Source organism: Lithobates pipiens, unplaced genomic scaffold (assembly GCF_037356315.1).
Source record: "Lithobates pipiens isolate NorthernLeopardFrog02 unplaced genomic scaffold, aLitPip1_a1.2 Scaffold_3, whole genome shotgun sequence".
Lineage (NCBI taxonomy): Eukaryota > Metazoa > Chordata > Amphibia > Anura > Ranidae > Lithobates > Lithobates pipiens.
Window position 1 is genome coordinate 8751849 of NW_027507790.1, and position 72089 is coordinate 8823937.

Consider the following 72089-nt stretch of genomic DNA (forward strand, 5'->3'; position numbering starts at 1 on the left):
CACACATGCATGAGATTATAGATTATATTATTTGGTCTCATCTGACGAGCATCTTCCCCGTGTTTGCTGTGTCTCCCACATGGCTTCTTGCAAACTGGGGATCATAGGAAGGAATCGGGAGGAGAGCTGGCCTGATCACACAGAGAGAGGATCTCCCGCTGTGACACAGCTTGAATCTGAACTGCCGGCAGCTGTCAAAGTCCCAGCTCTTATGATGTACAGCACACTGATTTAAATTTCTCAGCATTGGCACAGTGCTGTCTATCATAGTATCTGGTCCAGAAGGTGGGACTTTGACAGCGGCTGGCATTTTAGGTCCAAGCTGTGTCACAGCGGGAGATCCTCTTTGTGTGATCTGGCAGGCTCTCCTTCTGACAGGTATCCTGGCTGATCGCTTCTGCCCGAAGCAGTGTGTTTGTTTTTTGTTTTTATATATATATATATATATATATATATATATATATAGTCCGCCCCTGCTCTACACTCGCCCTCAGCTTATTTCCACTTATTTTTTTTTTAGGCATGGAGTTCCCCTTAAAATCTATACCAGACCCAAACTGCCTGGTATGGAATTTTTTTTTTTTTGGGGGGGGGGGGGGGACCCCCATGTTACTTTTCTTCTTCTTCTTTTTTTTTTTTTTTCTTAATTCTGTCAGGGTTCAAATTTTTGAACCAATTTTCAGCTTTCAGTGCTCACTTTGAATGACAGTTACTCAGTCATGCAACACTGTACACATTTTTTTTTTCACACACAGAGCTTTCTTTTGGTGGTATTTAATCATCACTGTTTTTTTTTAATTTTTTCTGATATAAGTAAAAAAAGTGAAAATTTTGAAAATACCAATTTTTCTAATTTCTATTATAAAATTTAGCAAATTAGTAATTTTTGTTCATAAATTTGGGCCATAATTTATACTGCTAAATATCTTTGGTAAAAATAACCCAAATTAATGGATATTATTTAGTCTGTGAAAGTTATAGAGTCTACAAGCTATGGTACAAATCATAATAAAAATAAAATCACACCTGATGTACTGACAGCCTATTTCATTTCTTGAGGCCCTGAAAGGTCAGGAGAGTACAAATGACCTCTTTTTGGAAAGTTGACAGTCCGAGGCATTTAGTAAAAGGCCTGGTGAGTTTTTTTGAAGTGGTAATTTTTTTTTCCCCAAAATACATTCTGCTACTCCTGAGTATGTCAATACCACATGTGTGAGACTTTTTCACAGCCTGGCCACATAGAGAGGCCCAACTTACACGGAGCACCATCTGCATTCAAGGAGCATAAACTACACATCTAATTTTATTCCTGAAGAGGAAAATGGCTAAGGGAGTACCACATCCATATATAGACTGTTTGAAAGATATAGGGCATTTTGAGTGGGCTTTACTGGTACCAGAAAAGTAACATTATATAATTGTATAAAGTTCAATTTATTACAATTATATTGCAAAATTAATACAAAATAAAAACAAGAAAGTTGGAGCTCTCATTGCTCTCATTACTGCCCAAATCAGAAAGGTCAACGTTTCGGTTTATGCTTCCTCAGGACCTTATTTCCTTGACTGTAAGCAGAGGGATTCTGTGTAAAAGAGAAAGGAGGGAAACATCATGCTCCAAAAATGAATATGAAATGCAGCAAAACGTTTTATAATATAGTCCCCATATGTAGTATGGAAAACGGTGTACTAGGAGTACCACTCACAGATCAGAGTGAGCCCTCAAATAAGTAACATGCCATGTGTTATCGAGAGGCGCCTAGATCAGCGATATCATCCCTAGATCAATCAGACAATAGACAGAAATGCCCCATTCTATAAGGGGGGGGGGGGGGGGGGGAAGAGATCAGTCTCCAAGAAATAAAAAATGGTAGCTTCCAATCATAACCATAGTAGTACACTACATGCTGGGCAGAATTACTACATATGGATAAGGGTCAATCGCCAGTATACAGTATCAATCAATCTGGCTAGTAGTCCAATTAACTCCTATAGAGAGTACAAAATACAAGAGATGAACGGTGTAGCAGATAGCAACATATTAAACCTATGCAAAGAGGTCACTAAGATTGAAAGGACAGACAGAATCAAATACCTTGTTGGTATTCAGGTGAGAGTCAATGGTGAAATGGCCTATTGGAACCCGATATATCCTTCACAGAAAAAAACAATGGATAGACTGAAATCTAAAAATAGAAATCACACTATATTATCAAGAAAATAGTATTAATCACCAAAGCTGTTCAACTTATGAACAGCATTCAATTGCAAACTTACCAATAGGCCAGTGTCAGGATTGACATCATTTACTATGCAATTGCACAGCCACAGATGTATTTAACATTAACTGATGACAGCATCAGCAAAAATATCTAACGAGTAAATATAAATGTAGATCGTTTTTAGTTACAGAGCCCACCTCAATGACGCTGATAAGAATAATCGTAATCACAGTCCGCTCAAAAAGACTCAACTAACAATGTTTTTCCTGGATCATGCCACATCAACAATCACTGCCAGCACTAACAGCCTTAATAGAAACAGTGGTGCCAAAAACTGCCAATTAACTGCTGACTTCAATCAGCTGTGAAGGCACACACCTCGGGGGACGGAGTGGAATGCATCTCTCTAGCTATTGAAGGTCCTAGAACGATATATTAAAGATCTAAACCCACAATGTTTGAGGATCCAGGTTTTCCCAAATTTATGGGAGATCAAAATTTATTTTGAAAAACAATGGGAGGCAAATCTGCAGAAATGCACAGTGAAAATGATGAATACACGAATCGATCATTATAATGAAGATATCAGGGATCTAGATGGGAAGAATATTGAATTTCAAAAGGAAAATATGTCTCTTTGTGCACATAAGTTCCTAGCTAAGGATAAATTGTTAAGAGAACATATTGAAAAATTGAATATATAAAAAGGATATTAAATTCATTAGGGATAAGATGGCATTTAATAGGAAATATGCAAATAGATGGCCACAACAGGGGGGCAAAAAAACTAGAAATAATCAGGGCGGTTATAAGGGCCTATGTAAAAGTGAGATCGATACTGCAGAAGGTACAGATTCTGACTAATCATATATTTCACATACTTCACATTTCTCTCATCTCTCAGCCATTGGAAAGAGGATGAGGCAGATCCCGTGGATCTAGAAAAAGACACAACATGGGTGACGGTCATAACGGTGGTGGTAAGGGAAAGAAAACAAAGGAACACACGTATGATAAATACTCTGATTCAGATGTAGGAGTTGACATTACGGTGGGTGATAGGTCACGTGGTGGTGCACAGTTGAATGGCAGAAGTGCCACTAGTTCAGATATCTGGACGGGCCCTAATCGCACTCCCATGTCCCTTCAAACATCTCCACAGTTATATACCAATACTCCCTATAATCCGGGAGCTATTTAAAAAAGCATGAAAGAAAAGGATTTTCAATTGTTTCCTCCTGTACAGGCTCAGCCCAACAAGCAGATGGCCCCTCACAATCTGGACCGATCCGCATATAAGGGCAAATAGGTGATAATCAGTTACAGATCATTTACCTATCTTCAAAGGTACTCTCCTCATCTGAAACTGAAATTTTGGCCCTTGGACTAAGTTTTTGCCCAGCCTCACGAGCAGACAATTTTGAGTTAGTAAAAGACATGACTCTCTTTGCTAGAAGACTGACATATAAATACATCCATGATAAGGATAGAAGAAAGAAAAAACAAGAACTAATCGATCGAGAACAATGGAAAGGGTTTACGGTAAGGCACTTCATGGCTCTTAAGGATCTTTTGGATGAAAACGAGACTGCCACGGATGGCTCTAAGGAGGTGGGTCCCCCGGAATCGGTTCCGGGGGTCTCACCTCTGCCACAGTCTCCATTGGTTGATTCCAGGTTTTGTAAAAAATCTACGCAAAATTTCCCTCCTTGAAAACAAATCCCCTACCTGGACTTTTTTTTATCCCAGGTTACTGTAGATATTAAAAAAACTAAATTTTGATGTTATTGGCGATAACAATGTTACTTTTGATCAGCAGCAGGCAATAAATCAGTTACAGAAGAATTAGGATATTACAATAAAAATGTCAGAAAAAGGTAGTAATGTCGTGATGGATACCACCAAATATCAGGAAATGTGCCTAGATATTTTGTCAAATGTGGATTGGTATGCTTTTATATCAGAAAAAATAATACAGTATTTATTGGCGAATAACACGCGCCTTAACTTTAAGAGGGAAGTTTCAGGAAAAAACTTTACACAGCCTCCCTGCATAGTACACAGACCCCTGTATAACACACAGCCCCCTTTCATTATAAGGACTACCCACCCTGCACACCCAGTGCTGGGACAGGGACGTCGCTGCAAGCATACTCTAAAGTTAAGAAAACTTTACACTGTTGGCCTGTCAGCCCCTTCTCATACAATGCTCCTCGTGTGTCACTCGTTGTAAATACCTTCATTAACGCCGCTCTCTCTCGTGGACCCGATCATGTGACTGCTCTACTCTCTTTCATTGACAGTCATGTGACCACTCTCCTCCTCCAATCAAAAGCTACACATGAGGAGGAGGCAAGGCAGGAGGAGGAGAGCCGCTACAACGAGCGGCGTTAATTAAGGGATTCAGAGTCTTAGATTTACATTGAGTTACACAGGAGGAGCGGTATATCACAAAGGGCTGGCACTGCAGTAATGTTTTCTGAACTTTAGAGTTTACTGGCAGTGTTGTCCCATGGCCATGAGAGGCAGCTTGCCTGACACCCTCCCAATAGGTGGCACCTGGGGTGGACAACCTGATCCCCGTCCCCTGTTGGTAAAAAAAACAGATATCGGCATATAACATGCAGGCATGATTTACCCTCTATTTTCACTGTAAAGAAATGTGTGTTATACGCCGATAAATATGGTTCATTAATTTAATCGTGAATATGATATGATAGTGCACAATGCCTTTATTAATGGAGTTATCGGTAGGGAGATCTTTGAGACCCTGAAGACACCCTTTCCCAGAATTTCCTCCTTACCTAAGACCCATAAGAGCATTGTCAAACATCCTGCACGTCCGATAATATCAAGAGCAGGCGCAAAAACCGAGAAAGGCAGTTGTCTGGTGGACATTTTTTTTATGACCACATGTGTTGAAACTCCCATCCTACATTAGGGATACCAGTGATTCACTAAAGAAATTATACAACACCACTGTACCTACAGACAGTATACTTGTCCCCATCAATGTGGAGGCATTATACTGTAGTATCCCACATGCACATGGAATCTCTGTGGTGAAGGCCTTTTTGGATGAAATGGATGTGGTGATTCAGCGCTATAATGCCTTTGTATTACTGTTGTTGCATATCCTGACGAGAAGCATGTTCACATTTAACGGGTCCCACTACCTCCGGGTGCAGGGGGTTGCAATGGGGACATGCTGTGCCCCATCATATGCCAACGGTACCTGGGAGGATGGGAGTGTACATTGTTCGCCAATGAATTCTTGTCCATGTGTCTGTCCAGCGTTATATGCTGGTACAGATACATAGATGATGTGTTCATGTTTTGGAATTCTAGTGAAACTGACCTGCTAGTATTTATGGAGAAATTGGCTAACAACGATTACAATCTTAAATTCACCATGCATAGTGATGTACGATCAATACCATTTTTGTATGTGAATATTTTCAAACAAGGGGATGGTACACTGGGCACTTCATTGTACAGGAAACATGCTACGGGAAATATCGTACTCCATGCCTCCAGTGCCCACCCCCAACCACTGATTAGAAGTATACCATATTCACAATACCTACTTCTTAGATGCAACTACTCCAACGAAGATGATTTTTTTAAGGAATCCAAATCGCTAAGAGCGAGACTTTTAGCTACACAAAGACTACCATAAAAAAGCATATAATAAGGCACTTCTAAAAAATATTATATGAAATAGTGCTGCGCAAAAAGAAATAAAGAGGGGATGAGGTGAGCAGAGGGGGCTAAATGAAGTGGAAAAAAAGCAGAAGGAGGAGGGGGGGGGGGGCGGCGTTGAAAGATAATGTGTCAAACCAGAGGCTAATTTGAAATCAATAAACACAAGAGTATGGGTAGTATACCATTCACTACCTATCTATATAAGTGATACAGGTACAAAAAGTGAAAAAAAGCAATCGATAAATAAAAATCTACGCAATAAAAAATTACCAATCACAAATCATTTCATATGAAGCGCAACAAAATTCATGTACACTGATACCATATAAAGTGCTACGTTTTGGTAAAAAAATTAATAAAGTGCAAGTGCCAATTGCACATTGTTTGCAGTGTTTGCACGTTTATTATTGGCACTTGCACTTTATTAATTTTTTTTACCACAACATAGCACTTTATATGGTCTCAGTGTACATGAATTTTGTTGCGCTTCATATGAAATGATTTGTGATTGGTAATTTTTTTATTATATAGATAGGTTGTGAATGGTATACTACCCATACTCTTGTGTTTATTGATTTCAAATTAGCCTCTGGTTGTACACATTATCTTTCAACTCCCCCCCCCCCCTTCTGCTTTTTTTTTATCCACCTCCTTTAGCCCCCTCTGCTAACCTCATCCCCTCTTTATTTCTTTTTGCGCAGCACTATTTCATATAATAGTTTTTACTTTTGAATTTGAATAGCTCTTTCCAGTGTATGCAGCAACATCCTCCCCTATCCACCTAACTGACCAGCGCAGATACTTCTATCTATCTATACGTCTAAAAAATAGACATGAACTATTCTTTGGTACTAAGGTAAACAAACAGGAAGATATTATAAGGATTCTTACTACACATTCAAATACATGTTGTTACTACATATTCAAATAATCATGGCATGGTGAAGAAAACGTTGGATAGACATTGGGGACCACCAAGTCACCTGTAAAAAATGTAGATCCTTAAAAGATTGTTTAGTCCATAGTCACTTCCAGGAATTAGCGGTGTCTACTGAACATCTGAAGGGCATGTTTCAATGTGGTAGTTGTGAGTATTGTGGCTGGATTCTAGAAGGAGCATTCTTCACCCTTCCAAATGGTAACACACAAAGAATTGGTCACTATGTTGATTGCCAAAACAAAATGTGTAATTTGTGGATCTTTTTATATACGAAAAACATTTAGGAACTTTTGGAGGAGACTCTATGACCACATTTACTACAGTAGAAAAAATCTATTATATACCCTAAATGGGAGACATGTTGCCCTTCAACATAAGCATGACACATTAATGGGGCGGTTCACAGTGTTAGAAAGGGTTGTTGAAGAGCCTAGAGGAGGAAATAAAGATAAAAAGCTATTGCAGCGGGAGGCTAAATGAATTTTTAAATCAAATGCTACTTTTCCTCCTCAACGAAGCCCACAGCTACAAACCATTCCTGGGTTAAAGTAGTGGCTTCAAATCCTAATACAAAAGCTGGTTATCAGCTTTTTTTTTCTTCTCACACTTATAGCATGAGGAGAATTTAAGAAAGCCAGTAACTGGCTTTTGTTACAGGGACATCGGTCCCAACATTGCCAAACGGTGCTGCTAATCAGTGCCCACCAGTGCAACTTATCTGTGCCCATCAATTCTACAAATTAGTGCCCACTGATGCTGCCAATCAGTGCCCACCAGTGCTGCCAATCAGTGTCTCATCATCAGTGTCACCTATCAGTGCAACCTATCAATGCTGCCAACCAGTGCCTCATCATCAGTGTCACCTATCAGTGGCCACCAGTGTCGCCCATCAGTGTCATTTCATTAGTGCCCATCAGTGCAGCCTCATCAGCACACATCGGTGAAGGAGAAAATAAATTACCCGTATTTTTACCGTAACTGAAACATGTTTTGTTTTTTCCAAATTTTCAGTCTTTTTTTGTTTCATTAGCATAAAAATAAAAAACCCACTGGTGATTAAATACTACCAAAAGAAAGCTCTATTTGTGTGGAAAAAATGATAAATGTTTTGGTACAGTGTTGCATGACTGTGCAATTCAAAGTGCGACAGCGCTGAAAGCTAAAAATTGGCCTGGGCAGGAAGGGAATATGCCCAGTAGGCAAGTGGTTAAAGCGTATATGGCAGAGCTCTATTATTATTGTTGTTAAAGCTCAATTCCAGGTTGGAATAGAAAAAACACCCATGCAGTGAAGTCCCCGTTCTGCAAAGGCTAAACTCTAGTTCCGTCTAGAGGGGATGAGAAGCCTGCATTACTTACTTTACCCTGGCTCCAGTCTTCTCCCTATGGTGCTCTAGGGTAGGCTGTGGGCTATTAACCTTAGATTGTAAGTGGAGGAGGCAGGGCTGCAACAACAGCCAGGATTACTTTAGAGAGGAGAATGTGAGGGACTGGTTGCACTGTTGCAGGGAGTCAGATGGAAACATGCATATGGTAAAAAGTACACTTTATTTCTCTAACCCTAGGGAAAGATGAGCATTTACCACTCACAGTAGGGTTGATTTACTAAAACTGGAGAGTGCAATATCTAGTGCAACTCTGCTTAGAAACCAATCAGCTTCCATGTTTTGTTTTGTTTTTTCTCTCTCAAAGCTTATTTGAACAAGCTGAAGTTAGAAACTGATTGGCTGCCATGCAGAGCTGCACTAGATTCTGTGTGTTAGCCTATGTTCACACTGGTGCGGAAAACATCGCATGTGATTTGCACAGGACTCGCATGGCATCACATGCGATGTCCATGCAGTGCAATTTCAGCTATACATTTAGTATGGCTGGCATCGCTTGCACACCAAAATGGTGCAGGACCCTTTTTTTCCCACACCTGAGTCGCATCACATAGGTGTCTATACCTATGTGATTCTGGCAATCACACTGCGTTTTGCCATCTGTTTCGGGGCGTTGTTAAAGTGGTGTTCCAGCAGTGATTTTTTTTTAAAAGTCAGCAGCTAAAAACACTGTAGCTGCTGACTTTTAATAAGGACACTTACCTGTCCAGCGAGCCCGCGATGTCGGCCGCCCAAGGCTGATCCGTCCATCGGATCAGCTACTGGCGCCTCCATCTTAACGAAGGGAAACAGGCAGTGGAGCCTTTGCGGCTTCACTGCCCGTTTTCCACTGCGCATACGTTAGCCGCATCACGCTTTGTGAATGACCCTGTTGTTTTCTGGGACACACACACGTCCCAGAAGGCAACGGGGCCGCATGCCGAAAAGGAGGCAGCGCTGTGGAATAGGAAGAGGCAGATTAGGAAGACTGCCTAGCAACAGGGGTTTCAGGTAAATTAAAAAATATATATATTTTTTTATTTTTTTTAAGAATATTAATTACATTTTTTATTTTCGGGTGGCCCTCCACTTTGCGATAACATTGATACCTGCAGCAGATCACAGGGACGCCATGGAATTGCTTATAGTACGATTGTGGGGAAACACAGCAAATCTTGTACATTTCCCGCATTGCATTAGTGTGAACTGAGACTAAGGGTGGTAAGCACTGAAAGGGTCTTTTTTTTATTTTTTAGGTGTGCTTGGAGTTGGGCTTTATTAAAATAACACTAGTTTAGGCGCTTTCTCCCCGCTCATAACAGATGCACTTCTGCAATCTGCAGTACATGTAATTTAATTTCCCTCCACAATGAGTGGTGTTTTCATCTGGAGACGCTCTTCACAAGCATTGTATATTGTATAGTGTGGGGGTGGAGACTATCTTTCCCGGCGGGCACTGTACACTCTATGGTGCAGGCTTGGGGGTCATAGGTTGTACATCCGGTCGGAGTGGTCTGCGGACGGAAGTAGATGAGAGTTGTCGGAGTTCATTGAAGATCCGCATTGATGTAAGTACATTGTTATCCTATAGTTGCGATTACACAACGCTGAAGAGGGCGCCTGACAACCCCATATGACAGAGAATAACCATACCTAGTGCAGCGCAGATGTCTGTATGTTATTATACAGCTGCTGTGCCACTACTACTCCCAGCATGCCATGGCTGACATTGTAGTGAAGATGAACACCTCGGACTGCATTGTACTTTATGATCAGTAAGGTGATAGAACTCGCAGTAGGTTATGTGGCATTGTATTCAAACCAATCCCCACATCATACCTTTATCCAGGACACATATAAATTACACAGGTTCTGAGGCTGATTTAATGCAGATAAGACACTAAGTGAGTTTTTCACCTCAATCAGCCACAGAACCTGTGTAAATAATATGTGTGTCCTGGATTAAAAGGATCATGTGGCAACCCATAGACCTTTCTTTTAAATGCCCTAAGATTTTTTATTTTCTCTTCTTTAATCTTCTTTTATTGAATTTTAAACTTGCTTCTAAGGACTCATACTCATGGATTCTTGACTAGTTGTGGTGTCTTCAAGCATAAACAACCACACTGAACACTGATTGCTTCTGTATTGGCGTTGTGCCACTCTTGGATCCAGCTGTACACATGTGTATGGGTAAGTGTTCTCCCTGTGCCTGTGTGGGTTTCCTCCCACACTCCAAAGACTTGCTGGTAGGTTAATTGGATCCTCTCTAAATCGACCCTATTGTTATTTAAGGTACTTGTATAAATCTGTCAATTTACATATACATTGCCCACTCACATTGGTCCCTACCCTCAAGGAGCCAACAACCTAGGTACTCGCATACAAATACTAGCGCCAGTTTAGACAGAAGCCAATTAACCAACCAGCATGTCTTTGGAGTGTAAGAGGAAACCCACGTAGGCACAGGGAGAACATGCAAACTCCAGGCAGGTAGTGTCGTTCAGGTGTAGGTGCCCGCATGTGTGCATTTACATTTGTACATGTGTATGTGTGAGGAGGCCTTTTTTTTGGGGGGGGGGGGGTGTTATGTGGTTGGGTGTAACTTTACATTTTTACAATGAAAAAAAAACGTATTTTTTTTTTTTATTTATCATCAAGTAGGTGACAGAGCCCCCTATGTGGTAATTTTTATGGTGACAAGTTATTTTTAATGTCTTCCATGTGCTTCACTGAATGTAATGCAACGCAGATTGCACTGCATTACATTTTTCTCCCCAGCCTTGATGGCCAGGGAACCTCAACGGGGATCCAGAAGTGACGTTGTACGTGTCGCTTCCGGGTCAGAAACTCCTCCCCTCTACCCAGTGACACCTGCCATACCGGTCTGGGGACCACAGGTGGGCAAATGGAGCCTGGGATACATATACAGGTGTGTGTGGAACGGCCAATTTGTCCTCAGGCGTTCACCATGTAGCCCTTGGTGGCGATGATCCAGCCAATCGCCCTGAGACCAGAGCGCTGACAGCCCACTACACCTTGCACTGCCCAACTGAGTCAGAGCTGACTGCCTCCCACATGTGATCTGCCTGGGGACACCCCCAATACCATTCAGCTACACAGCTTGGCCCAGCACATGGCCCCAGGAGATGGAAGGCCGAGCCCCTTTAGGATGGGGATCACCTCCTGAGATCCACTCGGCTTGGAGCGTGTGAGCTTCACCAGCTCAGTGAATGGGCTGACGAAAGCCCAAGTGGCAGGACATCATTTCTAGCCGCAATGGTGACCTGGCGCCTGGGATTTGTGGAGCACTGGCTTGTATGAATGGGAGATAGGGCTCTTAGATTGTAAGCTCCTTGTGGGCAGGGACTGATGTGAAGTACCTATCTCTACAGTGTTGGTATAGTAGCAGCTCTAGAAAGCGATGCTGTGTCCCCGCCCACTTCCTGTTTGCTTGGTTTTAAGGTATGAGTGAAGGACAGATTCTGCCTGCTCTTCATGTTTTTCTACAGAGGGCTTTCACCCCTATCTGCTGTGAGCATGGCTGTAAATGTTTAAGGAGCAGTCCCTCTGCTTGTGCTGTGACAGCACTGGTCTCTGCAGGTGCCTGAGATTGATGCTGTCAATGAGCACTTATGATTTATTAGTCTCCTATAGAGCAGCACGGTCATACCATTGACCTCTTTGTCTGAAATTCCTCCTGAAAAATCTGTGCACTTCCTGATAGGTGTTTCTCCTGTGCCAGTGTGCCTACAACCTCATAGCTATACATCTGCAGTGTAAGATCTCTGGCACTGTTGCATTTGACTACTGATTTTAGCAGATCCAGAGTGAGATTTGATGATTTTACTGCTGTGCAGCTCAATGCTGGTGGCTGGAATCTGACTCACAGAAGAAGAAGAACCCGGTTTCTATGAAGATGTCTACTTCCACCCACGAACACAGTGCAGAACAAGGCAGTGTAAGGCCCCTTTCACACAAGGGGGACTCCGCTAGCTAAGCGATGGATCGCTCCTCTGATCTCCTCTGAGCAGATGGATTCCAGGTCTGTCTCACTGTGCAGGGAGGGACCTGTCAGAGTTCCGATGTTCTCTATGGGAAGATCGAATTAAAATGGACATGTGCATTTCACTGGACAGGCTGGCAAACGTATCTCCATCTGTCTGTTTTCGGTGGATCTTATCGCATTGTATGCGGGTGTCAGCGGACACATCTTTGCTGACATCCACCTGCCCATACAAGTCAGTGGGTGGCCCACTTGGATCCGCCTGAAAAATGGACAGGCGGATCTTTGCGGGCTGATCATGTGAAAGGGGCCTAAATCAGTAATGGGCAAAGGTCAGCAGCAGGGAGACCACATGTAAAATAGTGGCTAGTCATTTGTTCTCTGTCTGCCTTTTTGGCACATATTCCAGAGCTCAGTTCCTTTAAAGTAATTTCATTGGAGTTTTGCACCCAATAGATTGCAGACAATACAATTTTTCACAATATGGCCTGATGCAATGAAAGAGACTAGACAAAGGTAAATTTGGGATTCCTGTAAGTTGCTTACAGCCACAAAGGTATTTGTGACCCTGGAGTTCACAAAATGTAGTTGGCTCTGGGCTTTGCTTTAGTGTGTAATAGTTTAGTCTGAGAACAGAATAGGAAAGTTTCAAAATTAAGGCGCCTTGGGTAGATGCAAACATCTAATTGTGCCCTTGAGAGTCTCCTCTGCATACCAAGAAACAGATGGGCAATCCTAATTTTATCTTGCTCATCCAGCATGGCACCGCATATAATGATGTGGATTATGACAGACTTGCCTGTGAAACGGACCCCTCCAGCGGCGCACTGTCACCGCTCACAGGGATTCCATGCTGTCCATTGGGAGTGCAGTGCGCATCCACTGGTGATGTCACTGGCTGCTTCACATGTAAATATCTCCTAAACAGATTTAGGAAATATTTACTGTACCTACAGATAAGCCTTATTATAGGCCTACCTGTAGGTACAAAACAACAAAGGGAATTTTACTCCCAATTTAGGGAACCAGATACTACAGTACTATCCCAAAACTTTGAGACATGGAAGCATTCCCAGAGACCATGCCTCAGTATGGTATATCCCTATCCCATATCCCAAAAGTATATCCCAAAACTTTGAGACATGGAAGCATTCCCAGAGACCATGCCTCAGTATCATATATCCCTATCCCATATCCCAAAAGTATATCCCAAAACTTTGAGACGTGGAAGCATTCCCAGAGACCATGCCTCAGTATGGTATATCCCAAAAGTATATCCCAAAACTCTGAGACATGGAAGCATTCCCAGAGACCATGCCTCAGTATGGTATATCCCAAAAGTATATCCCAAAACTCTGAGACATGGAAGCATTCCCAGAGACAATGCCTCGGTATGGTTTCAGTCACATTACATTTAGGTTATGCCGTGAGTTAAGGATTAGAGGCCTTAATTTTGTGGAAAATGTCAAATACTATGCTGTATGCTTCATTTAGAGTTCAGTTCTTCTTTAAAGTGATTGTAAACAATCATCTTGTAAAACAATCCATTCAGTTTAAAATTGAAGATAATGGCAAAATATTTTTGTAAAGATATTTAAAAAAAAAAATCCTTTTTTCTTTTCTTTTCCTCTTCTTCTTTTTTTTATTTATTTATTTTTTTTTTTTATATATATCCCTTTTTCTATAATTGATCACATTCCCTCTGTTCTCAACTGCAAAAGAGCTGGGAGGAGGAGGTGTTAGGAGGAGAGGCAGCAACACACTGGGCTTCCCAGTAAATGGCAGTGCAGTTGGGGCGTGTCTGGACAAGTCTCCTTGTTGGAGAGGAGAGTACACTGAGTTCCCATATAGCTAGTGAACTCGACAAGGTGTGCTCTTCTGCTTGGTGTGGTCAGTTTTTATTAGGAAATCAGAAGGATTGGCATGAAGACCAGAAATTTCACACAAAGGAAGCAATACCAAGAGAAAATATACTTTCTCTTACAGGTACATGGTACAGCAGCTACATATCAGTAATATGAAGTGTTGGGGTGACAAACGCTTTAAGTCTTAGCATTGTAATACGTTTGTTGCAATCACATTTGATCTATAAAGGAGTAACAAGTTGAAGTTCACTTAATTTTTCCTATAACAAACATGTTATAATTGCCTGCTCTGTTGCAGTGGATTTGCACAGAGCAGCCTGGATCCTCTTGGGTCCCTCTTCGCTGCTCCTGGCCCCTCCCTCCTGTTCAGTGCCCCCACAGCAAGCATTTTGCTATGGGGGCACCTGAGCTGAATCACAGTTTGTGTGTCCATTCAGACATGGAGTCCTGCCCCCTCTCTCCCCTGTTAGCTGACTGTAAATGACAGCAACTGGAGCTATTGGGACTGCTGCTATGTCTCAGTCAATCAGGAAGTAGAATCTTGGATGGCTGAGACACTTATGGACACCGCTGGACAGAGGGAGGCTCAGGGAGGTGTTAGGAGGTGCTGGGGCAGCTGCTGCACACACAAGGTTTTTTATCATAATGCATAGAATGCATTAAGATAAAAAAAACTTCTGCCTTGACAACTCAGTTTAAGCACTGAGACAGACATCTCTAGAGGATGCTATTAAGTAAACATGAGTCTTTGTTAAAATTAAAATATAATTTCTTTTTACAAAATATACACAAATGACAATGTCTTTTATGTCCTTAACAGCATTTTCAGATAAAAACAATGTCTTCAGATAGTAAGAAGAGAAAGCCAAAAGTTATTAGGGGGGAAGAAGGAAAACGGAGCCGTCACGAGGAGCAGGTAACAGAGAGAATATTTTGACTTCCAAAGTATGTTGTGAGTGCAATAATAAATATTAACAAGCACAAATGGCTTATAGAATCCTAAAGTGTAACAGTTGGGTTTTATACGTTGACATGGTAACTTTTTTTTTTCCACCTCAATAAAGGAGGGGCGATATTATAGTGAAGAGGCTGAGGTGGACTTGCGTGACCCAAAAAAGGACTACCAGCTATACAAGGAAACCTGTGAAGAACTACATAGGCTTATGGCTGAAATTCAGGACCTTAAAAGCAAGGGCAGCAAAGATGCAGTGAGTGTATTGGACATTTGTGGTGTTATGGATTTCAGCAATTTCTTAAGCCAAGTACTCGTGAATCACAGATGTACATTGAGCTCTTGTGCAAAACTACTGGTCAACAAAAAGTGCAGTTCTAACGCAAACCAAAATGGCTTTTAACCTTTTTTTTTCCAGGGTCGTTTGGTGGGATTTATTTGTACATGCCTAAAAAAATCATTTCAGGCCTAGAGATTACCTAAAACCCCCAAAATATGATATCCTATTTTTTTTTTTTTTTTACTTTTTTAAAGAGCAAGTAAACTCCCCTGGTGACTTTGTACCTATAGCTAATCCTATAATAAGGCTTACCTAAAGGTACTGTAAGATATTTACTGTATACTGAGCTGATTAAGTCATCGGCGAATTCGCTCTGAAGAAACGGCCGCCCATGCTTCAGGGTCCATGTTGTGACCGGCAGCTCTCTTGCGCATACATGGAAGTGACGTCATCCCGGCTTTGGCCAATCACAGCGCCGGAGCCCGCAAACCCTGAAGTAACTCTAAGAAAGATGTCGGCGGTGTGCGGGTGCCGCTACAGGGCTTTATTCTAAGGTAAGTATTTCATAATGAGCTAATATGCGATTCAGGTTTTTTTTTTTTTTTTTTGAGTTTTACAACCTCTTTAAAGCAGATACCCTAGAGAATAAAATGGTATTAGTTCCAATGTTTTTTATACCATACAATATTTGCGCAAATGTTCAGTAAAAAAAAATATGCTAAAGTTTATTTAAAGGTAAGCAAAATTACTTTACACAATTTTTCTTTTTCACCATATTATAAAAGATGAGGTTGAGTAAATAGATACCCAACATGTCAAGCTTTAAAATCCCGGATGCCCATAAAACAACAAACCTTTCCATAGGTAACACTTTAAAGACTCCAAAGGTCATCAGTTTAGTTGGCCCTGAAATTATTGCTCTTCCGCTTACTTGGCAATATGCAACTTGTGTGGCGCAAGCAGCATTTTCATACATAAGCATTAAGTTATTGAATGCAACTTTATTTATTTTTATTTTTTTTCCTACCGGCATACAACTTTATATTTAGGGGACAGAAAGACCCCTGATGTCTCACCTGCCCTTATTTGAAGATAATGTAGCGCAGATCACACTTCATTAGCTTTCCTGCTCACAGCGGCTAGGAAAAATGACACCTGAAACGAAGAGTGAAGATATATATGATGTATTCTTTGCTGCTAGGGAAGATCAGTGAATGAATATATATGGTCATTCAGACTCTTCCGGAGGTCAGAGAAAGCAACTGGGTGGCTGTACATCAGAAAGCTTATGGAATATACACCCACCCCTTTTTCTACCGTTTGTAAGCCTTTGGAGGCAGTAAAAGGTTAAATTTAACTCCTTACTGATTCTCTAAATTCAAAAATGTAATTCTATACACACTACTGAAAACACCCTACCCTTAAAGGAGAAGTACAGCCTTGTTTGGCTGTATTTCTCCTGTGGATCAGAGGAGTGCAGTTTGTTCTGCACTCCTGTGATTCATTTTCAGCTGACAGTGGGCTGATGTCACAGAGCCAGTTTTCTGTATCCATTTTTTTAATTTTTTTGCTCACCTTAAAATAAAATGTGAACTTGAGGAGGGGGGAAAAAAGCCTTTATTGCTTTTTATTAACTGCTACCCCCCCCCCCCCTTAGTTGCAAAAGCAGCCAGGAGGGGGTGTAAACATGCCACAAATCTTTGCCGCATGGTAAAAACGATCCCTCATGACAAATTCAGAAGGCAGCTCGGGCGCTGATTGTGATGCGTTCAAGTAAATGGTGCTGTGCCACAACTGCAAGCCAAATGTTAGATCTTTCACGGTTAAAAATTTAGACCTGCTGACAGGTTAACTTCAAGGTTATTAATAGTCCTGAGTTTTTTTTTTTTAATTTTAATTTTAGATGTATTTTTAAAGGAGTCTAGAGGATAGTTAACACTGGACTTTAATCACATAAAAATAGTAGAACCTTCCACTTTACATTTCTTAAACAAGATTTAGCATATTCTTTGAAATGGCCTATATCAAGAGACTAACTGTAAAGTCTTAACTATATTTGGCTAATCCTTTAGCTGTTTGTACAGCTAATCCAGAAGACCTTGTTTGATTTTGTCATTAATGTTAGACATTTTTCAAATATTTAATATTATGAATATTGGTATTCCTATGTAAATATGAAATTTTGCTTATTAATATTTTGTAGCCTTCTATCCTTCTGGCAGGTGGCAATCTAGTGTGCTTTTCACATTTTTAGCATTATTTCTTTTTAGTTGTTATAAATACATGCCACAGAGGGAGTGGTAAACTGACTCCCTATGGCTCATAAACCTGACATGTTTATGTGCTGTATTTTATATTTAGCTAATAAAAATATTATAAAAAAATTAGTTTTACTTTACATGTTTTTAAAGAAAAGATATAAAGAAAATATCTACAAAATTCTGTGTATTATCTTTATAACATTGGGCATAAAACTTTGATTATATTCCCTCTATAGTCAGCAGAAATAGAAGAGAGGCGGATCAAGAGCTGCGTGCATTTCATGACATTGAAGAAACTCAATCGTTTGGCACACATCAGACTAAAGAAATCTCGAGACCAAACCCATGAGGTATGTGCCATATTCTCAACCCATAAGATTACCAGCTGTCTTTAGCACTATTGTGTTAAAGGATAAGTTCACCTTCTAAACATGTTACATATAACAGTTTTATTTAGGGTGTAACATGTTCAGCAACCCCCTTCCCTGTGACAGCAGGCAGGGTGCCTCTCCCCAGGCAGCCAATGTCACATTTTTAAATTGGCATGGCTGTGCAGGAAATCTGTGAATTAAAGTGGTTGTAAACCCTTACAAACCACTTTGACCTACTGGGAAGCCTAGATTAAGGCTTACCTGTAGGTCCAAGAAATATCTCCTAAACCTATACGGTTTAGGAGATATTTGCCTGAAGACAGGCACCGCTGTCTATGGCGCATGCGCCGTAGACAGCGGCACGCAGGCGCCGTAGACAGTGGCACGCAGGCGCACTGAGCGCGGCATTTCCAACAACGGAGCTGCCGCGCTTGTCGGCTCCTGTGCGCATGCGCGGGAGTGACGTCATCGCGGCTCCGCCGAATGACAGCGGCGGAGCTGCGAGACCCCACCGAAAAGATGGATGCGCCGGACTACAGGGGACAGCGGTGACATCGCTGGCTCCTGTGTCAGGTAAGTGACACATAATGGGCTACTATGCGATGCATAGTAGTCCATTATACTTTGCCTTTGCAGGGAATGAAAGAGGAAGTAAACCCATTAGGGTTTACTTCCTCTTTAAAGTGGTTGTGAACCTCGGTCATGGAATCAGAGCAAAGCACATATATCTGTGGTGTTTACTTTAAAGCTCTAAGTGTCGTTTCTCTCTGGTGCTTCTTCCCTCTCTTATCAGCATGAGTCACCTCCTGAAGTTTTCTTGACACATGAGATAAATTTGTGTTGGGAAGGAGAGGGAGAGCTCAGAATGGAGCTTGTCTTTTAACAACACAGTTCTGCTGCTGTGTGAAGGGGGTTGTGTTCCTTTCCTCACTGCAACTGCAGCCTCTCTGCCCCCTCCTCTGCTCCTGACAGATGAAGAAACATTTTTAACATGATCTCCCCTTTTGTAGTGGTGTAGGGAGAAGACAGCAGATAAACCAGAAAAATCTATGTAGAAGGGTTTGTTTAATCTCTGTGCATCATCTAAAGCCAGTCACTTCACTGGGTTTATGTGAGGGTTTACAACCACTTTAATTACAAGTCCCATCTGCCACTGCGGCAGTCAATCCGGCGGGTGCCGGGGGACATTGAGTGCACAGCAGAAGATGGTTTCTACTGTGAAGAATCGCTGATCGTGGTTGCAATGCTTTTCAGGCTGTTGTAGAAGAAAAAATGCAAATTTTTTTTAACCTGTAAAAATATGTGCACTTATTTAATTTTTTTGTTAAAGGCGAAATTTGAATCTATTTTACCCCTTTTTTTTTTTTTTTTTTTTTTTTTCCTTTTCAGGCCAAGCAGAAGGTGGATGCATATCATTTGCAGTTGCAGAACTTGCTGTATGAAGTTATGCACCTTCAGAAGGAAATCACCAAATGCCTAGAGTTCAAGTAAGGCAGTGCAAGCCTGTAGACCAATTTGAATATATCTCTATTTTTCTTTCACTTTTTTTAACTGCAGGTAGTGTTGCAGGGTGCAACAGCAGTTTGTGGTGTAATTATATTTGTAGCCCTTTTGTTAAAGTGGACTTGAAGGAAAATTACATATTGTACAGTGAACAAACAATGTTGAGCTGCCAGCTTACACAGGAAGCAACAATAAAAACCAAGATTGGCACCTTGCTGGCTATGCTGTCAGACGGAAGCATGTGAATCGCTGAACAGAATTACAAATCCTTTGGTGAAGAGGTTCACATATACAGTACCTTGCATTCACCCCCTTGGCATTTTTTGTGTTTTGTTGCCTCACAACTTGGAATTAACATGGATTGTTTGAGGATTTGCATCATTTCATTTACAGAACATGCCCACAACTTTGAAGATCATGGTGCTCATAGGGATCATCAAAGATTTGGATATTTTTTTTTTTTATAGCCTAACCCTGACTTGTACTTCTCAACAACATTGTCCCTTACTTGTTTGGAGAGTTCCTTGGTGTTCATGGCAGTGTTTTGATTAGTGGTTGCAGCCTCTGGGGCCTTTCAGAAAGGCGTGTGTATAAATGTAATGACAGATCATATAACACTTAGATTGCACACAGGTGGACATCATTTCAATAATTGTGACTTCTGAAGGTAATTGGTTGCACCAGAGCTTTTTATGGGCTTCATAACAAAGGGGGTGTATACATACACACATGCAATTATCAGTTTGTCTGAAAAATAGTTTTATGTATTTATTTTTCTAATTTTACTTCACCAACTTAGACTATTGTGTTCTGAACCATCACATATAATTGAGATTAAAAACAAAAAACATTGAACTAAGGCCTGTATTGTAACAAAATAGGTAAAAAGCCAAGGTGGTGAATACTTTTGCAAGGCACTGTAGGTACTTCGGTTGTATGTTTATCAGTTTGCCTGGAGTTCTGCTTTTGAATGTCTTTAAAGAGCACTGCTGTAATGGAATACCTTTTTACATTTGACAACAGCTATTGTTGGAGGAGCAGCACAGTGCTAGATCTTAACGAGGATCTTCAGTTTTAACCAAAAAATAAGATAAAATTCAACAGCTACAATTACTCTAGCTGCTGACTTTTAAATAAAAACCCCCTCCCTTTTTTTTTTCTCTCTTTAAGGATCCCATCCAAGAATCCAGCAACCTCTTCACCCAGGCTGCTCGTTCACTGGTCTTCGGGTCCCCAGTGTCGGCATGTTTACTAACTGAAGCCAGTTGTTACTCCTTGAGGCTTCACAGCTGGCTTCCCACTGCGTATGTACGAGCCATGCTGCTATTTGTAAATGGTCCCGCAGCCTTCTTGGACTGGTGACATGTCCCAGAAGGTTGAGGGCAGAGGCAGGGGGTGATCGAGAACTTCTGATTCGATCAACTAGGCTGTCTGAGCATAAGTGGGAGACGATACCTGCTAAAACTAGTCGCCCCCCCCCCCCCCCCCTCCTCCAAAAAATAGAAAACTTCTAAAAAATTAAGGTGAAGTTTTAGGGAGGTAAAGCTAAATATTTTTTACATGGCCTGTCCCATCCCCATACATTGCAAAATAATTGAATTACTTTGGATAATTTCTTGAAATACAACATTCTCACAAGTTCAAATCCTTATGATGCAGGAAATATTAACCAAAACACTTTTTTATTTTTTATTTTTTTCCCCCGAAACATGTCAATTTATTGCATTTATTTTCTCTGCAGATCTAAGCATGAAGAAATTGAGTTGGTAAGTGTGGAAGAATTTTACCGTGATGCTCCTTCAGATATTAGCAAGCCAGACATAACTTCTGGGGATCCCCATCAACAAACATTAGCCCGTTTGGACTGGGAGCTTGAGCAGAGGCAAAGGTAAAATGCCATTTACCATATTAGAGTTAACACTGTAGTAATGTATTTACTAGGTCATTATTTTGGTGTTTTTAACCTCTTGGCATCCGTGCTTTAGCTGAATGACGGCCACAGCGTGGACCTGCATTTCCAGGAGGCCGTCATATGATTTCCTCCCCTTTTGCATGCGGGCCGCACGCGTTGCGTGCTGTGGTCACTGAGACTCGGGTGATCACAAATCCGAGTAAGGGGCCGATCCCAGCCAATGACAGCTGATCACATGATGTAAATAAAAGCTCAGTAATATTTTTTTGCGTGAGGAGCAAAAAAAGCAGATCACCGGCTTATATGCAAGGGACATCGGTGCCCCCTGCCATTGCCACCTATCAATTCCCATGAGTGCCTAATTCCCTATCAATGCCAACCAGGGGTGCCAATCAGTGCCCATTATTGCCACCCATGAGTGCCACCTAATCAGCGTGCATCAATGAAGGAGAGCAATTACCTGTTTACAAGATTTTATAACAAAATATACATTTTATTATTTTTTTTTTTTTTTTAATTCAGTCTTTTTAAATTTATTGAACAAAAAATAAAAACCGCAGAGGTGATCAAATACCACCAAAATAAAGCTCTATAATTCATTTGGCGTACGGTGTTGTATGACCGCGCAATTGTCATTCAAAATGCATCAGCGCTGAAAGCTGAAAATTGGTCTGGACAGGAGGGGGGTTTAAGTGCCCAGTAAGCAAGTGGTTAAAGTGGGAGTAAACGCCCATGCATAATTTGTGCCTAAAATAAGACTTGCCTATAGATACTGTAAATATCTCCTAAACATGCATGGTTTAGGAGATATTTACTGTACATGCAACTGGTTACGTCATCAGCACATGCGCTCCTGAAGGAACAGCCACCGGTGCTGTTCCTTCAGTCACGTGCCGTAAACTACAGTTCCTGCGCAGGAGTGACGTCAATGCGGCTCCAGCCACAATGCGGAACCCAGAAAGGAAGACCAGGTGAAGATGTAAGCCTTGTCAACTGTGACAGCTTACCGCTGGAAAGGCTTCTTTCTAAGGTAAGTTTCACATAATGTGCTAGTATGCGATGTAAACTAGCACATTTATGGCTTTGCTTTTCAGGTTCTCAAACACACGGTGGTTTACTACTGCCTTTAAATCTTACAATATAAAGATCATTATTTAATTTTTTTTACTGTGGGAAAGGATTAACCGATTCCCGACGTCGATGTACATCGGCAGAATGGCACAGCTGGGCAAATGGGCATACCTGTACGTCCCTTTAAATCTGCCGCAGAACAATCGCGCGCACCGATTGGGACCCCTCCGAGAGTCGGGTCGCAAAAATTTTGTTTGGTAGCCATGTCGCACAGCCAAGCAATTGTCAGTTAAAGCGACAGTGCCGAATCGCAAAAAGTGCTCTGGTCAGGAAGGGGGTAAAATCTTCCGGGGCTGAAGCAGTTAAAGGGTCTTTTTTGCTGATTGTATCCGCCTTCTTGGGGAGATTTTATTACACCTTCTGCTCTCTGTGACTGCAGAGTTAAAACTGCTACAGGGTTATTTTTGCTGCGTAGCAGGTAGTTTCCCCTATGTATGTCACCCTGGGTGACAGGGTGTCACTGATACAGGGGGCAACTTCTCCAATATGAAGAGTAAAACTTAATCTTGTAGAGCGGGGTCAGATTTAGAACCTCCATAAACTTTTTTTATTGCTGTCTGTGCCAACCTTTGGGAGAATTCTCTTTATTTCATATGCAAATGACCAGTGTCGGCTGGACAAGAATTAACAAAATATGTGTATCCTTTGAAATGGCGTGTGTGAGACAATCTACATGTTTTGTGTACTGTTTTAGATTGGCAGAGAAGTACAAGGAGAGTTTGGCCAGTAAAGAGAAAATTCTAAAAGAGATAGAAGTGAAGAAGGAATATCTGAACAGTCTTCAGCCACAGCTTCATAACATTATGCAGGTAATCTATTGTAAAAAAGTGAGGACTTTATTGAAACTATTGTTGATGTATAAGGTCATACTGTAAGGGATATAGAGATCTGTCACTCCTGGCTGAGGTGTGCTTCCACTTTGTTGCATATAGTGAAACGGAGTTCCTTACAATTGGATGTGGTCATAAGCACTCCTCATTTTTTATTTTATATATGCCTTGAACTTTCATAACCAGAAAAGATAGTTCTGTGTGCCCCTCTGAACCCTCACACATTACAGAAAACCTTTACCATGGAGGAAGGAAGGTCTGCATTTGCTTAACTTCCCTACTAAAAATGGTCAGCAGTAGTTTTTGTCTTAAGGGCAGATTGCCATTATCCATTACCTGTTCTTTTAGGCCAGTTGTCACCAAACTGCAACCCAGGGGCCGGGAGTGTGCCTTTGCTTGCCTTTATCTAGCCATCACGGCACCATTCCACCGACTGACACCATTGATGGGGGGGCACCATTTCACCCGCAGTCACCATTGATGGGGGGGCACCATTTCACCCGCAGTCACCATTGATGGGGGGGCACCATTTCACCCACAGTCACCATTGATGGGGGGGCACCATTTCACCCGCAGTCACCATTGATGGGGGGGCACCATTTCACCCGCAGTCACCATTGATGGGGGGGCACCATTTCACCCGCAGTCACCATTGATGGGGGGGCACCATTTCACCCGCAGTCACCATTGATGGGGGGGCACCATTTCACCCGCAGTCACCATTGATGGGGGGGCACCATTTCACCCGCAGTCACCAATGATGGGGGGGCACCATTTCACCCGCAGTCACCATTGATGGGGGGGCACCATTTCACCCGCAGTCACCAATGATGGGGGGGCACCATTTCACCCGCAGTCACCAATGATGGGGGGGCACCATTTCACCCGCAGTCACCAATGATGGGGGGGGGGCACCATTTCACCCGCAGTCACCAATGATGGGGGGCACCATTTCACCTGCAGTCACCAATGATGGGGGGGCACCATTTCACCCGCAGTCACCAATGATGGGGGGGGGGCACCATTTCACCCGCAGTCACCAATGATGGGGGGGGGGGCACCATTTCACCCGCAGTCACCAATGATGGGGGGGGGGCACCATTTCACCCGCAGTCACCAATGATGGGGGGGGGGGCACCATTTCACCCGCAGTCACCAATGATGGGGGGGCACCATTTCACCCGCAGTCACCAATGATGGGGGGGCACCATTTCACCCGCAGTCACCAATGATGGGGGGGCACCATTTCACCCGCAGTCACCAATGATGGGGGGGCACCATTTCACCCGCAGTCACCAATGATGGGGGGGCACCATTTCACCCGCAGTCACCAATGATGGGGGGGCACCATTTCACCCGCAGTCACCAATGATGGGGGGGCACCATTTCACCCGCAGTCACCAATGATGGGGGGGCACCATTTCACCCGCAGTCACCAATGATGGGGGGGCACCATTTCACCCGCAGTCACCAATGATGGGGGGCACCATTTCACCCGCAGTCACCAATGATGGGGGGGCACCATTTCACCCGCAGTCACCAATGATGGGGGGGCACCATTTCACCCGCAGTCACCAATGATGGGGGGGCACCATTTCACCCGCAGTCACCAATGATGGGGGGCACCATTTCACCCGCAGTCACCAATGATGGGGGGCACCATTTCACCCGCAGTCACCAATGATGGGGGGCACCATTTCACCCGCAGTCACCAATGATGGGGGGCACCATTTCACCCGCAGTCACCAATGATGGGGGGCACCATTTCACCCGCAGTCACTAATGATGGGGGGCACCATTTCACCCGCAGTCACTAATGATGGGGGGCACCATTTCACCCGCAGTCGCCAACGACGGGGGGGGGCACCATTTCACCCGCAGTCGCCAACGAGGGGGGGGGCACCATTTTACCCGCAGTGGCCAATGACGGGGGGGTGGGCACCATTTCACCCGCAGTGGCCGACGACGGGGGGGGGACCCCATTTCACCCGCAGTGGCCGACGACGGGGGGGGGCCCATTTCACCCGCAGTGGCCGACGACGGGGGGGGGCGGCCCCCGTTTCACCCGCTGGCGCCGACGACGGGGGGGCGGCCCCCGTTTCACCCGCTGGCGCCGATGACGGGGAGGCGGCCCCCGTTTCACCCGCTGGCACCAACGACGGGGGGGCATTGCTCTTCCCACTGTAACCAGTGATGGGGGGCATGATTTACTCCACTGGGGCATTTTCTACTCCCAGCGACCACAGTCAGGACCCCTAAAACCTAAAGTATAGCTAAATGACCCTTTTTTGTTTAAAAAGTTTGGAGACTCTTGCTTTAGACCAATAAAGCACCTTACTGGGTAGTGTGATGGTAGGCTGGGATGGCTCAATTGGGCATGGATTTGCCACTAAATGCCTCGGCTTTTGATTTGTAACAGATGTCTACCCAACGTTACAGTATCCAATCGGGTTACTGCTATAGGCAGTAAGATCACTGTTAATAGATAGTAGGAAGTTAGCTGAGCAGTGCTTAACTGCTATTCTTTTGAAGTCTTTTACGCTAGGTTCACACTAGTGTGGCGGTGAGTCCTTCATTTTATTTGAACACGGCGCCCCATTCATTTGAATAGGTCACTGTGTCGCATCCACACGCGTGCATGCACCTTTTTCATTACGCGGCCGCAGGGAAACTGCATGGTCTTTTTGACCATGCGGTTTTCCTGCACCCACGATCGCACTGTGGGCTGAGATGCATGGGGGTGCCATTCAGAATGAATAGCAGCCCTACAGATCTCGCAAGAGCAGTGCGATACGGTTGCAGGTGTGGGAATTGATGAGATTCCCGCACCTGCAACCGGAACGCACAGTGGCGGCTAGTGTGAATCTAGCCTTAAAGGGGTTGTAAAGGTAATTTTTTTTATTTTCTACATAGGTTCCTTTAAGCTAGTGCATTGTTGGTTCACTTATCTTTTCCTTCGATTTCCCTTCTAAATGTTTTTTTTCTTTGTTTTCTTTGTCTAAATTTCTCACTTCCTGTTTCACCCCAGTAAGCTGTTCTGGCTGACTAACCACCAGCTCCGATGATGGTGAGAAGTTTACTGAGGAGAAACAGGAAGTGAGATATTCAGACAAAGCAAAAAAACATTTAGAAGGGAAATCAAAGGAAAAGGTAAGTGAACCAACAATGCCCTAGCTTAAAGGAACCTATTTAGAAAATAAAAAATTTACCTTTACAACCCCTTTAACTACAGTGTGTGTGTCGGAGATGCACAGACAATATATATATTTTTTTTTTTGTCTAATGAAGCAGTAGCAGCTAGCACACTTTTTTAGTTTTGGTAGATTCACTTTTAATGTTGCATAAACTGGAGTTTCAACAGTGTATACATTCGTGATTTTGAAAATTGACCAGCAAATAGATTTTCCTAGAGCTTGGATAAATTGCTCTCTTTTTATTTTTTATTTTTTTTACTTTTGGTTTACTTTTGATGATTCTTATGGCAGACGTGTCTATAATTAATGCAAACTATGGGCATCATTCAGAAATTAAGTGTTTGAAAATGTAATATAAAAGATGATATGTTAAATTAGAAATGCCAATTATTCCATCACCAGGCTTCACTACCAGTCCAGGAATACTTGTCAATGCCATTTGATTGCATGCATAAACAGTATGAGATAGCACGCCATCTTCCAGCACCTCTCTATGTACTGTTTGTCCAGGCCAGCGCCTACAGTCAGGCATGTGGTGAGTACCTGCATCATTCTCTTTTATATACAAAGTATAATACTGTTCTAGGTTTGTCTACTTATGTTTATGCCCATACACTGGGTACCAGTCCAGCTGGCAACTGTAGGCTTCAAATAAAGAATGCAGGGCCATTGGTATATCTCCCCAGGTCAATATAAGATCCGATAGGGGTAACAAAGTGCCTATTGGAGCAACCCTAGCACATGTAGCCTCTCCATCTGCTCCCCATAGATCTAAATTTCTTAAGTCTTCCCCTGAGGGGAACCACAGGTTCGGACGATGTGATGGAATTAAAATAACTACATAGAGGGTGTAGCAGAATTGGCAAAAACTTTTTATAATATGTATTTGTGAAGCCATCAGGTCCCAGGCTTCTACCCATTGGTAATGCCATTACCAACTCCTCAAAAGAGATAGATCGTTCCATTTCCTTGAGAGCTGTGGTCGGCATGGCAGGCAATTCCGAGGCCTTTAAGTACTCTCGAATCCTGTTCACAAACCTCTGTCACAGCACCTGCAGAAATCAAATCTATATTCTACAGAGATTTATAAAAACGCTGAAATTAAGCAGCTATAGTTTGGGTGTCCGCTATCTGTTTTGTTCACTGTTAAAGTGTGAACGTGACGTGAATCTTGTTGTTTCTTCAGTTGTCTAGCCAACAACCTTCCATCCTTACTCCCCTGTTCATAAAAGCAGTGAGGGAAATACCTATTTTTAACTTTCCGGTCCAAATATTGGTTAAGGCTAGACCGCAATGTTTCCAATCTTTGAGCATCCCCTAAGCTCAGGCTGGCCTTATGTTTAATTTCAAGCTTATGTATGTATTCTTAGAGGTCTACAATTTCCCTTTTGTCTCTCCTTTCTAATACGGGAACTGTGTGCAATAATTTCCCTTTTAATTACCATCTTGTGTGCTTCCCACACCGCTTGACTAGACACCTCACCGGGTATATTTATTTCCTAATATAATGCCAATTTATGGGATAGAGACTCCAAAACCAACTTGTCATCCAAGATGGACTTGTTCAACCGCCATGTCCGCTCCATACTACCAACAGAGATAAAAAGAAAACTCCGGACTATAGGTGCATAATCTGATAGAGTAATTGATCCTATAGCAGAAAAGTAAAATTAAAATAATATAGATAGAACTGGTCCACCATTAACATGTCAATCCGTGAGTATGTATTATGGATTTTTAGAATAATAACTATAATCTCTTTCCCGATTATGTAACGCCCACCAGCTATCTACCAAGTGAAGAGATCGTAAACATTGTTTAATATGCCTTTGGGCTCTAAACGATAACAGTGTTTTAACCAATGAGGTGTCCATACCAGGATCAAGCGTAAGATCTCCACCCAATACCAATAAACCCTCCCTAAACCTCCCCAACAGGGTCATGGATGGGAAGTTAATGGTATTATAATTAGGGGCATAGATTGAGGCAAATGTATAGTCCTGACCCTGTAATCTACCCTTAACAAAGAGAAAGCAGCATTCGGGGGTCGCACTTCCATGAGTACACAAGGGCATGATCTATGAAAAGCTATTGTAACTCCCTCCCTTTCTTCTCTCCCTGTCCCTGTTTTCCCTTCCTCCACCCCACCCCCGTGGGGATGCGGCATGACTGGGCTGTTGAGCAGTGTGTGTACCTGAGCCAGGGGTCCTCCGGGGGGGGGCTCTGATCCTTGATTGGGAGCTGTGCTGGCTCTGTGTCCCTGGGCTGTCTTTTGTCTCTTTGCTGGTGTCTGTGGGCTTTGCATGTGCTGTCGCCATAGCGCTGACATTATCTGTGTACATTCTTTGTGTAAAGTTGTTCGTCAGCCATTTTCTGTTAGTCTCTGTAAGAAGCATGGTCGGCGGCCATTTTCTCGAAGTTCAGCGGCCATTCTCCCTGTGATTTCTCTATACAGGGCACCCGGCGGCCATTTTCTTGTAGCCTCAGCATGGTTTTTCTCCACAGCGCTGGTTTCTGTACCTCAGAAGAGCGTGTTTTTTTTTTTTTTTTGTCCTGGACACCTGGGAGCTGACACTGGCATCTGTAACAGCACGGCGCAGCACTCGGTCAGGGTGGCGAGTCCTGCGGTGGGGGGCCCTCAGTCTGCAGCAGCTAGGTGGGGTGGGATTGAGCACCTTGTACTAAGTCCCCAAGGGTGGCAGACAGGGTGGATCAACATGGTGTCAGAAACTGGGGTTTCTTCCCCAGACCTCCCTGCAATTGCAACCAGCTTGTCTGGAAACAGTGCAGTGCCTTTGAACGCTTTGTCAGCGGTCTCTGACACATTCGTTGCCAGGGTGGAGGCGGTGTGTGGGCGCAAAAGCGGTAAAAAGCAGCCCCTGCCCCCCCCCCCCCATCCTCGGGGGAGAGTTCTGACTCAGACTCGCGCCCGGCAGTGACTGGCAGCCCTGATGTGTCAGAGGATGCTGACCAGGACCGATTGGACATTGAGGATGATTCCGTGTCCGCACAAGACAAAGCTCTAGTTGGAGCACTTATCACAGCTGTGCGTGATACCCTAAAAATACAGGATGCAGCAGGATCCTCTGCTGAGGTAGCAGTCCCTTTTGGGTCCCATAAGCCAGCCCGTACACCTAAGGTGTTTCCGTATGGGGAAGCCTGCAATGGACCTTTTCGGTCCCAAAAAGAATAGTGGTGTGCTACCCCTTTGAGGAGAGCCGCCTTTAAAAAAAAATGGTCGGCTCCCCCGGTCGTGGACTCCCCAGTATCCAGGTTAAATAAAGTAACCACGATCCCAGTAGAAGGGACTCCTGCATTTAAGGACCCTACCGACAGAAGGGCTGAGGCAGTGGCCCGGTCCATGTTTACAGTAGTGGGGTTAGCGATATGACCGGTTCTGGCCACAGCATTGGTGTCGCAGACACTTACTGAGTGTGCAAAACTATTGCACCGTGAATTGAAGAAGCAGCATTCTTCTCCTGTCTTCTTGGAACTAACAGACCAGTTAGTGCACGGCCTTAAGTAGGTCTATGACGGGGCCCTGGATATTGCTTCCATTTGCTCTCCAGAGCATCAGTATCAGCAGTGATACTGTGGCGCCTGATCTGGCTGAAATGCTGGTCTGCGGACCAGGCATCTTAAAAAAAAAAAAAAAAAAAAGCCTTGACAGATTTACCCTTCCTTGGTGAAGCGGCTATTTGGAGTCTCGCTGGATGACATTATTAAGAATGTCACAGGTGGGAAGAGCACTTTGCTCCCACAGTCCAGGAAGGGTAAGGAGCCACGCCGCAGGCAATTGCCCTCATTTTCCACTCCAAAAGAGCCTTTTTCGTCTGCCCGGGACTTCAGGAAAACGCTCCCAGTCCGAAAGGGCGACTACTGAGGGACAGAAGCATCCCTGGACTCTCAAGCCTAGAAAGCCAGCAGTGAGCAAAAGTGCTACCGCATGAATGTTTGCCCCTGCCCGTCACACGGGTGGGGGGTCACCTTCAGGAGTTTGCAGCCCGGTGGGCCTCCCGGCTGTCCAACCAATGGGTCTGCGATCTAATTTCATCGGGCTATAAGATAGAGTTCCTGTCTTGGACACCAAACAGATTTTTCCCCTCCAGCATACCCTTACTCCTGGCTCGCCGGGGGGCCCTGTTTGGGGCAGTAAGGGACCTGCTCAGCCGTGGGGTGATAGTGCCTGTTCCAGAAAGAGAGGGGTTTCAGGGATTCTTTTCCAATCTGTTTGTAGTTCGCTCCATAGTCGCTGCACTCCATCAGGGCGACTCATTGGTGTCTGGATATCCAGGACCCATACCTGCAGATACTCATATGCCTCAGGCATCAGAGGCTTCTGCGATTTGCAGTAGAGGAAGATCACTACCAGTTTGTGACTCTCCCCTTTGGCTTCAGCACCCCGAGTCCTTACCAAGGTATTGGCTCCAATTTTGGCGTTGTTGTGACAACGTGGGATCACAATCGTGGGTTACCTAGACGATCTCCGTCTTTAGGATCGGGAGAGCCGTGCTTTGTTCTCTCTTGGCCGGACATCTACTTAGTTGTACGTCCGTGGTCCATATTTTGTGGAGACAGACTCGCAGTCTGCTTGTTTGGGACTTCTTTCTACTGAGTGGCTGGCTGTGGAGCTGTGCGTCTGCGTGTCGACGCGATGCACCTGGAGGGGAAGAGCTGTGACTTGTTGCTGCTTGTCAGTCCTATCGGAACAGAACAGGGAAACGCACACTTGTCCCTGTTCTGTGTCTCCTGGTCTCCAACGCTCATGGTCGGCGGTCATCGCACCTGCTATCCGGACCCTGCGAGATCACATACAGTAATGTGATTTCGCACAGGGGAGCCAGCCTGCCGCAGTAAAACTGCGGCGGCTGGTCTGGAAGCAGGTAAGTAAAAAAAAAATTATCTGTGCATTCCCAACTCCCTTCCCCCTCCCCTTTCTGACAGTTTATCCCCTCCACATTGCAAGGGTTAAATGCTTGGTACTAAACGAATAAGCAGCTTTACTTGGCTTATGCCTTGTTCTCCCAACACTCTTGGATGGGTTGGCCCCCTCACTGTTCTCATGTACAATGCAGGACTTGATGACTTCAGATTGCCAGCGACCAGCATTGTGGCAAAGGAAAACATTTAACTCATGGGGCATACTGGAGGAGTCATTTTTTCACTTCACATGGAGTTCAACTTTGACTTTCTTCATTGAGATTGTTTGTTTAACTTGTGCCTGTGTTGGACGTTGTTTTGTCTCCAATGTTTTCACAGCTCTAGATTGTACTAAAAGAAGCTTATAAACCTCAGGCACAGCACCATTCGTACATACCAGAATCCCAGAAAATGATTTGTCCCATACCTCTCCCTGGCTTGTAGCCAAGATATCACCATGTTGTTTTCTGTGCCATTCCCCTACATGTTTTTTGTCTTTCTCTCTCTTGCTCACTCTCATTCTTGTCATGCTTTCTTCATTTCTTTTCTCTCTCTGATGTCAGCCCATATGAAGAGTTACTCCAAACCCTATATGCAGGGAGAGTATACATCTGCTCACATCCACTCTGTCCTCCACGGGGCTGTGTGATGTTGGATTTGTGTACTCTTTAGCGCAAGCTTCATAGTTCGTATTGGTCCTGTAGTAATTCTGAGAGATTGCCCTGCTGTAAATATTAAAGTGAGACCTTTCTGATTTGCCTTCTCTCAGTTACGGATGCAAAGAGCAAAATGCATTATTAACCTTGGACTTGCATGAATATTTCCGATTGTTTTGTCTGTAAGCATTTGAGTTTTTTTCTTTTTGTTTTTATGTAGTGTCCTTTTATTTATGCCTGCTTCAATATGACTGCATTTTATTTTTTTCATAAGACATATTAGAACTTTCATATTTACATGACTCTAGAATAATTTTGTGGGCAAAATAACAGGGATATATATATTTCTATTCACTTAGTTGCACATTCTACTGATTTTTGTCCATCTTTTATCTTTTGCTGTATAAACCTAGGGATTCCCACATGATTAACCCTCTATGCTGCTAAGAAGGGTTTAACCAGTTGTCGACTGGTCATCCAGCTAGCTTGATTTCTAGCACACAGTTAACTGTGTCACTAGGAAATACACATAACTGCTGGTTAGCCCTTCCCTAATACCTGTCTAAGTTAGAGCTTAGTTGCCATTAAATCAGGGCTCCAGATGGCATCTAGTAATCTGTTCCGTTAGTACAGTGTTCACACTAGATTCTACAGGGACCCAGAAAATAAGCCATTTAAATGACTGATTACAGGTGATACTTTTTCCCTGAGTTTTCTGTTCTGTTTTTTGTATAATCATTTTTCTATATAATGTTGTAGACAAGAAGCTCTTGGTCACCATTGAAGGGAATGTCGATGAGGCAAAAGCTTTGTTTAAGCCACCAGACGATTCACAAGGTAGTTTGCTAAAAAGCAATTATTTGATCCATCTTGAAGACTGAACATGATGTAATTGCTTTTCTGTTTGTCATTTGTTTTCTTGTCTGTTCTTTTCTATTTCCTCAAAGGATAGGTTCTTGGATGGATCCAAAACATATTCTGATGCTTATGTTTCTGAATATTTTTATTCGTAAAGCAGTGACATAGATTTATTCTTTTTTTACTTATTCTAGACCTAATAACCAGGGACTTTGTATTTTTTTTTCTTCTTTCCATTGTTAATTTTGTTTTTCTTTTTTTGTTAATTAGAACTGATCTGCTCCATGTTCTATGTTGTCTTTCACAGCACAGAAAAGCAGCTTTAGCTGCATGCTTCAGATTCCTGCATGCTCAGCTGAATGCAGGAGGAGGGCTGTGAAGGTTCTGTTGGTCTGAGCTGGGAGGGGAATGTGAGCTGTCTGCTGATAGCTCACATTCTCTACGCCAGCTCAGGAGCTGACAGAGATCTGCGGAAGTTTTCTAAACAGTCGCAGGGAGAACCCACTCCAGTTTCCTCTTCGCTCTGAAATAGAAACTGGGGCAGATAGACCTAAATCTGCTTAATTAATGTGGCGCATGCCACTCCAGACAGTTTTCTGCACCAGTTTTCTGTTGCAGTAAGCTTTAATTCCCCGGAAAATGCAAATAGATTTTTTTTTTTTATTATTATTGGCGAGATGCAAAAAAAAGTTTGATACAATAACCAGTACACTTAACATGAGTATAAGAAATACAAAAATTCAGTACACAAATACAGAACATATCCATGATTGTATATAAAGTCCATAGAACCAGTCCTGATAAAAAGACTGTGACAAATTACTCATTAGCCAAGTTAGGAGAGATTGGGTACAGAATAATATTATATATATATATATATATATATATTTCTATTCTATAAGTACCCAGGTACAATCATGCCTTAACATATAGGTTAAGTATGCACTATGAACACTTCATATAGTAGTAGTTACGAGAATAGATGAACACCAGGGTTTCTACACCTTGTTCTATTTATTAGGGCAACCTCGGTGCTCAGAAATACGTTTTTCATAAGGTAATATCTGGTTCACATTCTAAATCCATTGACGGTCAGATGGAGGAGCAGATTGATTCCATTTACGCAAAATAGCCTTATGGGCCAGAAACAGTGTTTACCTCAGCAATACTCTAGTATATTTTGGCCATTGTTCGTTGTCTAATTATACACAGCAAAAAAATCTGTGGAGTACATGGCACTGGAATAGAAAGAATTTGGGACATTATGGCAGTCACTCTCTTCCAATAGCCAGCTATAACAGGGCACAACCATCTTACATTAGTAAAACCTTCACGTTGATAGGTGCATCTAGTGCACTCTGACGTTGGTATGCAATGCATAGCATGCAGTCTTATCAGGGTTTAAATATGACTGATGCAACATATATGGTTGAAAAAGATTGAGGTTGCTAAAAGATGAATGTAAACAGTAGAGCTTAAACCCTTAGGACCTTGGGATTGCAATACACCTACCAATGGTTGGAAAGTGCTCGTTTGATTACAGGCAGTCCCCTAGTTACAAACATCTGACTTACAAACGACTCCCACTTACAAAGGGAGACAACAGGAAGCGAGAGGAAATCTACCCCTAGGAAGGGAAATTCACTCTTGTAAGCGTTGTGGGGAAAAGGTGTCTCCACTGATGCTTTATTACCAGGCCTTGTTTCCCTAACAACCCAAAATTTTCAAAATCCATTTGTCACAGGGACAGAAAGTGAGGTGAAATCTTCTGAACAGGGGTGCAGAAAGCAAAACAAATGTTACAGAGGTGTTAACCCTTTCCTATGCTATCCAAAAGGCTTAGGAATTGGCTGGAGCTACACTTAAAAAAAAATCTACCCATTCCGACTTACAAACAAATTGAACTTAAGAACAAACCTACAGTCCCTATCTTGTTTGTAACCCAGGGACTGCCTGTATGTAATTTTGTCCTATTTATCTTCACACCAAAATAATGTTTCTGACAGTTATTAACAAATATGTATGAACAGTACATTCAAAAAAAAATGTATATAGAGTTTTAAATTGGGAAGCTTTAGAACACCTGCTGGTTTTTCTTCTTGTTTCAATTTTGTTTAATATTGAGGAAATTTCACTTCACTGTACTATAAATGCAAAAAGAAGTAACCTGTGTCACCTTTGGAAGATTTCACCTTACCACTTGTTGTGGGGACAACTCTAATGTTGTGTTTTCCATCAATTTGTCTTGGGGACAATGGTCACCAGTAGATCTATAGAGAGGCGATTCTCCTCTCACACAACAATAAAAACCTGACCGAGTTCTACCCTTTCCCCACACTATCAACAACTAAGAAAAAGTGCCTAATGATATACTTTAATACTTTAATGCATTTTTTTTTCTTTTAGTTTTGTGTGTTTTATATAATGCTACATAAAACGAAAGGATAAAATATCAATATTTATAAAATTCCATATGAAATGTTTGTGTGCATTGAGAAGTAGAGGTCGACCGATACATCTGCCGATTTTTGGCATTTTTTAATTAATCTGCATCGGCTAATTGTGCTGATAAAAAAAGGCTGATTTAAAACTTCAGCAGGACTTGAAAATGACAAGTCCATACAAGTTGCCTGAAGTCTTCCTGTGGAGACTTGTCTCTCCTATCTGGGCATCCTGCCAAGTCTGAGAAAAGAACCAAAGAGATACAATGTTTATACTTATCAATGGACTGAACTCTGTGTGTAGGAGTTTTCAGTTTAACTATTTAAAGACTAAGGCCTCTTTCACATAGATGATCTATTCAGGTCCGCCTGTCAGTTTTTTAGGTGGACCTGAACGGGCACTCTATAGAGGTCTATGGAGCAATGGATGTCAGCGGTGACATGTCCGCTGACATTGGACCCGCTCCGATTCGAAAAAGTGGGACTGAGGAAAAACCTACTTTTCCGTCCGTAATCGGATCGGGTGACGACAGACTCTATGGTCCGTCTTCATCCGATCCCCCATAGGGGAGAGCTGCGCTCTGACAGGTCCGTCCCTGCACAGTGTGCAGAGACGGACCTGTCATCTGCCTGCTCAGCGGGGATTGACTGAGCGATCCCCCGCTGAGCAGAGCGGGCTCCGTACACGGACACGTCCGTGTGAAGGAGCCCTAAATCTTTTCTGACACTTGTTGCTTACAAGTAAAAATCCTGTATTTTCTGCTAGAAAATCACTTAGAATATATATAGATGTAGATAGATATAGATATATAGTTTTAGCAGAGACCCTTGGGAATAAATGGCGGTTGTTGCAATATTCTATGTCGCACAGTATTTGTGCAGCGGTCTTTCAAACACAATTTATTTTGGAAAAAATACACTATAATGAATGACTTAAAAAAAAGTAAAGTTAGCCAAAAGTTTTTATTACCTGTTTTTGTATATTTGAGATATATATATATATATATATATATATATATATATATATATATATATATATATATATATATATATATATATATATATATATATATATATATATATATATATATATATTTTTTTTTAATCTAAATTATACATACAAGTGAACTGATTGTTGCTTTCTTTTGTTTAATATATGTTTTAAATGTAAGACATTTTCTGTATCACTTATTACTTAAGTCTGCTTTTACACTGGAGCGGGCGCTATTCAGCCCCTAGTGGGCTGCTTATAACTCGGCTAGCGGCCGATGAAGGGATTAAATGCACCCATGTAGCGCCGCTGCCGAAGCGCTTTGCAGGCTCTTCGGCAGCGGTGCCCATTCATTTCAATGGGCAGGAGTGGTGGAGGAGCAGTCCAAAGATGCTGCTTGCAGGAGTTTTTTTTTTTTTGTTTGTTTTTAACATCCTGCCAGCGCATCACCTCAGTGTGAAAGCACTCAGGCTTTCACACTGAGACTGCAGGAGAGCCATTTTGCAGGCACTTTACAAGTGCTATTTTTAGCCCAAAAGCGTCTGAAAAACGCCCCAGTGTGAAAGGGGTCTAACTGTTACTTTTTTCCCCCCCTTCATCTCATAAAATCTAATTGGCCTAATATATCGTCCCAAAAAAAAAATCTGCATCATATATCGGCCACGATTTCTAAATTTCGACATCGGCCAGAGAAAAACCCATATCGGTCAACCCCTATTAAGAAGGTGCAGCTTTTCTGCCAGTCAGCACTGAAATTGCTTCTAATAGTAGTTCTGATACACAGCAACACCCCAGCTTTCAAACTGACAGCAGATCCCAGCAGGTGCACACTTTAGACCTGGGCTCAGAGGACTTTAGAACATTATGGTTACATCCTCTGACCTTAACTGGTTAAAGTCCAATTTCAACCACTGATGGGGAGATTTCCCTTTTTATAGATGTAAGATATCAAGATAGTAAATGAGGGGAAATATCTGTAATGGTTACACAACCTGGGTAAACACACATTTTAGTAGTGTGGATCATGGAACGTGTGTATGAAATAAAGTGACATTTTCTTTATCCTCATCTGGTTGCCGACTGTATCTACATGGAAGGTGTTTGCAGTCAGTCAGCTTGGTTTACTAAAGGGTGAAAGTGTTCTGTCCTTGCATAGCTTACCTTGCTTAATATGTGTTTTCAGATGATGAAAGTGATTCTGATGCCGAAGAGGAGCAGACAACGGTGAGTTTATGTAAAGAAATGTGTAGCGTAAATTAGGGTGGCGTCGGCTATTATTTAAAAAAAAAATCTCACTTAGATTGCACAAGCCTTTTTCATAAGTGCTAATTCAGCAAAATGTATATTAATAAATCCTTTTTTGTTTTGGAGAGAAAAAATGTTATACAGTACATTTTTATTTTAGTTATGTTTAGAACTTTTATTTTAGAGTACATAGCATCTAGTGTGAAGTTCAAATCCAAGTCCCTACCATGGAAGCGCATAGGCGCAAAGAATGACCAAGAGGGACAGTAGTTATTTCTGAGAGGTCGGATTGGAGAAGTGAAGGTAACCTTTGCTAACCTACGCCCCAAACGACCACAGGACATATTTTTCGAAAGCCAACTAGAACAACTCGCACAATATACAGAATGTCAATTTCTCATTCAAAGACACCTCAACATCCCCCTGACACCGAAAGAAGACACATCTTCTGGACTGTCCTCTACCTCTCAAGACATGTGCAAAAGAATTTCTACATCATTACATACGGCACAATTGATACACAATTGATAGATGGGTGGAGTCTTTTCCACCCCATTCTTTACACCAGGGCTCGACAAAACCCGGGTGCCAGGTCGCATTTGCGACTAGAATTAGTGACCTGGCGCCTGGGGCATCACAGCTGGGGGTATCCTGTCACCGCGGACCCCCCCGGCGTGACCGCGTCGGGCCGCGCCGGCGGCGGCCGGTAATTGAGCCCCCGGCTTTGAGGCCTTCTACGATCCTATGGTTCCTTCTGCAATCTGGCGCCCTCTTGTGGTGGCCGTTGGAATTACAACCAGCAATGCTAATAGGCTGGCAGGCAGGGGAAGCTCCATCTCCTTCCCTTTTACTCAGAACCCCTAAACATTCTATATATATTTTATTCTAACACCCTAGAGAATAAAATGGTGGTCGTTGCAATACTGTCTGTCACACCGTATTTACACAGCGGACTTACAAGCGCACTTTTTTGGGGAAAATGTATTTAATAACAAAAAAAATACAGTAAAGTTAGCCCAATTTTTTTTATATTGTGAAAGATAATGTTACATCGAGTAAATCGATACACAACATGACATAGTTCAAAATTGCGCCCACTCATGGAATGGCGAAAAAATTTTACCCTTAAAAATCTCCATAGGCGACGTTTAAAAAATTCTACGGGTTGCACGTTTTAAGTTAGAGGAGATCTGGGGCTAGAATTATTGCTCTCACTCTACCGATCGCAGCGATACCTCACATGTGTGGTTTGAACACTGCTTTCATATATGTGTTCGCTTCTGCATGCAAGCTTGGCGGGACAGGGTGCGTTTAAAAAAATTTTTTTCTTATTTTAACTTATATTTTTTCTTTTTTTCACTGTTCTTTAAAAAATAAAAAATAAATGTGTGTCACTTTTATTCCTATTACAAGGAATGTAAAAATCCCTTGTAATAGAAAAAAGCATGACAGGTCCTCTTGTATATGAGATCTGGGGTCAGAGAGACCTCACATCTCATATTTACACTAAAATGCAATTTAAAAAAAATTGCCATTTGAAAAAAATAAAATGTCCCTCTAAGAGCTATGGGCAATGACTTGGAGACAGGTGGGGGGCTGGGGGGCTATCTTCCCCCTCACTCGTCTCCATGTCAGGCCAGGGACAGGTCCAGATCGCCGTCACGGACCTGGCTCCTAACTTTTTTAGCTGGCTCCTAGATTCCAAGCAAATTTGTCAACCCCTGCTTTACACCATAAATACTCACGTATTGACTATTTTTTGATCCCCCCCCCCCCCACAGACACTTACAAGCAATCAGAGACAGGATCAATTACATGGTCAGACCATGCCCCGATAACCTTACGGTACGCCATAACAGATAGATCCTCAAACAAATTGTATTATTACACAAAGATAACCAGAGTAAATACAAAATGCAGTTTTTAAATGATGGTTTCATCTATTAAGCCAAAAAGCTGTCTAAACCTGCCTGGCTTTATGTGAAAAAGTAATTGCCCCCTAAACCTAATAACTGGTTGTGCCACTCTTGGCAGCAACAACTGCAATCAAGCGTTTGTGATAACTAGCAATGAGTCTTTCACATAGGTGTAGACCAATTTTGGCCCACTCTTCTTTGCAGAATCATTTTAATTCAGCCACATTGAAGGGTTTTACAGCATGAACAGCCTGTATACGGTCATGATACAGCATCTCAATTGGATTTAAGTCTGGGCTTTGACTAGGCCATTCCAAAACCTAAACTTTGCCTTTTTTTTTTTTTAACCATTTGGAGGTGGACTTGCTGTTGTGTTTTGGATCATTGTCCTGCTGCGTAACCCAAGTGCGCTTGAGGTTACAAACTGTTTGCCGGACATTCTCCTTTAGGATATTCTTCTAGAGCTCAGAATTTATGGTTCCATCAATTATGGTAAGTCGTCCAGGTCCTGAAGCTGCAAAGCAGCCCTAGACCAGGGATCCTCAAACTACGGCCCTCCAGCTGTTGCGAAACTACACATCCCATGAGGCATTGTAAAACTCTGACATTCACAGACACGACTAGGCATGATGGGAATTGTAGTTCCTGAACAACTGGAGGGCCATAGTTTGAAGACCCAAGCCCTAGACCATCACGCTACCACCACCATGTCTGACTGTTGGTATGGTATTCTTGTTATGAAATGCTGTAGGCTTTGGCCTTGGAACTCTTCCCATAGATGCTATTTTTGCCTAGTCTCATTCTTATTGTTGAATCATGAACACTGATCTTACCGGAGGCAAGTGATGCCTGCAGTTCTTTAGATGTTCTGGGTTCTTTTATGACCTCCTGGATGAGTCGTCGTCATGCTCTTGGAGTAATTTTTGTAGGTCGGTCACTCCTGGGAAGGTTCACCACTGTTCCAAGTTATCTCCATTTATGGATAATGGCTCTCCCCGTGGTTCACTGGAGTTGTAAAGCCTTAGAAATGGCTTTGAAACCCTTCCTAGACTGATACATATACATTAGTTTGTTTCTTATCTGTTCTTGAATTTATTTTTAGGTTGTGGCATGATGTGTGGCTTTTTGTGATCTGTTAGTATGCTTCACTTTGTCAGACAGCTTCTACTTATGTTAATTCTTGATTCAATAGGTCTGGCAGTAATCAGGGGTGTGGGTGTGGCAAGTGAAATTTTAACTTGGCTTTCCAAAAAATGGGGGGCCAATTACTTTTTCACATAGGGCCAGGCAAGTGTGAACAGCTTTTTTCCCTTAATAAATAAAATAATAATTTAAAAACTGCATCTTGGATTTACTCTGGTTATCTTTGTGTAATATTAAAATTTGTTTGATGATCTGAATCATTTAAGTGTGAGAAATATGAAATAAAAATCAGGAAGGGGGCAAATACTTTTTCATACTACTGTATACATAAAGCACAGAGACAACCATGGCGATTAAATGAAAGCCTACTACAGGACCCAGAAATCTTGGCAGATGTAGTAAAAGAAATAGGACAGTTCTTCAATTCTAACTCCACACCTGACAGTGAACCAGGGGTAGTGTGGGAAGCGCACAAAGCCATGATTTGGGGGGGGGGGGGGGTACTCATTAAGCAGGGCTCCCGACTAAAATGACAGAACAGCACATCCGTGCAATTGGGTACTGAACTAAACACCACCCACAAACAAATTACTGACCTACTACATTTCAAGGCCAAAGCAGCACTTCAGATATGCCAGAAGAGAATTTACGAATCGGGGAACAAATGTGGGAGATTACTAGCCCAGACCCTACGAACACAAAAACTGGCATCTTTTATATACCACATATAATTTCCCTAAGCGGCCAGAAACATTCCCTACCTCAAGAAATCTCACAAGAATTCAGATCTTTCTATAACTCACCATACAACCTGAATACACCGACACCAACCCAGGAAGCAACCTCAAAATTCATATCTATCTCTCATGCCAACCCTAACGGCCGAGGTTAAAGACCTATTAGAAGACCCCATCACACTACCAGAACTCCAAATTGCACTAGGCAACGCCAAATCAGGTAAGGCGTCGGGGCCAGACGAACATACCATCACGTATTACAAGACTTTACTCCCCTCCCTAGGCAACCATGCAGTCAACCTATTCAAGATCCTTAGCACAGGATCAAACCTACATGGATCTACACTGCAAGTAGATATCTGTAATAACAAAAGAAGGTAAAGACCCAACACAATGCGGGAGTTACCACCCCATCTCCCTATTAAACACAGACCTCAAACTTTTCACAAAAATCATAGCCTCCAGACTACACCACCACCTACCATAATACATTTGGACCAAGTTGGCTTTGTCCCAAACAGAGAAGCCAGGGATAACACCATCAAAGTCCTAAACTTACTACATATCCAAAGCTTCTGGGGAGAGGTCCACCGGATAAAACAAAAATTTACAGATCGTACAGTCCCAAGCGACCCAGCATATTTCTTCCTGCATGCAAATGACATCCCTGCATGTGTCTACAAAAAGTTGGTGATACGTCATTTATTAGACGCAGCCAAAGCCTGTATCCCCCTTAACTGGAAGTCAACGCGCCCGTCGTCTATAGACTTATGGCTCAAGAAAAATAGATATCAACAAAATGGAAGACCTTATCCTCAAGTCAAGACAGAGAGGAGACATACTCCAAGACATGTCAATTATGGAATATGTTCAAATACTCAGAGGAGGGACAAGCACTCAGAGAAGTGTGTAGATCCATGTTCGTAAGTTCCCCTGCCCTCTCTCACTTTTTTTTTTTTCCCCCCCTACTCAACTACACCCCCCCCCCCCCTCTCTTTTCTCTCTATTACCACTTCACTACTTCTCTTGGCACTCTAGGGCGCAGCCCATATTTCAACTATCTCTACCCCACTTTACTTTTATCTACTCAGAAAAAGGAAGGGGGATGGTTTCGCCAAGCTATAGCAACCGCCGAACCACAGTCAGATACAAGAGACAACCTTATAGATATAAACACCCACATCAGAAACCAATCAGGAATACCATACATAGATATATACAAGAAAACCACACATCGTCTGTTTTTTCAACAGATAACAAATAAGAAAATGTTACCATTTAATCAACATTACCCAGACGCTGTGCCCTACTTATATGTAACTTTATCTGTATTATTGTCACTTTTGACTATATTGTTGTGGTCTCTGTGGACCTATTTCCCAATGTAAATAAAAATCCAAGTGCCTAAGCACATACTGTCACATGTGCTCTTACTACTGTCAGACGCAAGCTGTGTCCTCTGGGGAGAAAAAAGATCTTTTAGGGGAATTCAAATACCAGTATTTACCGACTCTTCTTTTACTGCGAAAAGCGTCTCAGGGGCCATAGGTCATGTGCAACAAGTGTTGTCTGGTCACTATTTCCAAGAGAAATCAGTTGTCTTTCTAAATGGAACTGTCTTTAAATCGTTTAACTGCACTTTAATATACAATATGTTGCTATGGTCAATCAAAATCGAAGTTTCTGGGCATGTACATATCTTGGGCATCTTCTTGACAGATATTGGACAGTGAAAGCATATAGCAGGAACAAATATGATTTCAGAACTTTAGGTTTTCCTAACTAAGCGTACATTGAGGATGTGAAAAGTACCAGGTAGTTTTGTTTTTGTGTATTGGAGGAAATCCACTCAGCAATACACCAGGAAAAATTACAACCTATTGTTGCCTTTTTGAAGCATTTTTTTTTCTTGTAATTTAAAGGTTTTATTCCTTGGCTATCGTAGTGGACTGAGACTTTTTATGTTCCTTTTTTATTTATTTTTCTCTACTTCCTCTTCCTGCAGAAGCGGAGACGTCCAACACTTGGGGTACAGCTGGATGATAAGAGAAAGGAGATGCTGAAGAAACATCCTTTGTCTGTGTACCTTGTACTTAAGTGTAAAGGTAAGCAACGCTTTTTTTCTTTATTATAGAAGTTTTTTTGATGACATAAAGGTCTGTTTGATATAGCAAACCATTTTTGTTTTTTTTCCCTCAGACGGCTGCTCTCTAAATTTGACCTTCTTCTTCCTTATGAACCTCAGTATACTCACTGTAAAGGCAAAGGTTACACCAGCATCTGAGCTTTCCAATGCCATTAGTGCAGGGTAAGGGGTAAAGATTTTTTTTTATTTTTTATAGCCGAGAAACCAGCCTTCAATTTTGTATTCTTAGGCCACACAGCTTCTTTGCACCATTGGTAATATCCTCTTGCATATCTTCCCTTCACTAGTGATTTGCTGAACCCTGACTCTGTACTCGGTTGTCTCTACACTGGAGACAATGGCAAGAAAACTCCAAATCCAGCCAACAGATACCAGTTTGATAAAGTGGGGTGAGTTAGTGCACATGGATTTCATATAATCAGAAGTAATGCCAATGTTCATCTCTCAGTACCAGCTTTCACATGTGTATTTGTGAATGCAACTATATCAATTTTCCTTCATATTTCAGTATCCAGGATTTGAGTGACTATATTTCTGAGCTTGGCCACCCTTATTTATGGGTCCAGGCAATGGGTGGACTACATTTTCCAACAGATCATCCACAGGTAAATTTAATTATTGCCTAACACTATTTGCAGATTAGTTGCCATTGCTTGCTAGCTAAGTATTACAAACATGTTTTTATTTTGGGAATGCATTGAAGAACCACGCCACACATAACCATTGACCATTTCACTGAAGATGGGTACTTGGCAGCAGAGGTACTGTACACCAACATCTTAGGGTGGACCAATATTTCAGAGCTGCCTAGGACCCCTTTCTCAAGGTGACTAAGTATCGCCATGGGGGCAAGGTTCTTACATTTTTCTGAATTTTTTCTAAGTAAAAGAACAGGAAAGTTTTTTGCTTTACTCTCCTCTAAAGTTGTAACGTATCAGAAAGGAACATCTGTTCTGTTCTCTCTATGCAGCCTGCTGTGGTAGCAGACAATGCTCTAAGTGCTAGTCATATGGAGAAGACCATTCACTTGCTGAGGTCCCGTCTACAATCTCGGCTATCTCTTCACAAGCAGTTTGCATCTCTTGGTATGTATACATTTTAGCTGCAGCATGTATCTTTCATCAGATTACAGTCATCATGCAATTCATTGCTTCATTTTTATAGAGCACGGTGTCATTCCTATTTCTGGAGATTGCCAGAATCTTTTCCCTGCCAAGGTCGTGTCGCGGTTAACAAAGTGGAACACGATCCCCTATGAAGATTTTGTGGTAAGTGAAGAATAGCTATATTTACCTTATGTTGACAGGATGCTATAGTGCAAGGGTGCCCAACCTTTTGCAGAGGGAGGGCCACTTAAGCGACTTGGTAACCGGTCGCGGGCCACAATGAGCAGAGCGGGTGGATGGCATGTCCATGTCCACTCTGCAAATGCAGACACAGACGCAGCCCACGATACTTTTTGGCGGATCGTATTGGAGGTAGAACACAAGTCAGTTTATGTCTGCCACTACTTAGAAGTGAATGGAGGGTCCAATTGGTTGGACGGTTGGACTAACCGTGTGAAAGGGGTCCAAGGCTGCTTTCCCAATGATGCGCTGCGGTTTACCCACACCACATGTGCAACGCAGTGTACCTTTTAGCTTTCCTGCAGTTTGCAATAGACTATTATAGATGGTATAATAGACTAGACTTCTATTATATTCTGCAGGTTTGGTACACTTTCAGAAAGCTCACCAAACTCGCAGGTAATAGAAGTCAATGACTCTGTAACCTGCAGGTAAACTGCTCTGCACCTGCGGATCAGTTTGAAGCAGCCCAGTAACCACTGCAGAACAGATGCCCATATGTACACTGTGATTTTAGTAATAAACTGACCTTTAATAACAGTATTCCTATTCTATCCCAGAGCAGGAGATCGCGGGCCACATGTTGGGCACCCCTGCTATAGTGTATAGTGTTCTGGAGATAATAGAATCTTACAACAAGGCTCAGTGCATGAAAGAAAGCTTGTAAACCTAAATAACTGCTTGTTAGAAAGTTGTTGGGTAATAGTGAACAGTAGATAGCAGATGCTCTGCTTTTATTTTGTACATTTTAAAATGGAAACCTTAGGGAATAGCCACACTTCTCCTGTGTAATAACTGTTACAGATAAACTTTGCTGTTGGATTAAGGGTTCTGTCCAATTGTCTAATAATTTCAACTGCTGCTCCATGTTAGGAAATCCTATTTCTTGTACTGCCAACCTGTTTCACGTTGTTCCACGCAGTTCAGGGCCATCATAAAGTAGTAAGTTATTTCTTGTGATATTTTTTTTTTAAAAGATAATTCATGCAGCAGGGAAAACTGCATCTCATACAGCCCATTTTTGAAGTATTTCACTCACTAATAAAAAATTAAAATAGGCTGAAGCTATGGTGACAGGGCAGCCATTGATGTTTTCCCAGGAAATGACACAAATTCCAGAAATAATTTTCCAGTGTAGACTCCATTGTGAAATGTAATGGCTGCCTGGTTGCTGTGGACATCCACAGTATTCTTTTCTTTAAATCATTTTTTTACCATTTTATATTTTGATTATATAAAGTATTTTTGTGTGGTGTGTGTGTGTGTGTTACACCAAACTGATTAACATGTTGCTGCTCAGTCTATACCTGGAAGATGCTGGTCCTTCACTCCAAGCGGTCTTGTTGCTGATCAAACAATTTGGTGAGTATTTCGGGCTACAGATCAATTGATCTAAATCCCAAATCCTTCCACTGGATGTAGACGTCACCACGGCAGCTCATGCAACGCTTCCCCTGATCAGAGCCAGTAAGATTAAATACCTAGGCGTACAAATCTCACAAATCCCCATGGATTACATAGGCCCTAAATCTAGAACACCTATACAAATTCCTCAAAACCAAAACCCAGACCTGGTCCTGACTTCCCTTGGTATTATGGGCCGGATCTATTTGATAAAGATGATCCTATCCCCAAATTGCTGTATCTCTTCTGGCATGCCCCCTCTACATCCCCATCCAAATTTTCAAATCCATGGAGTCTATTCGTAACATGTTTTTGTGGGGGCCTTTCCCACCACAACCTCTCATAGCAAACTCTGAAGTGTCATGTCCACTTGAGTGGCACTGCCTTACCCCACCTTGCTATTTACTACATAGCTTCAGAATTGTCCTACTTCTTCTATTACAACCAAGCAGACAAGGAGAGATACTCCACCCTGGTGTGCTCCTCTTTTGCCAACTTGGTGGCCCCCACCCCTTTCAGGTCTTACTATGCATGCAAATGAGCCGCCTCACATGGGCTAATAGGTGCCGTATGGTATTTAATCACTGCAAAATTTGGCATCTTGCCATGTCACAATCAGGGCCCCATGTTCCATACAACCCTCAACTACCCGAGCTGCTGACTTTTTCCTGATTACAAATTACAGATGGCCCGTGGGGGGTGGTCATGGTCAGTGCCTCAGTCAAGTAATTTCAAACCCTGAAAGATGATTTCAGCCTACCCAGTCAGCTCTTCCACTACCTCCAGCTTTGTCACACCCTCAATTCCCAATCCAGCGATTCCATTCCTAGACTGGAGTCATTATATCTGGTGGATGTGATCCTCGGTCAGGATTCCAAGAAGTTGATCTCCTCATTCTACAACCAACTTATGCTACCCACAGCCACCACAGAGGCCTACCAAATAAAATCCAGGTGGGAGATGTACTTGGGGGCTGTGATGGATTAGGATTGGGACAAGACACTGGCCTCCTGTAAGATGGTATCCCCTAAACTATCGGACAGCCTCATGCATCTCTATATTCCCAACTTGTCCTACCTAACCTTGACCCGCCTCTCTAAATATATAATTTGAGTACAGCCCAGCTTGTCCCAAGTGTGGAGACCCCAGGGGAACATTCTACCACCTATTATGGTCCTGCCACTCCCTCCAGGCCTACTGGTCGCAGGTAGTTAAATTTCTCCATGATCGCCTGGGTTCCCCCCTGACATTGTGCCCCCGCCAGTGTCTTATTAGGTCTCCTCTCCATTTCCAAAGAAGCCAAATCCCTAAACATTTTCTTGTAAGAGTCCCTATTCCTGGCCATAATGCAAATAGCCCAGTGCTGGCTCAAAGAGTCACCCCCTACAGTTCAGCAATGGATTAGGGCTGTCAATGCTACCCTTCTCTATAAAAAGGTACTGTACTCGCACAGGGGCTGCCCTGATAAAGTCACCAAATTCTGGGATAGGTGTCTGGAGGACACCTGCACAGAAGAGGAATAGCCTTTACATACTGTACGTCACTCGGTAATTTCCACACTATAGTATTCTTAGTTTGTAGACTTGCACACTTCTCTATGATGAGGTTTCTCACGATTGCTGCTGCACATAATGCATTTGTATGGTGACCCCCCTATCTGGGAACACTTGGCTATGTAAGGAATGGATCTTGTTTATTCTCGACAACCTGACTTGGTACACATTAAACACATTTCGGTTATGTCAATATTTTAACCTTATGTATAGTGCATGTTGCACTTTGTACTTGTTAATATACTTTCTTTTTCAGTATGCTCAATAAACTTAATTTTTGATCAACATGATGCTGCTCAGTCTAGTCTGAATTAATCTCTTCTCTATTACAGGTGCTCCCTTACACAAAAGATGTGGTAGACGCAGGACTAGCACTAGATACTCATCTGTATTATTCTTTCATGATTGAGCGAGGAACAGGTATGAACTAGGGAGATATAGAAGTGAATGTAGTTTCATTCAATTCTCTATACAAACATTGCGCTAGTTTAATTGTTTTCTTCTGACATCTTTGCCTGCTCTATGTCCTGGATCTGGTGATCTTGCCATGCCTTCAGCTCTGATACATAAATAACCCTTTATACTCATTTATCAACATACGTATTCGCAACTTTAATAACTTTCCTCTCTTTTTCATAATTTTTGTTGGTTAAAATATAGAGGTCATTTTTATTCCTGCATTGCAATCGAATTAATCAGCCAAGCAAGTTTAAAGATGGTGGGGGGGGGGGGGGTTAAATCTGCTTACATTTTGCTTTCCCTGGTGTCCACTTTTTCCCATTGTTAACATGCTGATGAAATGTATAAATATATACATTTTGTTTTTCATTGTTTTATTTTCAACCTTATTTTAGACCCAGTGATGTCACTGTTGTCCCGTCACTTAGTATGCTGTGCTTTTCCCCTAACATTCGACATCGCACCTGCTTTTTCATTATTTTTTCTCATAAAAATGAGAAATGTCCTTGCATCATAATTATATTTCATTGCTTTAAGCTGTTACATTTTGGCAATGCACAAACGTACAGTGTACTAGAGCACAAGATTTTTTTAGTCATAACTACTGAAGACAAAATTATGAAATTTTTAGCTGCAGCTTATCAAGCGTGTTTGTTTCTGATTTCTTCCTTTTCTTGTCTAACTTGTGTTACCAGCCAAATTGCAAGGAGCCGTAGTTCTTAATCCTGGTTATTGCTCAGTTCCACCATTGTTCAGTCTTTGCCTAAACTGGAAGGGAGCACGCAGTTCCAGAAATGATGAAAATATCCGGGTAAGTGGTGACAGTGAAGTAGGCCTTCCTCAAAAGTGAAAAACTGCAAACCACAGCATGTAGTGGCATATAATGCAGTACTTGTCAAATGAATGTTAAGATGATAGTGTGTATAACTCTGAAGTGTAATTTCTTTGACTAAGCCCAGATGGGTGGTTGGGGGGGGGGGGGGCGGTAGCTTTCATGTGCACTGTTTTGGCTGAATAAATTTAAAGTGAGTGACAACATTGGATTTCGACCTAGTTTAGTTTGTTCATGCACACAGTGTGGAAACAGGCTTCTCTGGTCAACACCTTGTGTCCACACCGCAAGGGATGATGTAGAGCTTGGGAACAGCAAGGCTTTGAAACTTTAAATAGTGGGTAAAATGTTATGATTATTTATTCCATCTCTGCAGGTCATGGAAAGTGAGATCAATGTCTACTATAAGGAGCTAAGTGGCCCTTCTCCTGGATTTCAGCTTCTGACTAATCAGTTGCAAAGACTATGCATGCTTCTAGATGTCTATCTGGAGACAGAATGCCACGATAACAGTGTGGAGGGACCACATGAATTTCCTCCAGAGAAGATATGTCTGCGTTTAGTGAGGTAAACTGTAAAAAGCAACTCTACGTTATCTTTACTGTTGTTGCATTTTTATTTTTGTGTTTTTATTAAGGGTATTCAGATTCTTTGATGTCCATCTATTTTAATCAGCTTATTGATGCTACTAGCATTGATCATGAGACTTCATCAAGATAGCATGAGAATCCTACAGCCAGGCAACTTTTTTTTAGAAGGCCCCAATATAACATTCACAGGCTTCACATTCTCCTCATAGAGCCTTACTGAACATTTCTGAGTGATTGTGAATTAGGCCAGTGTTTGGCTTGGGTTGATGGTATGAGTATCTCCAACAATACTTTCCCCTGGGTAATGTGTGAAAGTAGGATTTTAATTGTACATGAATCTGTTTTTAAGTTTACTTTCTTTGGAAAAAAATAAAATGTCTACATTTTCACTTTAAATGTGATCATTTAAGACTGTGAAAATAAAGGCTAACTATAAGTGTTAAAAACAGATGAGCAGGTGATGTCATGGCTCCGGGAATTCAAAGCCGTTGTCTAGCACTCCCTGACACAGAAGCGCCTGCTTTACTATCGCAACAGCACCAAAGTGGGAAAAAAAAAAGTATTTAGAGTTGCCAACTGGCCGGCCATGCAGCATTTGTAGGAAGGGGGAGGTAACAATATTAAGAACGCTTAAGCCCCTTGCAGACGGGATGGGCTCTGCCAAGCGGATCCACCTGCTCAGCGAGGGATCTGTCCACTAATCCCCACTGAGAAGGCGGATGACAGGTTCATGTCCACTTCTCCGCTATGCAGAGTGCACACGGACAGAGCCCGCTCTTCTCTATGGGGTGTTCAGGACTGCCTGTCTGTTTCCATCCAACTGTCTTCTGATCTGCCGGACGGATTGGGAACAGTTCACATGTCTGCTGACAACCACCACTCCATAGAGCGCTATCGATTGTCCAATCGGGTCCGCCTGAAAAACTGACAGGGGGACCCGATTGATCCATCGGTGTGAAAGGGGCCTTATAGTTAGCCTATATTTACACTTGCACCCCCACCCTTCAACTTCAAACTGTCCCCACCCTGTGACAGAGTATAAGGGTCATTCTTCTCCAGAGCCACCGTCACATTTGAAATCATTCCCAGTGATTTCGAAGTCTAGGTTTACACTGCTGCGGGATTGAAATTGTGCTAGTTCAGATGAACTTGCACGATTTCATACCCGCATGTCATTCCGACTTTGGGGGCGATTTCAGAAGTCGCCAAAAGTAGTACAGAAACTACTTTTGGGAATTGGTGCAGCGCCACAAATTCAGCGTCGCACTCACTCAGACTGTGCTGTTGCCGGCAATATGCAATTTGACTTGTCAGATCGCATGCCAAATTGCATCAGTGTGAACCTGGGCTTAATGAACTACACTGCCAGTGCATTCAGGAGCAGCAGCATTTTGGCAGTAAAACAATTGACGTGTGTAAGCGTGTTTAAATGTGCGTTAACACTAGGCATGTTGAACGCTTAAATTAATTTCAATGGCCAAAATAAATTTGAATTAACACCCAAGTCCTTAATGCGCCTAAACCGGTTTACAAAAGTGCTGCAATAGGCTTGTTTTTTATGCTGATTTCCACCTACCAAGAGATGGGGGTTTAGGGGAGCTGGTCAAATGCCCAGTGTGCATGAGGCCTAAATAATGCAAACTAATATAAAAACCAACATTGGGACCTCCGAGTAATGGCTATATTAGATCTGGACATTCCATGAAAACCATGCTACTATAGTCCCCTAAAGATATTAGAGCGGTTACATTATCAGCATCTTCCTTGTAGTATTTGTTTTGCGTGGACAGACTGAACTCTTAAGAACAGCAAATATTTCTCTGTACAAGAGGCATATGTGTTCTTACTTGAATCTTGCTGTCCTTTTGCGTTTCTTCCAAATCTGTGCAGTAATCCAGTGTAAAACTTCTATGCAGGAACCTCCTGTAATAAAGACCGTTCACTGCTGCTCTCTCTCTCTAGCTCCTTGTACAGGGTGACTGGTATCTGCCCCCACCTGGTAGTCCTGCAGGTAGCTTATATAGTAGTTGAGACCTGTTGGGTCCCTACCACAGCTCTGCTCTCTGCAGAAGCTTATGTGCAGCACAGCAGTGATGCTGCTTTTTACACAAATTAATAACTGGGTTTGCAAAGGCATTTGGTTATATCCCTTGTGGCTATTAAGGAATATATTTAAATGAGAATTATTTTGTGCCCAGAGTTCAGTTTTAGTTGTGATATTCATTGTTGTATGTAATTGCTGCTTATTTCAAGTGTAAATAAAATCTTTCTCCATCACAGGGGACCAAGCCGCACCAAGCCTTTCAAGTATAATTATCCGCAAGGATTTTTCAGCCATCGCTGATTCTTCAAATATTCCCAAAGGCTTCCTCTATGCTTGTACAGCATTTTCCACAAAATTTTGTGTTTTCAATATCTCCCATGAAATAGATTGAAATAAACGTATTACTTGTATTGTTTTATTTTGCATAGCCTGTATTTATTTCCCTTTTTCCCAAAAAATATTTGGACTACGGTCAGTCTTCTGTTTTTAATAGGAACTAAGATACAAAATGTTTTACTAGGATTAGCTTTGAGAAAATATTGCAAGGAGAGACAGTTTCCAATTATCCGTTATTACCAAGGACAACACACTGATATTTTCTTCTTGGAATAGCTGTATGTTCATATAGTAATTTCACATTTAATCCACAGTACTGTCGTTTTCTAGGTCCTCTGATGGTAATCATACTTGTACAGCATCTTGAAGGACAAATACGTGAAGGAGTTTTGTTTCTAGACCAATATAAATTAGAGAGTAATTAAAACCTCTGTCTGCTTTTTTGCCATCTCTGTCTTATTCCAGAGATGTCCCTTTATTTCCTGTCCTATAGACCCAATAAATTTTGGATTGTTCATTGCCTTCAGTTCTGGGGTGCTGGATGATGTTGGTACCCAAATATGGCAATAGCCATATATTTGGTAAATGACAGGAATCTCCTGGTTGGCGGTTGAATGTATTAGGAATGAGACATTGGTTGATAGGACACTGTTGGCTGCATACCCAGCAGTTGCCTATCAACCGATGATGTAGGGATACACTGATAGTAGGCAGAGCCTAATGGAACTCCTGAAAGACTGATTCCCCATACATCCGGTCCACATTTTCCTTGTGATTGACAGCATACAGCTGCGGGCAGGTTCCATACCATAAAGCGGGTAAAATAAGTATTGAACACATCACCAATTTTCTAGGTAAATATATTTCCTACAGGTGCTATTGACATTAAATGTTCACCACATGTCAGTAACAACCCATGCAATCCATACATACAAAGAAACCAAAACAAATAAGTTCAGACATTACGTTATGTGTAATAAAATGGAATGACACAGGGAGAAAGTATACACATGAAGAAAGGGAGGTGCAAAAAGTCATGGAAAGGCAAGACACCAGCTGAAATCAGTAATTTAGAAAGCAATCCTGTGCAAATTAATATAAGCTGGTTCCGGCTCAACTGATGGCCTACAAAAAGGTGTCTCATTACCAAGGTGTCGCACAAGAAATCTCCTGATGGGTTAAAGCAAAGAGCTCTCTTAAGACCTTTGCAACCTTATTTTCTTGTACTTCACGGGACACAGAGCCATAGTATTTACTGTATAGGTTATATAGACACCTCCTAGGTGATGGACACCGGTACACCCTAGACAGGAAGTTTAGCTCCCTATATAACCCCTCCCCTTACTGGGAGTACCTCCGTTTTTTTTCGCCAGTGTCTCTGGTGTTGGTCACGTGTAAAGATGTGCTGAGCTCCGCTGGATAAATCTTTGCTGGGGCAAGCCATGAAACCGGATCCATTCAAAGTGTCTTTTCCAGGCCGAATTGAATGGTGTGTTGCTTTTTTGTTTTGTTTTTTCTCAGCCATATTTCCTGGCAGGGTGTGGCTCCCCCGATTTAAAAAGGAGCCCCGGTTCCTGAAGGTTTTTTAACTGAGCCCACCGTGAGTGGTGAAGATTGGGTCTGTCTGGTTTATCACAGAACCCTGCAGCCGTATAAGGTAAGGGAGATTCCTAAGGAATTTTTAGAATTCTTGTGGGTTTTCTCTAAGTAAATGTTGCTATGTCTAAAGTCGCCACCGGGGGCTGTCTAGAGCACGTACCTGATTATGTGTTCGTCAGTCTCGTCTGTCACAATCTGCACGCTTCCTCCGAGCCTAAGCTCCAGGTGGGATTTTGGAAGGGGTTTTTTTTTTCTTCAAGAATGTCCCCCCCACAGCTTTTTTCAGGCAAAGAGGGCATAGGCGGTTGGCGTTATAACACACCGCTGCCATCACGGCAGCTCTCCGTCCACCTGCCCTCCTTCTCTCCTCCACCCCAGCCCCCCTCCACGTGCGATCCGGTTGGTTTGGAGCCCCCACTCGTGTGGGTAAACGATCTCTCTTGAAAAAAAGATGAGGGGGGGGGGCGGAAGGGGTGGTCGAAGGGGGGCGGGGCCATCAGCAAGGCATCGGCATGGTTCAGCGCCCACAACGTGGGTTATGCAAAGCTATAAAGGCACACTTTTTGCAGGTGCATACAGCTAAAGGAGGGATACAGAGCAGATGGATGGCATGTGAGTGTGGGGGACACAGGCATTCCCAGGCAGGTGTACTTAGCATTAGACTGAGCCTTGATAGTGGAAGTTGCTGTACTATTTGGGTGCATTTCTGATAGTATCTCTGCATTTGTGCTTAGCACTATGGGCAGAAGGGGAGGTACAAATACCCTGTAAAATAGGGGCTCAAAGGGATATCCCTCAGGCTCTGAGGACCCTTCTTCTGCAACGCCATCTCCCCCTGAAAGACCTAGGGAAGCTGGTCAGTGAGCCATCAGGGTTAGGGGCTGCAACTGCTTCTGGCATTTCAGCCCCTGTATATATTTCTCAGGAGGTTTTTTCCCTCAGCCATGAGTGATTGATGAATGATTGAAGGAAAGATTAACGGCCTTAATTTTTCCTTCATAAAGTGGAAGAAAACGCATTAGGTCCCCTTCTACCACTCAGGACCCTCAAACAGAGGAGCTCTGGGAAAGGGAAGATGAATCCCCCTCAGGGGACTGGGAAGAGACTGATGACTCCCATTCCGAGGAATTAAGTGGGGAAGTACCCTCTTCAGCATCACAGGCTGAGAAATTGCTGGTGCATTCTCCTACTGAAATTATCCGCTCCATATTTAAGTTAGCTGTAACTGAGTCGGTTGAAAAGCCCACGTCTTGTTTGGGTTCACTGAAGCTTTCTCAAGCTGTGCATGCTTTTCCTGTCCATTCATTGCTGGGAAAGCTTATATATTCTGAGTGGGATCACCCCGATAAGCATTTTTTCCCTCCTAAAAAGTTTTCTATGCTTTATCCTAGCGAGGAAAAAATGTACAAAGATGTAGGGTATACCAGAAATTGACGCTGCTATATCCTCTGTAAATAAAAGTTTGACTTGTCCCATTGCCAACACTCAAATGCTTAGGGATCCAACCAATAAAAAGTTGAAATTCCTTTTTAAAAATCATTTTTTTCCTTGGCAGGTTCAGTAGCTCAACCTGCATTGGTGGCAATTGGAGTGTGCCAGACCTTGAGAGACCACTTGAAACAGGTGCTCAAGGTTTTCCCTGAACAGCAGGCCTAGAAGTTAGCCAAGCTGCCATCGGCTTTGTGTTTTGCAATTGATGCAATCAGAGATTCTATCCTTCAGACCTCTCGCCTTACGCTTGGGTTGGTGCATATGCGTAGAATCTTATGGCTGAAAAATTGGTCAGCCAAAGCGCCATGCAAAAAGATCCTGGCTGGTTTGCCTTTCCGTGGTGTAAGGCTGTTTGGGGATGATTTGGACAATTATATCCAAAAGATTTCAAGTGGGAAAAGTACCCTTTAGCCAGTTAAGAAAAGGAGTAAACGTCCCTCATTTAAACGGCCTCTTTCTCCAGTGCCAGGGGCGTCAGCCTCCAGGCAATTGCAATGGCCTCCACCGTCAGGTTCAAGAGGTAAAACTCTGATGCCCCATACACACTATCAGTTTTTCCATCAGATTTGCCAAAACCATGTAGTACAAGGGCCTGCCTGATTGCATACAATTGGAAACTCCTAAGGTTTGACCTCATATATGGTTTTGGTAAATCTGAAGGAAAAACTCAGCAGAAAAACTGATAGTGTGTATGGGGCTTTAGTCAACTCCAGGGACAATAGAAGTCCTGGAGGAGGAAACCTATAAGACAGAACACTAAAGCCTCTTTATGAAGGGGCTCTCCTGCTCCTTCGAGTGGGGAGGGGGGACTGCTACAGTTCTCTAAGGTCTGGCAGGAGGATTTTCAGGACAGATAGGTGGTCTCCACAATAACTCTAGTTTACAAACTAGAGTTCAGAGAATTTCCAATCCTCGTTTCCACAGATCCAACTGTTCCCAAAGGCCCAGAGAAAAAAATCTCTCCTTCAAGCGTTAGACTGACTTTTATCGCAAAAAGTGATCATGGTGGTTCCCATGGAAGAACAGGAGTTGGGGTTTTATTCAAACCTTTTCATGGAGCCAGAGCCAAATGGAGACGTCTGACCCATTCTAAATCTCAAAGATCTAAACCTGTTCCTAAAAATGTAGATCTTTTCACATGAAATCAATCCGATCAGTACTCTCCATCATACAAGGAGGAGAACTCCTGGCATAAATCAACATCAAGGATGCATACCTGCATGTACCTATTTTCCCCGCTCATCAGAAATATCTGCGTTTTGAAGTGGAAAAACGTAATTTTCAGTTTGTAGCTCTACCTTTCGGTCTAGCTACTGCACCTTGGGTGTTTACAAAGGTCCTGGCCCCTCCTCTGGCTAGATTAAAGGCCCAAGGTATAACGATTATAGCTTACCTAGACAACCTGCTTTTAATAGACAGGTCAGTAGCCCGCTTAGACCAAAGCTTGGTCACCACAGTCCACTACCTGGAATACCTAGGTTGGGCTCTCAACCTAGAGAAGTCTTCTTTAAAGCCAGTAAGAGGACTAGAGTACTTGGGTCTGGTTATAGATACAACCCAGAAGAGGGTGTTTTTACCCCAAGCTAAAATCGGCGCCATAAAGGAGCTGGTTCAGGTAGTCAGGGCGAATAATCGTCATCCTATTCGCCTTTGTATGAGGTTGTTCGGAAAGATGGTGGCTTCATTTAAAGCAGTTCCCTATGCTCCGTTTCATTAAAGACTGCTGCAAAACAGTATCCTGTCTGCTTGGAACAAGAAAGTCCAGGCACTAGGTTTTCCGATGTGTTTGTCGCCGATAGTGTCAGAGCCTCAGTTGGTTGTTGATACCCGAGAATCTGCGGAAAGGGAAATCTTCCTTACCAGTTACCTGGAAGGTGGTAACAGATGCCAGCCTTTTCGGGTTGGGGAGCAGTCTTGGAAGATACGACTGTCCAAGGGAAATGGTCCAGAACCGAGAGGACCTTACCCATCAACATTATAGAGATTCGGGCAGCGTACCTAGCCCTAAAGGCCTGAACATTCAGCTTGCAGGGTTTGTTCTGTCAAGATCCAATCCGACAATGCCACAGGAGTGGCTTATATCAATCACCAAGCGTGCACCAGAAGTCATGCAGATCAGGAAGAGGTAAACCAGATCCTAACCTGGGCAAGTCCCATGCATATCGGTAATCTTCCAGGGGTAGAGAACTGGCAGGCGGACTACTTAAGTTGCCAGCAGTTGTTCCCGGAGGAATGGTCTCTTCGCCCCGACATTTTCCTGGCTATATGCCAAAGATGGGGGGGGGGATCCCGGACCTAGATCTGTTTGCGTCCAGGTTCAACAACAAGATTGACAACTTTATGTCAAGAACAAGGGATCCACTTGCATGCAGGACAGATGCGTTGGTAACCCTGTGGGATCAATTATCACTGATTTATGCATTCCCTCCTATTCTGGTGCTACCACGACTTCTTCGCAGGATCAAGCAGGAAAAGAAGTCAGTGGTTCTTGTGGCCCAGAAGATCTTGGTATGCAGAAATAGTAAAGATGGGGGAAGGGGCCCCATGGACCCTACCACCACATCCACACCTGCTATCGCAGGGACCTGTGCTCCATCCTACCTTACAAATGCTAAATTTAACGGTTTGGCTATCAAAGCCCACATTCTGAAGAATCGTGGGCTTTCAGGCTCTGTGATATCTGCCTTGATTAATGCAAGGAAGCCAGCTTCTGGAGTCCTTTATTATAGTCTGGAAGGCATATGTTTCCTAGTGTGAAGCTAGGGGTCGGCATCCCAGAAAGTATGCCATAGGTAGAATCCTTTTCTACAAATGGGGTTAGAGATGAAGCTGGCCTTGCGTACTATCAAGGGCCAGGTCTCGGCCATATCGGTATTGATCCAACGTCCGCTTGCTTCGTATTCTTTGGTCCAAAGCTTGATACGGGGTAACGCGGCTTGATCCATCAGTTAGAGCACCCCTGAACCCTTGGGACTTGAATTTAGTTCTGTCGGCATTACAGAAACAGCCTTTTGAGCCAATATGACATATTCCCTTGGCCCTTTTGACAAGGAAGCTAGTTTTTCTGGTAGCCATTTGTTCTGCAAAAAGGGTATCGGAATTGGTGGCTCTTTCTTGTAAAGGGCCATATTTAATCATTCACAAGGATAGAGTAGTATTGCGTCCTCATCCTAGCTTTCTACCGAAGGTGGTTTCAGGTTTTCATCTAAACAGGATATTCTGCCTTAATTTTTTTTCCAGAACCCTGTTCTATGGAAGAAAAGTTGCTACATTCTCTGGATGTAGTGAGAGCGGTCAAAATCTATTTAGAGGCGACTGCTCAGGTTCGGAAAATAGATGTTTTGTTTGTGTTGCCTGAAGGTCTTAGAAAAGGACAGGTGGCATCAAAATCTAATATTGCTAAGTGGATTCGTCAAGTAATTATTCAAACTTATGGTTTGAAGAGGAAGGTTCCACCTTTACAAATTAAAGCGCACTCCACCAGGGCTGTTAGTGCTTCGTGGGCAGTGCATCACCAGGTCTCCATGGCTCAAATCTGCAAGGCCGCAACTTGGTCTTCAGTCCATACATGCACCAGATTCTATCAAGTGGATGTAAGAAGGCATGAGTATATTGCCTTTGGGCGTAGTGCGGTTCAGCAGCAGTATAGGTCCTCGGGTCTGATTGCACCCTATTTTTGTTTGTGTCTCCCTCCCCTCAGATAGCATTGCTCTGGGACATCCCATACAGTAAATACTGTGCCTCTGTGCCCCGTGATGTACGATAAAGAAAACAGGATTTTTTATAACAGCTTACCTGTAAAATCCTTTTCTTGGAGTACATCAGGGGACACAGAGGTCCCTCCCCTCTTCTAATACACGTATATTGCTTTGCTACAAAACTGAGGTACTCCCAGTAAGGGGAGGGGGTTATATAGGGAGCTTAACTTCCCCTCGAGGGTGTGCCAGTGTCCATCACAGAGCATAATTTCACCATAAACTGGCTACAACCAGGTGCTCCTCGCAAGATTTCTGACAGGGGTGAAAAAAAAATAAATAGAAGAGTTGTCCAAAAGCCAAGGACCACTTGTAGAGAGCTTCAGAAAGACCTGAAATTAGCAGGTACAATTGTTTCAAAGAAAACGATAAATAATTCACTCAACTGCTATGGCCTGTACGCACGCTCACCACGCCAGACTCCATTGCTGATGTAGTCTGGTCAGATGAGACCAAAATTGAATTCTTTGGATACCAAAATGCACACACTTATGTTTGGAGGTCAAATGCCACTGCACATCACCCCCCAAAACGCCATACCAACAGTGAAGTTTGGAGATAGGAACATCATGACATGGGGCTGATTTTCAGCATACGGTACTGGCAACTTCATGTCGCTGAAGGAAGGATGAATGAAAAATGTACCAATACATTCTTGATAAAAATCTCCTGCCATCTACCAGGATGTTGAAGATGAAACAAGGGTGGACACTTCAGCAGGACAATGATCCCAAACACTAAAGCCAAGGAAACTCTCAATTGGTTTCAAAGAAAGAGAAAAAGCTGCTAGAGTGGCCCGGCCAATGACCTGACTTGAATCCAATAGAAAATCTATGGAAACCTGCTCTAGGGCAGGATGTGGAAGCGGAGCCAACGGAGTACACGAGGAGACCTAGGGAAAGCTGAGGGAAGCCCGCTGCGTGAGAGACAGCAGTACCCCCTCATATGAAGACCCAGCGCCTCCCCAGAAAGCCGCTATGTATACCGCAACCAGGCGAAGGCTCAGACATCAAGCTTAGATCCCGGAGCTATGCCCGAGGAATGAGAACAGCGGCTGCCTTCCTCCACCCGCTCCCCCCCTGCTGCTGTATACAGTCCTCTCCAGACGGAAAAGGTTAAAACAAATGCCCGGGAGAGGTAAGAAGTTGTTTGACCTGAGAGGAGAGGGAATCTGCAACTCGGAGGACCTATAGAAGTCCCAGGATCAGGGGTAAGTGGCTCCCTGAATGATCGGTGTTATCAGCAGACAGAAAAGCAGGACAGTACAGGAGCAAGGTACTGTTGCATTTTTGAAATTAAGACTGGAATAGTATACTCCAATATATACCTATATTGACTTTTTAAGAGGTAAAGGTACAAGAACTATTATATGGCAGTAACTTTATACTCCACTAGCAAGTTCGATACTTATGCAAAACACCAGGATATGTTGAGTATATGCCTATGATAATAACCATCTGATTAATAGCTGATTACACTGGAGGAACCATAATATGTACCTAACACCAGAGCTTTAAAATAGCGGGCATACATGCTACATTATACACTGGTTAGCTCCATTTGCATGCTAGTAAAATCCAATATACATCCCAGAAGTGGAGGAAAAGAGGAGAGAAAGAAGAAATAAAGGAGAAGGAAAATCTTTTCTTGCGTATAAACATATCACTGTTTTCTTTTTCTTTTCTTTTTTTTTTTCCCCCTTTGGAGAGGGAACCCCAGGACCTGGGACTATAAAGCCACCCTTTTTATATGAACTTCGGATGATGCATATGACCTAGTTGGTGAAAAAGGAAACTTGAGGGAAAACATAAAGCAGAATCCTGCTATAACATTTGAATGGACATATCTTAATGCCTTGATTCATGTTACTATAAATTCTGAAAACCGTGTTACCACTGCCTCAAAAATAACAACTTGAGCACATGTGCAAAACACCCTCAAGTAGCATTACGGTGCTGGTTGACCCAGTAGAAGTGGGCGTAAGCTTGGTACGATAGGTCTGGAAGGGCATAGCTCAGTGTAGCTCTGCACTACTATAGACATCAGTACATCTATGAAGTAGTACTTTCTCCTTTCCTTTTTTTTTTTTTTTTTTTTTTACAGTTTTGGTTTCAGTTGTGCAAAAACTCTCAGACATCAGATAATCCCAAATTGAATAGGGATCAGAGACTCCTGCATAAACTTGTAAAAATCTGCCTGAAATAGCATCCCCAGGCCAAAAGCATTAAACTAAGAGGTGGTAAACTTTGGCAACGTGTGCCTAGTCAATAGGAGTTAAATACGCGGAGCTAACCAAATTGGGCCGGCCACAATAAACATCATTATCCTTGATAATCTGATAAACGGCGAAATCAATAGTTTTCTCCCCCTCAGTATAGATGTGGATCCTACTCTAGTTAACATAACAGACAGAAATCCAAAGTGGGATTATCAACCCAATAAAGTGAACTCTCCGTCTACTGGTAGATTTGGGGCTCCCTAAACCCAGGTACATTTTTATAGTGGTGCAGTATTAAGATCCGCAACGATTGTCACAATAGAAAGAAATAAGAGATTCGAGCCCTCCCAGAGGAAAACGGTGAAGACTTGAGGAAAATTATAAACTTGATATTCAAACCCCTGTTGAACAAAGGGGCAGAGGAATGCTTGAAATTTGACAGAATCCATAGGGTTAAGCATCTATCCAAACCAAAATAGGTCGGGGAATCTTTGTGTGGGGGGTACTGTCATGCCGTGTCCGGGATTTGTTCCTGGGGTTCTCTGGATGGTTTCCTATTGCCTGAGCCACCAGGGAACTTCCTTTAAGCTAGAATCCTAGTTCTATTCTGCTCATTGAGTTTGGATGCTGGCTCCACCCTGTGACAAGCTGTAAGCAGTCACCTGATCTAGTGACCCTTTAAATCTTCACTTCTTGTCTTCACCCTAGTATAGGTCCTGTTTCCTGGTTGTTGGTGTTTAACATATTATATTTCTACTGCTGACTTCTGCTTGTTCCCAACTATGCTTCTTGGATTAATTCATTGTACTTCACTGATCACTGTTGCTGACTCTGCCTGTTCCTGACCTTGCCTCTTGGACTACTCCTTTTGGATTACTTTGATCAGGGTTTGCTGACTTCACCCTGTACCAACTGTGAGTTGTTTGTGTGGTATTCCTTGATTTAGTCTGTTTGCACTTCCCATTGTGGTCCCGTATTTCAGGCTGCAGGATCTCAATAGCCATTCCACCTGATACTGGGATAACAAGACTACTGGTCAGGAAACTGCAGGGACGGTTAGAGTTTCCTGGCAGACCTGACACACTTTTTCTACTAGGAAGGATATGGAGGCTACTGCGATCAGACTTGAATTATCCCTCAGGAATTATATCCCAAAAAAGCTAAGGCTCGCTAGAGAACAAGGTGGCCACCTTAACAATGGATAGAAACTCTATGTTTAAAACGTATCACTATGCTTCAAACCTTCAATAGCCATCAACAAGAGAAACTGAATCGGCTTACCCTGTAGCACAATGGTTTGTGCTATATGTACAACAATATCAACCTCCGCTATATTCCTGAGGCGACAAGTGATGGCGACCTCAAAACCATTCAGTGACCTACGGATTAAACCAACTACTATAGAGATGAATAGAATGCATAGGCTTAATACCCCTGCTGGTGTGGAGAGCTCCCTACCAAGGGATGTTTTATGTCAAATATATTTCTTCGCACTGAAAGAGGATATTATGCACAGGCATGGAATAGAGGCACAACTCAGTTCAATGGGACAAACATTCAAATTCTGACATCTCTCTCATAGAACACTTTTTCTGAGGTGCCAAATGCGACCCCCTGCTGGACTGATATATCTTCATTATACAGAGCTATACTCTATTTGTCACTTATATCATGCAGATATTTTTATGTAAAAACAATTGGTCATAAATATAATCATAAAAAATACATTATTTCATAGCTAAAGTGCTCAGTGCTTAATATACAGTGTTAATAATAAATAGATCTTTCTACCATTAAAAGTGTCTAGTGCTTAAATGTTATCAACTAAAGTGTCCAGTACATCCAATAAAATGAGTGTTTCACTTTCAGATCATTCGATATTCAAAGGGCTCAGTGTTCCCAATTTCCTCAATGTCTGCTGTCAGCATAAAGGGCTCCACAACAGATACTGTGCCTCTTCTCAATTAGTGTTACCTCTGCCACACCACACAACCCATAACTTTTTGATCCCTTTCATTGCAAAATGGGTCAAATAGCTCTTTTCCCCTCAAACGAGTCTGAATAAAACAAGGACTACACATTTTCAATTTAAGGTAAAAAAATTAAAAAAGATATGAAGGTATGAAATCAGGCCATTTATCTCATGTGACAGCACGCATGTCACATACACACTGAAGTGCCTGTCTAGCCTCCAGTACTTTGGTAGGACAACAAGAAAGCAAAGCACACAGGTTGGGGAACATATAAACATAAAAAAAAGATACACAAAACAATGTATCAAGGCACTTTAAAGAAGTACCGTATTTTTCGGACTATAAGGCGCACTTAAAAGCCTAAATTTTCTCACAAAATCGACCGTGCGCCTTATTGACCTGTTGACATCGCTGGAGTTCTTTGGTTAATGCACCCGGAATGATGGCAAGCACCGAATTAGTTTTCTTCACTTGGGCTTTGACAGTATCTGTCAGATGGGCGCGCATGGAGTCACAGATCAATAGGGATGGAGATTTGTGGAAAAAGCCACCCGGTCTCTTACCGTAAACCGACGTACCGCAAACCTCTCTCAGGTTGTTCTACTGCGTGACTGATAGCGATGAGTTTGAAATCCGCTTCGTAAGCATGTCTCTTAACAGGAGCCATTTTTGGGGCAGCGGGTATACCGTAGAAAATGAACGAATGAATGCGCACACCTCCTGACTAAGATGGCCGTAATGCCCAATCCAAGCAGTGCAGCTTCGTGGGATTACCAAAGCTAGGAAGCTGCACTGCTTGGATTGGGCATTACGGCCATCTTAGTCAGGAGGTGTGCGCATTCATTCGTTCATTTTCTACGGTATACCCGCTGCCCCAAAAATGGCTCCTGTTAAGAGACATGCTTATGATGCGGATTTCAAACTGAAGGCTATCAGTCATGCAGTAGAGCATGGAAATAGAGTAGCTGCGAGAGAATTCAACATTAATGAATCAATGGTACGGAAGTGGAGGAAGCAAGAAGATGCCCTGCGCCAGGTAAAGAAGACCAAACTGAGTTTCCGAGGAAACAAAGCAAGATGGCCACAGTTGGAGGACAAAATTGAACAGTGGGTTATTGAACAGAGAACCGCAGTTAGAAGTGTCTCTACTGTCTCTATTCGACTCAAAGCAACAGCGATCGCACGCGACATGGAGATTAACGACTTTCGAGGAGGTCCCTCTTGGTGCTTCCGTTTCATGAAAAGGCGGAATCTCTCTATCCGCACAAGAACCACTATGTCACAGCAACTGCCAAAGGATTACGAAGAAAAGCTGGCCATTTTCCGTACCTACTGCAAGAACAAGATCAATGAACAGAAGATCCGGCCAGAGCACATCACCAACATGGACGAGGTCCCCCTTACCTTTGATATCCCTGTAAACCGTACTGTCGAGAGAACAGGGACCAGTACGGTATCTATACGCACTACAGGAAACGAGAAGTCATCCTTCACTGTAGTTCTCGGTTGCCAGGCTAATGGCCAGAAACTACCACCCATGGTAATTTTCAAGAGGAAGACTCTGCCAAAAGAAAAGTTTCCGGTTGGCATCATCATCAAGGCTAACCCGAAGGGCTGGATGGACGAGGAGAAGATGAGTGAGTGGCTGAGAGAGGTTTACGTCAACAGACCGGGTGGCTTTTTCCACGAATCTCCATCCCTATTGGTCTGTGACTCCATGCGCGCCCATCTGACAGATACTGTCAAAGCCCAAGTGAAGAAAACTAATTCGGTGCTTGCCATCATTCCGGCTGGATTAACCAAAGAACTGCAGCCACTAGATATAGGTGTCAACAGGTCATTTAAAGTTAAATTGCGAGCTGCGTGGGAGCATTGGATGACAGAAGGCGAACACACATTCACCAACACAGGGAGGCAACGCCGGGCGAGTTACGCCACTATCTGCCAGTGGATCGTGGATGCCTGGGCGAAGGTATCAGTCATCAGTGTAATCCGAGCTTTCAAGAAGTACGGAATTATCACTGAACAGCTAAGTACCGGTACCGATGACAGCAACGAGACTGACTCGGATACTGATGAGAATGATGAGAGGGATACGGGCGTGCTTGATGCCGAAATCGCCCAATTGTTAAACTCAGACACTGAAGATGAAGAATTTGATGGATTTGCGGGAGAAGAATAAAGTGAAAAAGTGAGTGTCTGGTTTTGTACGGTATTCACGGTAACTGAACAGTGTTAAGATTTATTGAAGAATAAAGTGAAAAAGTGAGTGTCTGGTTTTGTATTTAACTGAACAGTGTTAAGAGTTATTGTTATAGACCATTTTATGGTTATTGCTAAAGAGTTGAATAAAATTTGACTTACAGTACCGCATCAGAGTTTTGTTTCATTAAATGCGCCTTATAATCCAGTGCGCCTTATAGTCCGGTGCGCCTTATATATGGAAATATCCCATTAGCAGCCGATCATTGCTAGTGCGCCTTATAATCCGGTGCGCCTTATAGTCCGAAAAATACGGTACACAAGAAGGACTCTAATGGGTTAGTTTTCCATGGAATAGATAAAGTAGTGGGACACTGGAGGGGCATAGATATGAAAAAGAAAGTGTCTCAAAATTAAACTTAATAGATACATGAATGATGTACTTTAGCTCCAAATGGAATAAATATTGACACAGTTTTATTTAAATTAATTGAAGCAGGCAATGATTTTATTATATGGTTTTAGGATAGCTCCAGCAGCACTTTTATACTTTTTTTTTAGTGCCTATATAACTCCCTGAAATTTCCTGATGAAATAAGTAGGGGCGGAGCTAATAGGCATTATCCCTCACGGAAGTGCCACGCTTGCACAGGAGCATCCTTGTCAAGCCCAATAACTACCTCCTTGAAATCCAACTACTACTTTTTTTGCAGTATTGACTTCTCTCTGTTGGGGTCTCCCCATGTATGTAGTTTATACTTACAGTATCTCACAAAAGTGAGTACACCCCTTACATTTTTGTAAATATTTTATTATATCTTTTCATGTGACGACAATGAATAAATGACACTATTCTACAATGTAAATTAGTGAGTGTACATCTGGTATAACAGTGTAAATTTGCTGTCCCCCTCAAAATAACTCAACACACAGCCATTAATGTCTAAACCACTGTCAACAAAAGTTAGTACACCCCTAAGTGAAAATGTCCAAAGTGTCAATATTTTTTGTGGCCACCATTATTTTCTAGCACTGCCTTAACCCTCTTGGGCATGGAGTTCACCAGTGCTTCACAGGTTGCGACTGGAGTTCTCTTCCATGAAGACATCACCTTTCGTTTGAGGATGCCCCACAGGCCTAAATAGGGTTTAGGTCTGGAAACATGCTTGGCCAGTCCATCTCCCTTATCCTCACCTTCTTTAGCAAGGCAGTGATTGTCTTGGAGGTGTGTTTGGGGTCATTATCGTGTTGGAATCCTGCCCTGTGGCCCAGTCTCCGAAGGGAGGGAATCATGCTCTGCTTCAGTATGTCACAGTACATGTTGGCATTCATGGTTCCCTTGATGAACTGTAGCTCCCCAGTGTTAGCAGCACTCACGCAGCCCTAGACCATGACACTCCCACCACCATACGTGACTGTAGGCAAGGCACACTTTTCTTTGTACTCCTCACCTGGTTGCCGCCAAACACTATTGACACCATCTGAACCAAATAAATGTATCTTGGTCTCCTCAGACCACAGGACATGGTTCCAGTAATCCATGTCCTTAGATCTTCAGCAAACTGTTTGCAGGCTTTCTTGTGCATCATCTTTAGAAGAGGCTTCCTCCTGGGACGACAGCCATGCAGACCAATTTGATGTAGTGTGCAGCGTATGGTCTGAGCACTGAAAGGCTGACCCCACCACCCCTTCAACCTCTGCAGCAATGCTGGCAGCACTCATACATCTATTGCCCAAAGACAACCTCTGTATATGATGCTGAGCATGTGCACTCAACTTCTTTGGTCGACCATGGCGAGGCCTGTTCTGAGTGGAGCCTGTCCTATTAAACTGGTGTATGGTCTTGGCCACCGTGCTGCAGATCAGTTTCAGGGTCTTGGCAAACTTCTTATAGCCTAGGCCAGTGATGGCGAACCTTGGCACCCCAGATGTTTTGGAACTACATTTCCCATGATGCTCCACTACACTGCAGAGTGGATGAGCATCATGGGAAATGTAGTTCCAAAACATCTGGGGTGCCAAGGTTCGCCATCACTGGCCTAGGCCATCTTCATGTAGAGTAGCAATTTTATTTTTATTTTTTCAGATCCTCAGAGAGTTCTTTGTCATGAGGTGCCATGTTGAACTTCCAGTGACCAGTATGGGAGAGTGAGAGCGATAACACCAAATTTTACACACCTGCTCCCCATTCTCACCTGAGACCCTGTAACACTAATGAGTCACATGACATCGGGTGGGAAAATTACTAATTGGACCCAATTTGGACATTTTCACTTATGTGTGTACTCACTTTTGTTGACAGTGGTTTAGACATTAATGGCTGTGTGTTGAGTTATTTTGAGGGGACAGAAAATTGACACTGTTATACAAGCTGTACACCCACTACTTTACATTATAGCAAAGTGTAATTTCTTCAGTGTTGTCATATGAAAAGATATAATAAAATATTTACAAAAATGTGAGGGGTGTACTCACTTTTGTTAGATACTGTAGATATGGTTTACAGTTCTCTGTTAACTACAATACCTTGCATGCAAGCATTACTTTCAAAATCTATATATAATCACTTTGTTCTCCTCCTCACATAGAATACATGAATCTGTGTACTCCACTTAATAAGTAGATGGACAGATCACTGCTGGCTTGTTTAGGCCATGTTGTATAGACCGTTGCTGGAGGGTATATTTCCCTCTTTCCACATTACACCTACCCTCTATATAGCCACTCTCTCTTATCCGGATTACTCTCTTCTTTGCTCTATTTCTGCTTTCTTCCTCTCTACTACACCCTCCTTCTTTGTTGTGTGTGTCTTTGTTTTTCTTCTTTTTTTTTTTCTTTTTTTTAAGGAACTTACATATCGCCCCTGCATTGTCTCAAGTGTCCCATTGAAGATGGCCTCTGTCAAGCTTTGCTTCTTCGGTGTCAGGACTGAATGAACCTTCCAAAAGATCACAACTTCTCTACAATTTCCACAAAAAAAGAGGTCACAATAGCCTTTTTTCAAGAGACTCACTTTCATACAGAGTAAATGTCTGTGTTTTGGAACAGATACATTTCCTCAGTCTAAATCACCTTTTACAAATCATATCAGCCACTGGATACCTGCTCTGATCCAGAGGGGTGATACCTGCTCCTTAATATGACTTTAAACGGAAAGATTTGTGCGCTTGCCAATGTGTATATTACCAGTCGGGTCCAAATTATTCAGACTATTACCTATATACATAAACTTCTCAGTTTTGCTGAAGGAGTGATCTATTTGGCAGGCAATTTTTTTGGACACTTCATTAGGCAGGAGTTCTATTTCCTATACCCAGCTCAATAGATTGAAAACTTTCTCTCACAGCATTAGCTGGTAGAAATGTGGAGGATATCTCGCCCCTACTGAAAAAGATTATACCTTTTTATCTGCGGCACACAAATCCTACTCACGGATGGATTTCTTTCTCTATAGCTAGTACACCTTGATGTTTCAATCCCAGTGTAACATTGGTAGTATTTTGTAATCAGACACAGTATACTTATCACTTTCCAGATTCAATGAAACAGGAATGGACTTGGAAGCTCAATGGCAACTTACTCCAAGAGACCATTTGCTCTACTGAAATTCTTAAAATGATATGCCATTTCGTCTCTGACCATTAGCATGATACTACTTCCCTCCTTACTCAATGGATAGCACTTACATGCCTGCTGTGGGGAGTCTTTATCAAACATGACTCGATACTCAAGATATCTCGCTGTTCACAAATTCAAGCCCTTTTATTACAAATATCTATACTGGAAGCGTCACATAAATAGATGCAGCTCCACAAATCTCTTCTTGAGCTATCAGAGACTAGACCCCAACTCTTACAACTGATTGCCCAAAAAACTCTGTTCTGGAAGATGTTTTATACAGAGGGTGATAAGCACAGCAGGCTTTTCGTGAAAGCCCTTCATGCTAAATATGGAATAGCCTTTATACCAAAATTGAAGGATCTATACAGAAAATGTAACCCATCATTTTAGGGCCATTAGTAGGCTGTTTCATTCTTACTATAATATGCTACACAATTTACCTGTAAGTACCCCGAGCATGACACAAAACACTTTCATATCCAAAATAGCTGATTTTATATCACAGACTGCCCTTCCCTCTATTCCTCCCTCTTGATGTGGATGCCTTGGAGCATCTCCTTGCTTTAAACTAACAAATGTCTTGCCCAGGATGGCTTTTCCTCTCATTTCCAGGATTCATTGGCACCACTCCCAGTTAAAACCTATAATTCAATATCCTGTAATCCCTCTTTTCTGGACCAAACTTTGGAATCCCACAATAATTCCTATACCATGCAAGGGCGACATGCTTTGTTCTAGCTATCTCTCATACCAATATTGACATAAGCTTATAACTAATCGTCTCATGCCTCTGCTCCCCAATCTGAGCCATCTAGATCAGGCGTGGTTTACTCCTGAAAGAGAGGCCCAAGATAATGCTGTCAAAACTATCTACCTGATCAAATATGCCCAGAAACAAAATTTACCAGCCTGGCTCATATTGGTAATTGCTGAGAAGGCATTTGATCACATAAGCTGGGACTTTCTTAAAGCAACCTTTCAACAGATACAGTGCCTTGAAAAAGTATTCATACCCCTTGAAATTGTCCACATTTTGTCATTTTACAACCAAAAACATAAGTGTATTTTATTGGGATTTTACAACACAAAGCGGCACATAATTGTGAAGTGGAAGCAAAATGATAGATTGTTTTCAATTTTTTTTACAAATAAATATGTGAAAATTGTGGCATGCATTTGTATTCAGCCCTCCTGAGTCAATACTTTATAGAACCACCTTTTGCTGCAATTACAGCTGCAAGTCTTTTTGGGGATGTATCTACCAGCTTTGCACGTCAAGAGAGTGTCATTTTTGCCCATTCTTCTTTGCAAAAGGTACTTTGACTGGGCCATTGTAACACATGAATATGCTTTGATCTAAACCATTTCATTGTAGCTCTGGCTGTATGTTTAGAGTCATTGTCCTGCTGGAAGGTGAACCTCCACCCCAGTCTTAAGTCTTTTTCATCCATCTTCCCATTGACTCTAAACCAGCTTCCCTGTCCCTGCTAAAGAAAAGCATCCCCACAACATGATGCTGCCACCACCATGTTTCACGGTGGGGATAGTGTGTTCAGGGTGATGTGCAGTGATAGTTTTGTGCCTAAAAGCAAAATGCTATGCGTGATTTCTCGCAAACTGAAAACAGGACTCCTTATGGCTTTCTTTCAACAATGGCTTTCTTCTTGCCACTCTTCCATAAAGACCAGATTTGTGGCGTGTCGGACTAATTGTTGTCCTGTGGACAGATTCTCCCACCTAAGCTGTGGATCTCTGCAGCTCCTCCAGAGTTACCATGGGCCTCTTGGCTGCGTCTCTGATTAATGCTCTCCTTGCCCGGCCTGTCAATTTAGGTGGACGACAATGTCTTGGTAGGTTTGCAGTTTTGCCAAAAAAATTTAAAACAGCAATAAAGTGAAAGTAGCACTCCCTCATAAGCTGTGTGCTACAATTCAAACATGTGTCAGTGTTTAGGGCCTTACCCTTAAAACTTTTTGCTTCACTGAAAAAGCTTCCAGATAGTCAGCAGTTTTTATCCAAAAGCATAAATAAAAAAAGGTTCAAGCGTTGAGGGCTCTTCACACTTATAAACTATGTGCTCCACCGCCACACAGATGCTTCCAAAACATGAGAAACAGCAATGAATTGAAAGTAGCACTCCCTCAAAAACTATACGCTACAGTTACAGTTACCAAATAGTCCACAGTTTCTAACCTAAAAAAAAGCAAGGTGCAAGCGTTGAGAGCTCTTCGTCCTTATAAATGATGTACTCCACCACCACACAGCAGCTCCACCACCAGCTAAAATGCTCACTCACCTTGCAAGTGGATTTGTAAATCCACTTGCGCAATGACGTCATATGATGAAACACGTGTCGGGATGTTGGACGCGCTGACGTCATCGCGCTATCTCTGCAGTGGATGGGTGTTCGTCTGTTTACCGGCCGATTTTACATTTTAATCTTCTTTTACCATGTAAGTGCAGCTTTATTGTTCTTATAACTATTAACCTATTTCTAGGTGGTACTGTTGTCCATTGATCTTACATAAAATTGACTCAACTATCCTGTATACTTGCTGGAGGTGCTTGCAGGCTCTGACACATATTTGGATTACATGCCTCTGATTTATCCCTTCTGGAACAAAATACTTACAATCTCTTTCAAACTGGTAGGTGAAAAAAATACACTCCTCAGATTACTTTATATTACCTTGGTAGATAATAAACAGAACAAAAAAATGTTTCTTAAACATTTTATAACCTCTGTATGTTCTATGATCGCCAGATGCTGGTGTAAACCATTTCCCCATCTTTGATGGACTCGGCTTTTGAGACTCTTCACTGTCACGTGGAAAGACTGCTCTCTTGGGACAATGCCAAACTTGATTCCTTCAAGTTCACTTGAAAGGTATGGGAACACTTCAGCTGTACCACATACTTTGACTACTGTATATCTACTGAGAGCTGTTGAGTACTCCCCCCCCCCCCCCCCACAATACATGTATTTAATAATTTTTTACATTACTTTCTTCTCTCCACTTTTTGTCTTTTTCTTACCTTTTTTGACTACGGAACACTTCCCTACTGTGTTTGGGAAGA

At 42.6% G+C, this 72089-nt stretch overlaps 1 protein-coding gene across 1 annotated transcript; it reads left to right on the forward strand.

The window, feature by feature from the left end:
- The first annotated feature begins 9711 nt into the window (after positions 1 to 9711).
- THOC5 (THO complex subunit 5) lies at positions 9712 to 52231 on the forward strand. The gene is made up of 20 exons (XM_077461226.1): positions 9712 to 9798; positions 14922 to 15017; positions 15166 to 15309; positions 17831 to 17944; positions 19355 to 19452; positions 21210 to 21356; positions 23206 to 23320; positions 26938 to 27070; positions 32871 to 32948; positions 37585 to 37625; positions 43448 to 43547; positions 43642 to 43750; positions 43876 to 43977; positions 44097 to 44193; positions 44559 to 44673; positions 44753 to 44856; positions 48224 to 48311; positions 49046 to 49161; positions 49559 to 49749; positions 52053 to 52231. Exons 2-20 carry the CDS (start codon positions 14940 to 14942, stop codon positions 52114 to 52116), a joined length of 2034 nt encoding a protein of 677 aa, XP_077317352.1. The 5' UTR covers positions 9712 to 9798; positions 14922 to 14939; the 3' UTR covers positions 52117 to 52231.
- The last annotated feature ends 19858 nt before the right edge of the window (positions 52232 to 72089 follow it).

Excerpts from the sequence above, each read along its gene's own strand:
- THOC5 (XM_077461226.1), top strand. The coding sequence starts at position 14,940 with ATGTCTTCAGATAGTAAGAAGAGAAAGCCAAAAGTTATTAGGGGGGAA. Across the intron at positions 27,071-32,870 it reads CGCCTACAGTCAGGCATGTG|ACAAGAAGCTCTTGGTCACC; the intron begins GTGAGTACCTGC and ends ATAATGTTGTAG. Across the intron at positions 43,548-43,641 it reads CCTTGTACTTAAGTGTAAAG|ACGGCTGCTCTCTAAATTTG; the intron begins GTAAGCAACGCT and ends TTTTTCCCTCAG.